This window comes from Triturus cristatus, chromosome 12 (genome assembly GCF_964204655.1).
Source record: "Triturus cristatus chromosome 12, aTriCri1.1, whole genome shotgun sequence".
Taxonomy (NCBI): domain Eukaryota; kingdom Metazoa; phylum Chordata; class Amphibia; order Caudata; family Salamandridae; genus Triturus; species Triturus cristatus.
This window is the reverse complement of record NC_140595.1, coordinates 791,637,750-791,709,490: the sequence shown is the minus strand read 5'-3', so window position 1 is coordinate 791,709,490 and position 71,741 is coordinate 791,637,750.

Below are 71,741 nucleotides of genomic sequence, written 5' to 3'. Positions count from 1 at the left end.
AGGGCTAGCACTAGCTATGGCTCCTATCATGCTGCAACCTGTGCCAACCCAGGGCTGGCACCACACCCTGGCTCCTATCATGCTGCAATCTGTGCCAACCCAGGGCTAGCAAAACCCCCAGCTTCTATCATGCTGCAACCTGTGCCAACCCAGGACAAGCACCACACTACGGCTCCTATCACACTGCAACTTGTGCCAACCCATGGCTAGTACCGCACACCCTGCTCCTACCACGCTGCAACCTGTGCCAGCCCAGGGCTTGCGCCAACCCCGGCTCCTATCATGCTGAAACCTGTGCCAACCAAGGGCTAGCACCACACACCTAGCACCTACCATACTGCAACCTGTGTCAACCCAGGGCTTGCATCACACCCCTGGCTCCTATCATGCTGCAACCTGTGCCAACCCAGGTCTAGCACCACACTTCAAGCTCCTATCATGCTGAAACCTGTGCCAACCCAGGGCTAGTACCACACCTCGCCTCCTATCCTGCTGCAACCTGTGCCAACCCAGGGCTAACACCACAGCCCAGCTCCAATTATGCTGCAACCTGTTCCAACCCAGGGTTTGCGCCAACCCCGGCTCCTATCATGCTGCAACCTGTGCCAACCCAGGGCTAGCATGACCCCTGGCTCCTATCATGCTGCAACCTGTGCCAACACATGGCTAGCACACCTGCTCCTATCATGCTGCAATCAGTGCCAACCCAGGGTTCACACCACCCCCTGCTCCTATCATGGTGCAACCTGTGCCAACCCAGGACTAGCACCACCCCCGGCTCCTATCATGCTGCAACCTGTGCCAACCCAGGGCCAGTACCACACCTGCGGCTCCTAACATGCGTCAACCTGTGCCAACCCAGGGTTAGCACCACCCCGGCTCCAATCATGCTGCAACCTGCGCCAACCCAGGGCTAGCACCACACTCCAAGCTCCTATCATGCTGCAACTTGTGCCAACCCAGGTCTAGTACCACCCCTGGCTCCTATCATTCTGCAACCTGTGCCAACCCAAGGCTAACACCGCAGCCCAACTCCAATAATGCTGCAACCTGTGCCAACCCAGGGTTTGTGCTACCCCCGGCTCCTATCATGCAGCAACCTGTGCTAACCCACGGCTAGCACGACCCCCGGCTCCTATCATGCTGCAACCTGTGCCACACCAAGGCTATCACCCCTGCTCCTATCATGCTGCAATCTGTGCCAACCGAGGGCTAGTACCACCTCTCTGGCTCCTATCATGCTGCAACCTGTGCCAACCCAGGGATAGCACCATACCACGGCTCCTATAATGCTGCAACCTGTGCCAACCCAGGGCTAGCACCGCTCCTCAGCTCTTATCATGCTGCAACCTATGGCTAGTACCACCCTCTAGCTCCTATCATGCTGCAACCGGTGCCAACCCAGGGCCAGTACCATACCTGCGGCTCCCATCATGCGGCAACCTATGCCAACCCAGAGCTAGCACTCCCCCCAGCTCCTATGATGCTGCAACCTGTGCCAACCCAGGGCTAGCACCATCCCCGGCTCTTATCAAGCTGCAACCTGTGCCAACCCAGGGCTAGTACCACCTCCCTGGCTCCTATCATGCTGCAACCTGTGCCAACCCAGGGCCAGCACCATCCCCGCTCCTATCATGCTGCAAGCTTTGCCAACCCAGAGCTAGCACCATCCCTTGCTCCTATCATGCTGCAACCTGTTTCAACCCAGGGCTAGTACCACACTTGCAGCTCCTATCATGTGCCAACCTATGCCAACCCAGGGCTAGCACCCCGCTCCTATCAAGCTGCAACCTGTGCCAACCCAGGGCTAGCACCACCCCCGGCTTCTATCATGCTGCAATCTGTGCCAACCCAGAGCTAGCACCACACACCCCGCTCTATCATCATCACCCAGGGTAAATGCTGGTCTAAGCCTCCTGCCCGATGGTCAATGGCTGCTGGTCCACATGGACGCATGCCGAAAGTACTGCGCAATAGAAATGGGAGAATGCAATGCTTCCAAGCACATCAAGTCACAAATGGAGAAGATCTTCTCACCAGATGGGTTGCAGCAGGTCCAGAAAATAGATAAGGGCCCCCCCGTCAACTGATTTCAATTCAAGAAGTATTTACGGTCTCTCCATAATCACCACCACAAAATCACCACGCGCCTGCTGCAGACATACGGGGCAGTCAAGCGCTTCATGCGAACAGTTAACAAGGAGAAGACCTACGTGAAACCATTGACTGGGCACTGAGCTCTTTTTAGGCGTCTAGTGAAAAAGGCCTCAGTGCACTTCCTGGTGCCCCCCTGCATTCCATGGGCCCTTGAGGGATACCAAGAACCCTGGATGCACAGGACAACCAACAGAGTAGGTGGCAAAACAACAAGACAGACGTGAGAGGGGAAACAAGCACCAACATTGATGAGCTCACAGGACATCACCCCTGTAGAAGGGTAAAAATGTACAAAATACAAGTGGCTTTAATAGAACAGCTCCTCAGCAAAGGAGGTCCACAAATAACACTGCACAGAGTAGATAACATGGCAGGCGTTCGGTTGGAACATCTATTCTTGTCAAAATGTGGACGTTTTCGAAGATGCAATGATGCAGTTACAATGCAGTGTGTACTTAAGTGAACCCCAAGTGCTGAGACCAAGGACTTGGGCCCAAGCAGGGTGTTTGTCACTGCTGGGTCTGCTCGGTGACCAACCACGTGCCTAGCCTCTGTGTGCACATGGCACTGCTGGAGCCTGAAACGGTGAGCACCATGGTGGGCACTCTTGGCTTTTACCCCTCGCACGTTCAGAGCTCCAAGGACCTCCCTCTGAGGACCTGTGCTTCTTCCACAGAAACACCCCTGCAAAGTAGAGAGACCAAGGCTGGAAGACAGCTTCAGATGGATCCAGAGACTTAACCAAGATGGATCTAGAGACTTAACCAAGACGGATCCAGAGACTTAACCAAGACGATCCAGAGACTTAATCAAGGCAGTTGCATAGACTTAACCAAGACGGATCCAGAGACTTGACCAAAACGGATCCAGAGACTTAACCAAGACGGATCCAGAGACTTAATCAAGACAGATCCAGAGACTTAACCAAGACGGATCCCGAGACTTAACCAAGATGATCCAGAGACTTAACCTAAGACGGATGCAGAGACTTAACCAAGACAAATCCAGAGACCTAACCAAGACGGATCCAGAGACTTAAATAAGATGATCCAGAGACTTAACCAAGACGGATCCAGAGACTTAACCAAGACGGATCCAGAGACTTAACCAAGACGATCCAGAGACTTAATCAAGACGGATCCAGAGACTTAACCAAGATGGATCAAGAGACTCAACCAAGACGATCCAGAGACTCAACCAAGACGATCCAAAGACTTAACCAAAGTGGACCCAGAGACCTAACCAAGACGGATCCAGAGACTTAACCAAAGCGGACCCAGAGACTTAACCAAAGCAGACCCAGAGACTTCACCAAGACGTATCTAGAGACTTAACCAAGACGGATCCAGAGACTTAAGCGAACCCAGAGACTTAACCAAAGCAGACCCAGAGACTTAACCGAGACGGATCCAGAGACTTAACCGAGATGGATCCAGAGATTTAACCAAGACAGATCCAGAGACTTAACCAAGACAGATCCAGAGACTTAACCAAGACAGATCCAGAGACTTAACCAAGGCGGATCTAAAGACTTAACCAAAGCGGGTCTGGAGCAGAATGAGTTGAGAATCAGGAGGAAGCCTCAGGAAGATGCAGCCCAAGGACCACCAGGCTAACCCCTTGGGACTTTAGAAGTAGGCTGAAGACTGCCTGATCCTGGGGGGGCAGAGTTCCATGATTGAAGATACATTGGGGATACCTAGTGTGCGGCTATTTCATCCAGATTGTTTGTGTGCTGCTAGAAGGGACACAGATGGAAAGACTGTACCGGCCTGGCAGTGGGATCTCTGGTCTGGGAGGGACACATTGATGGGTGCACAGACCTGGCAGCAGGATCTCTGGCCTAGTGGGGACACCCTGATGAATGCATAGATCTGGCAGTGGGATTTCTGGCCTAGTGGGGACACCCTGATGAGTGCATAGACCTGGCTGCAGGATCCCGGGTCTGGTAGGGACACATTGATTGGGGAACAGACTTTGCAGTTGGATCTATGGTCTGAGAGGACACATTGATGGCCGCACAGACCTGGCAGTGGGATCCCTGGTCTTTTAAGAGGAACATTGATGGGTGCAGAGACCCTACAGAGGAATCTCTGGTCTGGTAGGGACACATTGATGGGTGCACAGATCTGGCAGCGGGATCTCTGGCCTGGTGGGGACACACTGATGAGTGCATAGACCTGGCTGCAGGATCCCGGGTCTGGTAGGGACACATTGATGGTGCACAGGCCTGGCAGTGGGATCCCTGGTCTGGTAAGAGGTACACTGATGGGTGCACAGACCCTACAGAGGAATCTCTGATCTGGTAGGGACACATTGATGGATGCACAGACCTGGCAGCGGGATCTCTGGCCTAGTGGGGACACACTGATGAGTGCGTAGACCTAGCAGCAGGATCCCGGGTCTGGGAGAGACACATTGATGGGTGCACAGACCTGGCTGATGGAGCTCTGGTCTGAGTCCAGTGTTCAGCACATCTCATAGTGAAAGGTCATGTTTCAGGGCCCTTAATGCTGCTTCTGTCTGTTAATTGGCAGATGCATTTGTTGACTCCCATCAGGCAGGTTTCACCATTACCGGGCCGCGTGAGTGAGTTCATGGAACAGAATATTTAGTTGTGTATATCTGGAGTTCATTCACACTTTGAGCCCACCGTGACCCCAGAGATGCCATGGCTGGCCTGATCGCTGCCTGAAGGCCCTCGTGGCTTTACATCCGGGACCCTTGTGAGTAAAGGCATGCACGAGGCACCAGGAGTGGCGTCGGCATTGCTGCTCGTGTGCTGAAGGGGACAACACTCATCCCCTCGTGTACAGCAGTCCTCAGTGATAACTGCTGGTGGCCCCCCTGGCCTGAACTAGCCAAGGGCCCCCCGGTTTGTTTGATCCGCAGGCGCAGACTTGTTGACAGGCTGTCTGAGGGGGCGGGGCCCTGTAAGGTTCACTCTCATTGGGCCTAGTCTGGTTCAGAGTGATGCATCTCCACCCCCAAGGGACGTTTTTTGTAGATTGACAAATTGTAATAATAAGTGTCCCTGTGTAGTGGGTAGGATCTGTGTTGTCATAGCGCTACACTCATCCTCTGAGGCACTAGGAAGGCAGCGTCTCAGAACAGGTTGCTGAGACTCAGCTGAATGCCGCTGCCCACGTCCCACGCAGTGGGACATCAGCAGGGCAGCTTTCTAGTGGCCGCCCGTCGCAGCCTCCCCCCCCCCCCCTGTTCCGCCTCGCGAGCGAGGCCGCGCCCAGGGAGGGGAGCTCCCAATGAGTGTGCCTTTAGGAGGCGGGCCGATAGGGGGGGTGAGGCTAGACCCCCCTACTTAGGCGTCTCTCTCTCCCAGTTCCTCCTCTGCTTCCTGCGCGCCGCTCCTGCTAGGAGTTCCCCTTGCCCCAGGTAAGACCGAGGGGCCGGCACAGGTCTTGACCTTTTTAGGTGTGGAGCTAGACACGGTGAAAGGCGAATCGAGGCTCCCCGCTGAGAAGGTTCAGGGCTTGTTGCAGGACATCCAGGCGCTGCTGGGCAAGGACAAAGCGACCCTAGGGGCTGTCCAGAGCCTGGTTGGCAAATTGAACTTTGCGGCCAGGGTGATTCCAGCGGGCAGGGTATTCTCAAGGAGGCTGGCAGGGGCCACGGCAAATGTAATACAGAAGCACCATTTTGTACGATTGACCGCCGGCTTGAAGGCGGATCTAGCAATGTGGGCAGAATTCCTCATTGGTTTCAATGGGACTGTGATTTGGAGGGCCCCGTGGATAGCCAGCCAGGAGCTTTGCTTGTTCTCTGATGCGTCTGGAAGGGAAGGTTTTGGCGTGATCCTGGGCGAAGAGTGGTGCGCTATGAGGTGGCCTAATGCATGTCGTAGAAAGAAGGTGACAAAGAACATTGCAGTGTTGGAACTCTTTCCTATTCTTGTAGCGCTGCACCTATGGCGGGCCACCCTAAGCAACATGAAGGTAGTCTTCTGGTCAGACAATATGGCGGTGGTGCACGCCATCAACGGCCTTACTGCCTCGTGCCCACTAGTCCTAAGTCTGCTGAGGGATTTAGTGAAAGAGGGTCTGTGCAGCAACATTGAGTTTAGGGCGCGGCACATCGCGGGTGTACGGAATGTGGCAGCTGACGCTCTTTCTCGCTTTCAGTGGCTCCGGTTTCGAGAGGCCTGGCCGCGGGCAAGGGTGGAGATGACACCATTCCCAGACCACCTTTGGCGCCTGCTTCAGTGGGGGAAAGACTGAGGAGGATGGGGGAGAGGTCCCTGGCGCCGGCGACGCGGAGGAAGTACGGCTCCCAGTTAGCGATGTTCAGAGCAGTAGTGGAGGCGCAGGGTGGCTTAGCCTTGGGGAGCGAGGATCAGGTAGAGACCTTTGTGGTGTGGGCCAAGGAGAACGGCAGATCCCACTTATGGACATGTGGTCACCTGGCAGCCGTGCGCCATGACGCCAAGCTAGATGGGGGTGTCGACCCAACGGGGTCATCCAAGATCAGGGCGGCCCTGAAGGGCTGGGCCAGGGAGGAGGTTAGACAACCGGACACCAGGGCACCCATTGAATTCATGGACCTACAGCTCATCCTGGACACTGTACCCCTGATTACTTTCGCCCCGTTCGAAGCAAGGCTCTTTTCAACGGCATTCTGCCTGGCATTCTTTGGCGCTTTTAGGGTTAGCGAGCTGGTGGCAAAATCAAAGGTTGACCTGTCTGGCACAGCGCTGGGTATCGCGGATGTGGCCCTTAATGTATCCCTGGAGCTCCGCATTCGCAAATCCAAGACAGACCAGGCGGGGAGGGGGAAGACAGTTGTTCTACAAGCCTTGGGGGACAACAGGTACTGCCCGGTCCACACGGTCAGGGAATACCTGGCCTTACGCCCAGGGGCCCCGGGCCCCTTCCTGATTCATGCGGATGGGTCCCCCCTCACCAGGTTTCAGTTTGACCGCATTCTGGGTGCCACCCTTGACAAGGCGGGCTTATCAGGGAGTGGGCGCAGATTCTCCTCGCACTCCTTCCGAATTGGCGCTGCCACTTCAGCGGCCAAAGCCGGCCTGGGCCCAGAGGGTGTGAAGGGGGTGGGGCGCTGGGAGTCCGATTGTTTTAAGAGATATGTTCGACCTTGATGCTGCATGTGCAGTTCTGAGTTTTCCCACTCTAGTTTTCCTTTCGGATGAACTTATCTAAGTGTTTTTTAAACTGTGTTCTACAACGGGTATCCCCCCCCCGCGTAATTTGGTGTCCAAATAAAGATACAACTACCTAAAAGCTGCTTCATCGTTTCATTGACAGGTCACCAGGTTTGGTTGATGGGACACTCCTACATCACGAGGTTGGAACGCTGGGCAGCACACAGGAACTGGTCGCAGAATTTTGCTAACACACAGTTCGTGTGGTTGGGCTCCCCGGGGATGAAATGGAGTGAAGCACGGGGCACAATTGAACAGCATTTGGCTGCTGGGGGGGTACAGCCCTCGATCATCATCTTACACCTTGGGGGAAATGACCTTGTTTCCAGGGGAAGGAGGGCCCTGCTCATGTCCATGCAAACTGACCTGCCAGCCATTAGCCAGGTTGGGGGGTCATGCGAAGTGTGGTGGTCGGAGATTGTCCCCCGCAGGATTTGGAGGGGGGCCAGGTCCCCGGCAGCAGTAGAGCGGTCACGCAGAAGGGTCAATAGGTCCATGCAAAAATTCATGGAGCACAGGGGCATGGGCTTCATCAGACATGCATTGATCCAAGAGAAGGTGGAGGGGTACTACGAGACGGATGGGGTACACCTGTCCAGGGTAGGGATGGACATGTTCCTGCTGGACGTGCAAGAGGCGCTAGCAAGGGCAGGGCATCAGTAGCAGCTATGGAGGGAGGGGGGCTCTGGCAGTGACGGTAGCCTCCCCAGAGCTGTGGCGGAGTTACAGGGCGATCTGGAGGCAGAAGGGTGCAGTAAGGGTACCTCTGCGACAGGCGGTACAGTAAGGGTACCCCTGTCCGGCACAGCAAGGGTGCCCGAGCCAAGGTCCAGGAGCCGAAGGGGGTTCTGGGAAGACCGCGACGGCGCCCCGTTAGTCCTTCGGGCGGTTGGGGGGCCTGACCAACCGGGGGTGTGCCACAACACGCTCCGCCCCTGTCAAAATGGGCGGGAGTAGGAGACAGATCACGTGACCCAGTGGATGATCTGAAAATAAATATGTGCCGCACTGCCGGGCATCGACCCACCGTGCGTGCTGGCTCACCAGGCGGGCGGAGCAGCGAGGGGCTGCTTGCCCTGGATCGCCCGTAAGATAACCCATTTATCATCATACTTATGTTGTATGAAATAAACCTGCAGCAGTTCTTCACCCACAATGAAAGTGTCAGTGTAATCCTTGGGTGACGTCTGTGCATGCGTGTTGAGTGGAGCGGATGACGGTGTGGTCACTATGCCGCTGCCCGCGTCCCACGCAGTGGGACATCAGCAGGGCAGCTTTCTAGTGGCCGCCCGTCGCAGCCTTCCCCCCCCCCCCCTGTTCCGCCTCGCGAGCGAGGCCGCGCCCAGGGAGGGGAGCTCCCAATGAGTGTGCCTTTAGGAGGCGGGCCGATAGGGGGGGCGAGGCTAGACCCCCCTACTTAGGCGTCTCTCTCTCCCAGTTCCTCCTCTGCTTCCTGCGCGCCGCTCCTGCCTGGCCACGCGTATTCCCACCCTTTCCGCTTACCCTGCGTGGCGGAGACAGCGCGTTATTGGAATGTTTTAATGTTTCTCTTTTGCGTTGCAGGCGGAGTTACAGGGCGATCTGGAGGCAGAAGGGTACAGTAAGGGTACCTCTGCGACAGGCGGTACAGTAAGGGTACCCCTGTCCGGCACAGTAAGGGTGCCCGAGCCAAGGTCCAGGAGCCGAAGGGGGTTCTGGGAAGACCGCGACGGCGCCCCATTAGTCCTTCGGGCGGTTGGGGGGCCTGACCAACCGGGGGTGTGCCACAACACGCTACGCCCCTGTCAAAAGGGGCGGGAGTAGGAGACAGATCACGTGACCCAGTGGATGAAATATGTGCCGCACTGCCGGGCATCGACCCACCGTGCGTGCTGGCTCACCAGGCGGGCGGAGCAGCGAGGGGCTGCTTGCCCTGGATCGCCCGTAAGATAACCCATTTATCGTCATACTTATGTTGTATGAAATAAACCTGCAGCAGTTCTTCACCCACAATGAAAGTGTCAGTGTAATCCTTGGGTGACGTCTGTGCATGCGTGTTGAGTGGAGCGGATGACGGTGTGGTCACTATGGTGCTGTGCAGGGTAAACAGGAGTGGGGTCTCTGTCTCAACTGAGCAGCGCTGGAATAGAAGGGGGTCCAGCCAGACTCAACACCCAACAGATAGTCTTATTTTAAGCAACATCTGAACTACCAGTCGCTTCCACTGAATGTCCCCATCACTGCCCTGGCAGGAAGCAGTCAACATGCATGTGATAAAGTTGTTTGCGTGGCCCAGACTGGCATTTTAAATCAGAAGTAACGCGACGCAGCGCAAATCGCTGTGTTGGGTTACTCTGCCCTGGGAAAGCGTTCCATGGGCGTTTCGTGGGTGTTCCCTCGCAACTTCCAAGTTTTATTTCACATTCCCAGTTTTACCAAAAGTCGTTGACCTGGAAATGCGCCAAAAATATACACCTTCTCAGGGGAGGTGTAACGAGGAGAAATAACACGTAGAAAGAGGAATATGCCTCAGGGGATTGTTTTGTGCAGGGAGGTGTCCCTTCCTGCAAAAAACCAAACCTACATGCAACGCAGGCATCTGCAAAGGTGCCTGCGATGGCGCTAGGCAGCCCATTGTGCACCAGCCATGGGGAAAAGACAGGAATGCGCCGTATTGCATTAAATACAGTGCATTCCTGCGTAGCGCAGCGGTTGTGGTACAAATCTCATAAAAATGCCCCTACGTACACATGATGCATAGGTTTACCCGTGCTCTGTGATAATGTCAGCTAAATCTATACGTTTAAGTACGCTCAAAATAACCATTTATATACCAAACAGTACAAGTGGAATTTTTAGACATAATAATTGCTTAGTACGGGCCATTTTATCAATCTTAGAATAATAGAAGATTGAGTTAAAATCTGCGATGGTTCAAATCTGTGACATGCATGATTGTATGATGTGTCTGAAATTGTACCAGCATTGCAACTTGTGACCTGCAGGTAACACAAGGATCTTTGTTACAATATCATTAACTCACTGAGCTATCGTACGTAAAACAGAAATCTGTGACCTACACATTAGTCTGTATGCTCTGAAGAAGGCACATTAACCCTGCGTGCAATGTTATGTGGTGACCAGAGCGGTCACATATCTCTCCGGCAAGTGCATTAAGCTCCTGATTTACCTTCTCCTTATACTATCCTGAAATGTACTGGATGCCCTTTGGTCTCTTCAGCCCTAAGCCCATCTTTTGATTGGGCGAGTCCTGCTGCTGTTCAGACACTGATCAAGGGCTGTTTTTTGTCCTCCACAGATCCTCTCTCTCCTGCCATTAATATTCACTTCCAAAGCAGTGGCGGCTCCTCTGCAATGGTGGAGGAGTGTTGCCCCACTGCTTGGCTCAGAGCCAGCAAATGAAAAATAAAATGATGTTCTAGCATTGTTTTATTTTTCATTTGCCGGCTCTGAGTCAGTTTGTGCAAGGAGGTGCAGGCAGACACGGGAGGAGGAGTGCTATGCTTACTCCCTAAGTGCGCATATGTGTTTGGCCGGCCGTCTCAAGCCAATCAACCACACATGTGCACTTAGGTTTCTCTAGCCCGGCTGCATTGAACAGCTGGGCTGGAGGAACACCACAGATTCCCTGGCCTGAGCGGAGCATCTTTCCTGCCGACTCAGGCCAATCCCACCGCTGCTCTGCAGCATGGTGATTGGATAGGAGTCTGTTCCAGGGGCCACCCTTTGTTTGTGGCTGCCTCCACTGATCCAAAGAACAGAAAAACTAAAACTTGTGTGACAGGCTGGGAGGCAGTACCTGGCTTATCATGAGGAGGAGGAGTGATAGGAGGGAGATGGGCAGGAGGACCCGGATAACAAGCAGGAACTGTGGCAGCATGAGGACGAGGAGCAGGGGAATCAGGGCAGGAGAGTCTAGGTGAACCAGAGCCAGAAGGACCAGGACTTCTAGGTCCTGAAAGACAGAAAGACCAGAGAGGACAGGTTGAGGAGAACCAGGAAGACAAGGGGAACCAGGACCAGAGGGGGGGTCAAGAACTGGACCAGGATCCTGAAGAAGGCATGACTAGAAGAACCAAGATTGAGAAAACCAGAAGGGCCAGTACCAAGAAGGACCAGGGTGAATGATAACAGGTGCATCAGGATCTAGAGGACCAGGAGGAGCAGGAGAACCATGACCAAGAGAACCAGCACCTGAAGTTTTGGCATCCGAAGGGGTTAGTAAGAGAACCAGAACCAGGCTTTGGAGGGCCAGCATCTCTGCCAAGGCCAGACGGACTAGGAGAAGAACCAGCAGCAGAAGGGCTGGCATCAGAAGGGGTTAGTAAGAGAACCAGGCCTAGGAGGGCCAGCATGCCTGCTGAGGCCAGAAGGACTGAGAGAAGAACCAGCGCCTGAAGGTCTGGCACCAGAAGGAGTTAGTTAGAGAACCAGAACCAGGCCTAGGAGGGCCAGCATCTCTCTCAAGGCCAGAAGGACTGAGAGAAGAACCAGCGCCTGAAGGTCTGGCACCAGAAGGAGTTAGTTAGAGAACCAGAACCAGGCCTAGGAGGGCCAGCATCTCTCTCAAGGCCAGAAGGACTGAGAGAAGAACCAGCACCTGAAGGATTGGCACCAGAAGGAGTTAGTTAGAGAACCAGAACCAGGTCTAGGAGGGCCAGCATCTCTCTCAAGGCCAGACGGACTGAGAGAAGAACCAGCGCCTGAAGGACTGGCACCAGAAGAAGTTAGTAAGAGAACCTGAACCAGGCCTTGGAGGGCCAGCATGCCTGCCGAGGCCAGAAGGACTGAGAGAAGAACCAGCGCCTGAAGGACTGGCACCAGAAGGAGTTAGAAGGAGAACCTGAACCAGGCCTTGGAGGGCCAACATCTCTGCCAAGGCCAGAAGGACTGAGAGAAGAACCAGCACCAGAAGGGCTGAGATCAGAAGGGGTTAGTAAGAGAACCAGGTCTAGAGAAGAACTAAGAGAAGAACCTGCACCTGAAGGAGCACAAAAGCCAAGGGCTCAGGACCAGGAAAACCAGGCTCAGGGGGAGAAGCAGGATCAGGAGGACCAAGGCCAGGCAGACTACGAATGGGGATACAGGCTCAGAAGACCAGGAGGCAGACCAGAGGGATGAGGAGGAGGACTTGGACTGCGAGCACCAGGACCAGAAACGTGAAATGAGGATGACAAGGACCAAGAAGAACAGAAGTACCAGGAGGAGCCAGAGTAGGGCCAGGAATGTGAAGGGGCAGAAGGTGCCAGAGCAGGGTCAAGAGTGTGAAGGGGCAGCAGGAGCCAGAGTAGAGCCAGGAGTGTGAAGGGGCAGGAGGAGCCAGAGCAGGGGCAGGAGTGTGATGGGGCAGGAGGAGCCAGAGTAGGGCCAGGAGTGTGAAGGGGCAGGAGGAGACAGAGTAGGGACAGGAGTGTGAAGGGGCAGGAGGAGCCAGAGTAGGGACAGGAGTGTGAAGGGGCAGGAGGAGCCAGAGTAGGGCCAGGAGTGTGATGAAGCAGGAGGAGACAGAGCAGGGCCAGGAGTGTGAAGGGGCAGGAGGAGCCAGAGTAGAGCCAGGAGTGTGAAGGGGCAGGAGGAGACAGAGCAGGGCCGGGAGTGTGAAGGGGTAGGAGGAGCCAGAGCAGGGCCAGGTGTGAGGGGACAGGAGGAGCCAGAGTAGGGCCAGGAGTGTGAAGGGGCAGGAGGAGACAGAGCAGGGCCAGGAGTGTGAAGGGGTGGCAGTGTGAAAGGCAGGAGGAGTCAGAGTTGGGCCAGGAGAGTGCAGGGGCAGGAGGAGCCAGAGTAGGGCCAAGAGTGAGAAGGGGCAGGAGGAGCCAGAGTAGGGCCAGGAGCGTGAAGGGGCAGGAGGGGCCAGAGTAGGGGCAGGGGTATAAAGGGGCAGGAGGAGCCAGAGTAGGGCCAGGAGTGTGAAGAAGCAGGAGGAGCCAGAGTAGGGCCAGGAGTGTGATGAAGCAGGAGGAGCCAGAGTAGGGCCAGGAGTGTGAAGGGGCAGGAGGACACAGAGTAGGGCCAGGAGTGTGAAGGGGCAGGAGGAGCCAGAGTAGGGGCAGGAGTGTGAAGGGGCAGGAGGAGCCAGAGTAGGGCCAGGAGTGTGATGAAGCAGGAGGAGACAGAGCAGGGCCAGTAGTGTGAAGGGGCAGGAGGAGACAGAGTAGGGCCAGGAGTGTGAAGGGGCAGGAGGAGCCAGAGTAGGGGCAGGAGTGTGAAGGGGCAGGAGGAGCCAGAGTAGGACCAGGAGTGTGATGAAGCAGGAGGAGACAGAGCAGGGCCAGGAGTGTGAAGGGGCAGGAGGAGCCAGAGTAGAGCCAGGAGTGTGAAGGGGCAGGAGGAGACAGAGCAGGGCCAGGAGTGTGAAGGGGCGGGAGTGTGAAGGGGTAGGAGGAGCCAGAGCAGGGCCAGGTGTGAGGGGGCAGGAGGAGCCAGAGTAGGGCCAGGAGTGTGAAGGGGCAGGAGGAGACAGAGCAGGGCCAGGAGTGTGAAGGGGTGGGAGTGTGAAAGGCAGGAGGAGTCAGAGTTGGGCCAGGAGTGTGCAGGGGCAGGAGGAGCCAGAGTAGGGCCAAGAGTGAGAAGGGGCAGGAGGAGCCAGAGTAGGGCCAGGGGCGTGAAGGGGCAGGAGGAGCCAGAGTAGGGGCAGGGGTGTAAAGGGGCAGGAGGAGCCAGAGTAGGGCCAGGAGTGTGAAGAAGCAGGAGGAGCCAAAGTAGGGCCGGAGTGTGATGAAGCAGAAGGAGCCAGAGTAGGGCCAGGAGCGTGAAGGGCAGAAGGAGCCAGAGTAGGGGCAGGAGTGTGAAGGGGCAGGAGAGTTAAGGGGCACAAGGAGCCAGAGTAGGGCCAGGAGTGAGAAGGGGCAGGAGGAGCACTAGAAGGAAAGCCAAGAGAAGAGAAAGACGGCCAGGAGTAGGAGGACAAAGAGGGCGACAGGACGAGAAGGGGAAAAGGACCAAGAGGAGGAGAAACAGAAGAAGGAGCACGAGGGCCAGGAAGGACCGGGAAGGAGGAAGAGGCCAGTGGCATTTCTTTTTTTCGATTCATGGGCATTCATTCTATACCATCTGATGTACTGTGCACATATGATGAACCCTTTATTCATCAACTGCCAACAACTTTACAACTTCTCTGCTCCTTTATTGGATTGGTTCTTTTTTTTAAACCAACTGGATTTAGTGAACCCCTGATACCTGGGATCTACTGTAGCGACATGTAACTTCCCGATAAGATTGTGCTGCACGATAACCTCCCTTCTCTTGGCCTATTAAACAGTTTTTTGTGACAAGCAACTCCTTCCTTTGCCCTGATGATGACTCTAAACCCGCAACTGTGCCGACACGTCAACATTCAGTCCAGAACTGGCGTTTAGATGAGACCTGTTTGAGCCTCCTCGGCTGTGTTGTGTTTGTGCTGTGGTGTACCGGCACACGTGTTCATCTAATAGTTGTCTCGCTTGTATCACCAGTGAATGAGGCCGCATAGCATTTGTGTGCTCTGTCCACACAGTGATTTCATTACGTATGACACTGTGATGCAATGAACCTCTGTGGTTAGGTGTTTCCGAAAATGCATTGACTGCCAATGGATCATTGTGTTATCTGGGAAACACTCTGGAATTGCTAATATTGTTTTTGCAAACTGTTACCACAGTGCAGTATTGTTGATGATATAACAATGTGATACCAGGCCACGTGTTTAAGAGACGCCCTTAGTTACAGAGGCCACGCCTCTTAGAAACAATTCTTAGTTACTCTGCTGAGGCCTCAGCCTCTCTCGAGATCCCCCACACATTTCTCACCCCACTTCAAGCACTGCTTGACCGACATATATATATTCACTGAAAAAACCATAGGTTTCACACATGTTATAGTTAGCTGGACATTTTACTGATAAAAAACCAATGAAATTCCCCCGTTATAGTTAGTACAGGCAACTATAACTCACGCGACCGCAATCCTCTGCTGATGCTAATACTGTATTTAGACACTTATTTGCCCATGTCTTCTTCCATTAAATTTTAGCTATACATATATTACAAATATTTTTTTTTCATAAAGACACATATGTCATCAGCAGAGGATTGCGGTCGCGTGAGTTATAGTTGCCTGCACTAACTATAACGGGGGAATTTCATTGGTTTTTTATCAGTAAAATGTCCAGCTAACTATAACATGTGTGAAACCTATGGTTTTTTCAGTGAATTTGCAAGGTTTTTTAAATGCTAATTCCTAACTATAACGTGTGTGAAACCTATGGTTTTTTCAGTGAATTTGTACGTTTTTTTAAATGCTAAGTTACTTTACGCCATTCGTGGCGTGCGCGCCCACTTAACGCAGTTCGTTCCGTGCGCGCACGGTGTGCTTCGAGCAGTCTAAACAGCCCCTTTATATGTTTTTTGCCTTTGTTTTTCTTCCACCCCCTCAGAGTGCGAGATAGAAAATGGCGGCCGCTGCTTCCTGGTTTCGACCGATTCGAACAGCCAATCAGAATCGCGCTCGCGCACGTCACCGTACGCGTACGGTAAGCGCACGGTAAGCGCACCGTAAGCTGGCTCAGATATATATATTGTATAAGCTTTATTCGAGACAATTCTCATAAAAGCACATAAAATCAACACAGTTATACAATAATACATTATTACGGATTAAAAATTCATTAAACATAGAGTACAGCTCATACAACATTTGCATGTAAAAACCATATTTACAAATAGTATTACATTAATCATTGTTGAGAGGAATACCTTGTTACCTGCTTCCCCCCAGGGACTGTCTTCTAATTGCCCATGCCCAACCCAGGTATTTAGCTACCCCTATGACTATCGAATCCTGAGTTGTTGTACGTAGGATTCTTAGAGCCACTGTGCTGTCTCGTGTCCCCAAGTTTTTGCATACCGGCGAGAGCCATTTTCTCCTCGGATTCACATAAGCGTGGCATACGAAAAGAAAATGGCCTATGCTCTCCTCGGCATTTTCGCATGCTGGACATAAGTTATTGGTGGGTCTGTGCCAGCCAGATGTCAGTTTCTTGAGGGGGATAGATCCTGATCTTAGCTGAAATACAAGTTTCCTGTCCATTGGTACCGTGATGTTGTCCCAGTAATTTTCCAGGGCAGGAAAAATTTTTATCTCCAGGAAGCGACCAGTCATAGAGTCGGCCCTGGTGTCATTCAGCATCTTACCGCCAACCCAATCCCAGTATTGTTCTTTAAGGGCTTCTTTGCTAGGGAAGATCTCTCCCTCAGGGTTATTCCAAAGATTTGAAAACCCTAAGTTTACTAACATGGACTTCAGATGTTTTAGCCATTTTATCTTATGGAAGGTATCTTCCTTGATAATCCATTGAAAACCCTCCGCATATTGTCTTATTTCTGGAGTCGTCCAGAGACGTCTCCAGTAAAGGACTGGGCGCAATCGGGCTCTATCTACAATGGTGCGTCTACCTAACTCCAAAAACAGTGGGGTTAAGGGGGTACTCTGTGGGAGTCTTGTAATCCCTCGCATAAACTTGTTCTCTGAAGTCTGAAGAGCCGCTAAACCATCCCAGGCCCATAGCTCCGCGCCATATAATGTGGCACCCAAAACCTTCGCGTCATACACTATTAATGCGGGTTTTATGGGTTTTGTTTTGGATTTGCGGTGTTCCCCCCTTAAAGCACCAGAAAGCTGCTGGTGCTTTAAGACCACTTTATCTACATGATGCGTCCAGCCAATGCCCTCTGCGATCTGTACACCCAGGTACGTAAATTCTTTGACAATGTCTAACCTACTGCTGTTTAAGGTTACCTTGGGGTAGTTCCTGCGTCCGGGGGAAAAAGCCATTAGTTTTGTTTTTCCCACATTTACCTCTAGCCCATGCTCAGTGCAAAAAGCATCAAAAATGTTTAATGCACGTTGCAGCCCCATGGGGGTCTTAGACAAGATAAGAGTGTCGTCAGCGAACATCAGGATCGGAACCCTGGTGTCCGCTAACGATGGGGCATCAACACTAGCCTTCAGCATCCTCTCAACGATTCCGTTAATAAATAACGAGAAAAGTAAAGGGGCCATGGAACAGCCCTGTCGAACACCCCTTTCCACTGGGAAATCCTCTGTTGTCTCTCCACTTCCACCCCACTGGACTCTAGCGAAGTTGGATTCGTGCAGTCGCATAATTAATGTTAGCAGATCAGCAGGGATCCCCAACTTTTGCAAAACCAACCATAACTTAAACCGGGGGACTAGGTCGAACGCCGTCCGCAGGTCGACGAACGCGACGTACAGGCAGCCCCTTCCCAGTACAACAGTCTTCCACCTTAATATGGTAAAGCGGAAGACCTGATCGATGGTACTGGTTGCTCGCCTGAATCCCGCTTGGTATGGAGAAAGGGCGTTGTTGTCTTCAACCCAGTCCATAAGCTGGTTTGTTACCATTCTCCCAACTACTTTCTGTAAGGTGGCTATTAAGCTTATGGGCCTATAGTTTGCAGGCAGTGAACAATCTCCCTTCTTGTGGATGGGGATAATGGTTGCGCCTTTCCAGAGGTCTGGGACCACTTCCCCCTTGGCTAGGGCATTCGCTACAAGGAGGGTATATCTCGCCCATCTGGTCATATCGTGTTTAAAAATATCAGGTGGAATGCCATCTGGACCTGGCGCCCTCCCACATTTCGCGGAACCAATGGCAATTTCCACTTCTCTAAGGGAGAACAAATCGTCGGTTGCATAAACCGGTGTTATACTATCAGCTGCCACAGGATGGTTAACTTCCGCGTACTGAGGTCTGAAGTAATCAACCCAAGCTTCCTCTGCTACATTGTTGTCTGGCTTCGCAGGACCGGCTCCTCTACCCCACTTGATGATTTTCCAGAATGCCCTGGAGTCTTTACTATCAGAGGCCTCTTTTAGTTCGGCCCAGTGGCCTTCATCCCAATTCTTTTTTGCACGATAGATGGCCATCTTGTACAGTTCCCTATTCTTTGTCACAGCGGCGCGGTCCCTATTCCTTATGGCTTGTCCCAGGGCTAATCGTGCTGATCTACAATGACTATCAAACCACCTTCCCACTTCTTTAGATTTCTTCCCTTTCCTTTTTTTAATGAAGAAGCATGGTCTCAGGAGGGAGAATAACTTATTGTGGATTTCGGTGATTCCACTATCCCCTGGAACCACTGGAACCGCTGTTTCCATCGCGGAAATTGCACAATCAACAGCATTATTGATGTAAGTCATAGTGGCCTCGTTTGCCAGTACCTTGGGCCATTTTAACCTGCGTTCATCATTACTCATAACAGGGGTTTCATCGTATATCACTAGAGGGTTGCCCGCACCAGTATTCCACCACCTATGAGACACACAGAGGGGGTTGTGGTCACTTTCAACCCGGGACCTAACTGTCATGTCAACAACCCCTTTCCACAGTTGGAGACTGCACAAAATGTAATCGATTCGGCTCCTGTTGATGCCATTGTCAAAAGTGTAGCTGCCCTCCTTGTCCCCAGGTGTCCTCCCGTTCAGTGCTCTTAAGCCATGTTCCATACAAATTCCATTCAGTGATAAGATCTCTTTTGTCCATCTCCTTACAGGTTTTAGGCATAGAGGTGGTACTCCCCAGAGATTGTCCTCTTCGCTCTCCAAGAGGTCATTTGTACAGTCCAGAGGTTCAAAAGTCCTGTTGAGGTCCCCTACAATTATCGTTACACTTTCCTGGGACTTGGTCTCAATGGCAGTAGACAACAGCTCAATGGTGGGTAAATTGGTTACGTTGCTACCTCTCACGTAGACATTGTACAAATCTATTAGTTGACCCTTTGCTACGGAGATTCTTAATAATTGCAAATCACAATTTTGATGTTGACCTGCAGGTCCTGTCTAACCCAAACAGTTAAGCCTCCCTTGGGCCGCCCTCTTCCCCCTTTTGACGCTGGTATACAATAGTTCAAATAACCAAGACAGAAAAGGGGATCACAAGCCCAGGTTTCTTGGAAGCAACAGATGTCATACCCACTTATAAAATCCACCCAGGATTGGGAATCCAATTTACTTGCCAGCCCAGCGACATTCCAAGATAAAAGCGTACCAATGCTAGCATCTAGCCCATCTCGGGTGTTAGTCAATGGAAATACTTGGGCTAACATAGGGCTTTCAGTAGAATTAGTCTGCCTTTCTTGGTCATCTGTCGGATCCATTGTCGTATTGGCTGGGTATGTTATCTTGGCATTTGTATTTAGGGTTCCCAGTCTAAAACCACCTTCTTCGACCAAACCCCCCGTCTCGATGTAATTGACCAATAAGTTTGTAACAGTTGTATTACCATGAACATCACATTGCCCTTCTGGCTCGTTAGTGTTCCCTCCTAAACTGTCAGTACTGGTTTGTCAATATCCCCATCCCGGCTCCTGCCATCCTACATGAGGGTTGTAATATGTGTAAGTGGTATGATTATGACCTACAGGAGGAGGTGGTAAGGGATTGACTGGCCATGATACAGTAGGGGGAATAAGGGGTTCATTGAGTAAACTAGTCGTTACACTAGTCGGTCGGGGGTAAAAAAAGGTAAGGTCTACAATTCCGATACCTCCCTTATTTGTTCCCCATCCCTGCCTTGTTATCCATCCCGCCACCCTTGGGTCTTGGAAATTGACCACTATGCAATCCCCACCCAAGGTTTTCGATGTATATCCCATCCAATCTATTCTCCTTACCCCTATGATTAGCCCGTCGATGTCACCAGGCAGAGGACGGTTTTCCTTTAGCCAGTGCATGATCTTATTTTTGAGCATCTGGAAAGTTTCTCTCTGTCCTGGGGGTAATGGTGGGACGTTTATAAGAACTGCTACATAGGGAAAGGAGTCTGGGGTGAGATTAATTGGTGGTTTTCTGTAGGGTTGTTTTGCCACGGGCGGTGGGATAGATTTGGGAACTTGGGGGACATATTGGGGGACAGGCTTCAGCGCCTGTTGTTTGTTATTTATTTGGGACGGTACTGAAGTTTTACCTACCAACAAACCTGTGTTAGCCCTATTCCCTCCCACCGGAATATTCTGAGCTTTCTGCGTACTATTAGTTAAGTTTGCGTTTGTTGGTACTATTCCCGCTTGATGACGCACTGTAGCCTCAGCACTCGTTGCGATTGGTGGATTTTGTGTCGGGGGGATTGTGGGCTGTGTAGGGTGTATTATGGTCGACTGAGGTAAATCAGGGCCAACGTTTGCTCTCTCTGTTCTGTCTGAGGATTTTGTAATGGCTTTAACTGTAGGTTTGCTCAGTTTGGGAGGTAAAGGAGAGCTATTTCGGGGATTTCTTCCCTTATCCTGAATAACAGGGTTGTTTAGGACCTGAGAGTTTGTGCTTACTTCCACCCTATTCGCTTTAATCAGTGATTTTGTGGAATAAAAATTGTCTAAGGTAGTCTGTTCAAAATGGTTTAGCCTATCTACAAGCTTTGCAATTCTATCCTCAATGGGGGTGAGTAGTGATCTAAACAATTTTTCCAGTTCAGGGAGAACAGTTACAAGTGATTGCTCCTTATCTTTACATGGTACAGTGGAGTCGGTACAAGGATTGTCATCTCCGTCCTGGCTGTTCAAGGAGACAAGATTAGTAGGTGTAACACTTTCTGTGCTTTGAGTTTCGTTAGTAGCTACCTCTCCTGTGTTCACGAGTTTATGTAACTTCCTGAGTTTTTGAGGGGGTTTGACCACCCTTTTACATTTTCTTACAGATGCTGGTCGTTTCCGTTTGGACCCGATTTTGGGTTGGGCCAATGTAACCTGGGCGCCAGAATCAGTGAGCGGTGCTGGTAGGATTTTGCCGCCACAAGGATTATTTAGTTCTATCACAACATCCTTGTTTGGTTTTTGGGCCAGGACCTCAAAATGGTCGTTTACAACTGGCAAGTTCACTGATGACAGAGGAGTTACCAGGGTGGGGTAAGCTAGATTTGAAAACTTATCCGTTGAATTCTTAAGTATTTCGATTGACAGCCTACGCTCTGCGCGCTTCTCTGCCAAGGTCAACTCTTTGTCTATTACCAGTGAACGATTAAAGAAAAATTTATCTAGGGGGCCAATTGCCAGTGGACCAGACTCTACAAGAGGAGTTATTTGATGGCTATTTACAGAGTTTGTTGATGTAGACGTTGCCATGTTAAACACTAAACAAATCCAACTTTCCTAAGCCACTTACTGGAGGTGATACTGTATGTCACTGGTAAGGGGGGTGGCCCAGCCCGGCCTCCTTCGGCCCCGGACGGCCACAGACGGTCCCGCCCTTGTCCCGGGCTTCTCCCGCGCGCTCTCCCGCGCTGCGGGAGTACTTGTGCCTTAATAAGGAGTCTGAACACAATAGGTGGAAGGGGTAGGAGGGGTCGGGGAGAGCGGCCCAGGTGTAGCTGATCAGGGCTGGCGGGTGCTCCTGGGAAATGCAGTCCCAAGGAGCTCACGCACTCGCTCGCAGCCCCGTGCAAGTACTTCCCTCGGTGTCCCCTTCAAGGCGCTGCGGTCAACACTCCTCACGCAGCGGGACCCGCGGAGCGGGTTCCGCAAGAAGTAGGCTGGCAACAGGCGATTCCAAACGGGCAGAAACAAAAGCAGCAAGGCGTCCCACTCGCCGTCTCAGCGAGAGCAGATGATAAGGGCTCGGTGGAAGGGTAGGAGGGGTCGGGGAGAGCGGCCCAGGTGTAGCTGATCAGGGCTGGCGGGTGCTCCTGGGAAATGCAGTCCCAAGGAGCTCACGCACTCGCTCGCAGCCCCGTGCAAGTACTTCCCTCGGTGTCCCCTTCAAGGCGCTGCGGTCAACACTCCTCACGCAGCGGGACCCGCGGAGCGGGTTCCGCAAGAAGTAGGCTGGCAACAGGCGATTCCAAACGGGCAGAAACAAAAGCAGCAAGGCGTCCCACTCGCCGTCTCAGCGAGAGCAGATGATAAGGGCTCGGTGGAAGGGTAGGAGGGGTCGGGGAGAGCGGCCCAGGTGTAGCTGATCAGGGCTGGCGGGTGCTCCTGGGAAATGCAGTCCCAAGGAGCTCACGCACTCGCTCGCAGCCCCGTGCAAGTACTTCCCTCGGTGTCCCCTTCAAGGCGCTGCGGTCAACACTCCTCACGCAGCGGGACCCGCGGAGCGGGTTCCGCAAGAAGTAGGCTGGCAACAGGCGATTCCAAACGGGCAGAAACAAAAGCAGCAAGGTATATTGATTTAAAGGCTATTTTCTCAGAATCTACTGAACAGATTTACACCAAACCTACAAAAGGCACTTCCTTGACCTGTAGACTACCTCTCTGCCAAATTTCAAGGAACTCTGTTCAGCCGTTCGGGCTGTAGCTGTGTCTAAAGGTCCTATGGAAAAATGCATGGGAAAAACGCGTTTTGGGACCCCCCTTTTATCTCAGCCCCTGCTTGACGAATCCCCCCGAGACTTTCAGGGTAGGAGCGGAGCGTAGCGCCCCATTAGTTTTGAAAATTTCGCGAGGATTCGTTGACCGGCGCCAAAGTTATTCAAAATAGAATGTTGCGGTTTTCCTATGGAAACAGGGTCCTAACTATAACTACCTACTGGCGACCGCCAGTAGGTAATATATATATATATATATATCTCCCTCTCCCTCTCTCTCTCTCTCTCCCTCTCTCTCTCTCTCTCCCCCACCCTCTCCCTCTCTCTCCCACCCTCTCCCTCTCCCTCTCTCTCTCCCACCCTCTCCCTCTCTCTCTCTCTCTATCCCACCCTCTCCCTCTCTCCCACCCTCTCTCTCTCTCTCTCTCTCTCTCCCTCTCTCTCTCTCTCTCCCACCCTCTCCCTCTCTCCCACCCTCTCTCTCTCCCCCTCTCTCTCTCTCTCACCCTCTCCCTCTCCCTCCCCCTCTCTCCCTCTACCTCTCCCTCACCCACCCTCTCTCTCTCTCTCTCTCTCTCTCCCTCTCCCTCTCCATCTCCCTCTCTCTCCCTCTCTCCCACCCTCTCCCTCTCCCCCTCTCTCTCTCTCTCCCACCCTCTCCCTCTCTCCCACCCTCTCTCTCTCCCTCTCTCTCTCCCACCCTCTCCCTCTCTCCCACCCTCTCTCTCTCTCTCTCTCTCCCTCTCCCTCTCCATCTCCATCTCCCTCTCTCTCTCTCCCACCCTCTCCCTCTCCCCCTCTCTCTCTCTCTCTCTCCCACCCTCTCCCTCTCCCTCCCCCTCTCCCTCTCTCTCCCACCCTCTCCCTCTCTCCCACGCTCTCTCTCTCTCTCTCCCTCTCCATCTCCCTCTCTCTCTCTCTCCCACCCTCTCCCTCTCCCCCTCTCTCTCTCTCTCCCACCCTCTCCCTCTCCCCCTCTCTCTCTCTCTCTCCCCCACCCTCTCCCTCTCCCTCTCCCTCTCTCTCTCTCTCTCCCACCCTCTCCCTCTCTCCCACCCTCTCGCTCTCTCTCTCACCCTCTCCCTCTCCCTCCCTCTCTCTCTCTCTCCCTCTACCTCTCCGTCACCCTCTCCCTCACCCTCTCTCTCTCTCTCCCTCTACCTCTACCTCTACCTCTCCATGCAACTGGATGAGACAACCAGACCAGCTTTACTGGCACCTTATTCCTTGTTCCCAGGGGGATGAACAAACTGGGGTGGGTCTCTCCAAGGGGCGTGACCTGTGTAATTAAGGGTGTGGCTTAAAACACTTGTTAAAAATCTGTGCTGAGCATAGTGTGCCTCCCCGCTGGTATTGTGCTGCTTCCGTCCATTCATCCAGATATATAATACACGTGAGATTACACCTACAACAAGCCAGGACTATTGGCTTTGTCAATGGTTGTAAATGGCATAAGATTAATAAGCAATAACTATGGCTCTGTTGTACATAATATTGAAAATGCTTCAGTTCTGAAATGATGAGACTGTGAAATAACTATGTCGGGTCTCTTTGAAGTTACATGAAAGGCAGTGGAGGTGCCAGGGCTGCAGAGTTAAGATTTTTTTCACGCTGAGGGTGAGAGCAAAGATGGAGAGCCCGATAGGGACTCGTCTCAGCACCTGCTTTTTAGAACTGCCGGTGCTGAACACCACCAAGACCCGGCTCACTTAAAGCCCTGCGTGTTCCGAGGTTGTCCCTGCCACTGCATAGTCTACCTGCCATTGGCTCAGTTCCTCGTGACTCCGCCCTTCATGACCCCGCCCCCTTCTACCACCGTAATTTATGTGTTCTTCGGCGCTGCACTGCACGGAGGAACAGACACCAAAGGAACACACCTTGCACTGTGCACCAGGATGGCTCAGTGAGAAAAGCACCTGCTGGGGAGAGGCTACCTGCAGGGGACAGGTGTAAGCCCTGGGAGGGCTGAGTCTGTCGTGCACACTTCCTAAGTCCGATCGATGGAACGGTGCTGGGTAACAATGCCCCAAAGCCTCTATTCTCCAGTGGGATGACCCCCGGGAAGGGCAAGAGACGTGGCCAGTAACTGCACTGAAGGTAGGTCGCCCGTCCGGATATTATATCAATCCGCGCTACATAAAATACTGTCCGCATGTACTGCTAGCAAATGTAAGGCTGCCCGGGGGGGGGGTCGCGCAGCGGCCCGCCCCTTGGAGGGCGGCCGCCTTAGTGCCACAGGAAGGCACAGGGGTGGGAGGTCGAGTCCCTGGGCTAGTCCGGGGGAGACCCCAACAGATGGCTGTTTCCGGCGAGGGCGGGCAGGAGACAGGGGTACTTATACTGTCTCCGCCCCCTCCTCGTCCTCTTGTCCGCTCGTTCGTTGGGTGAACACATCCTTTCACTTGCGGTCGGAGAATGTAGATTATGTGGTAGATTTAGCATTTTATGTCCTGGGACACTGAGCGGTAAGCTTGCTAGCATTAGGACTAATGCTTCGTTAGTAAAGGGAACCCCCTGGTTTAGGTGCGCACGGCTAGGATCTGAGGGTAACCAGCAAAGGCTTGCTTCCAAGGTTTGTAAAGTGGATCAGATGGGCCAAGCTGTGCTGCATAGCACCATGCATTTCTATAGGTCGCAGTTGAATACAAGTTCCTGTGCACAGTCACTGTTAGGTTCTGATTCCTACACGCCTGCACTCCTTCGCGTAAATTGTACAGGAGCAAGGGATTTGCATTCTGTCCCATCAGGGTACGGGGACCGTCCATAGCACCAGGTACTGTAATGCTGCCATCTTCACCCTGGGCTGGGGGGTCAATGCCTTCCAACTTTACAGCCAGACTCTGAGCAGGCAAAGGCATACTTGCGATGGTGCAATGGGCACTCAGCAGTCGAGTTAGATGGGTCATCATACCCGGTATGACGCAGTGATGAAACCTAGGTTGTGGCTACACACGACCAGGCACTCGAGGGCAGCTGTGGCGGGGGTGTGCCAGTGCCAAGAGGGTGCGGGTTGCCTGAGTAGGGCTGCTGGCCTGGAGGGAGCACTACTCGGATCGCCACAAGGGCACGTTTTGTGTCACAGAAGGCTGAATTGATACTTTTATGGCATGGTGCCAGTTGCTCTAGTTATGCGCATGTTGCTTGGCAGTGTCAGAAACATTCAGAACGCAATGCTGGTGGTTAGCCTGTTGTCATGCTGTCCAGAGGTATTTTAGCTCAGGCATGGCCATGCATGGGTTATAGGCCGGTGGCCTGCCCTGGGATTCGTGTTAACAGGCAGGTGAAGCAGCAGAACTTGGAGGGGCTTGGGTTTGTCCTCTGGATACTAGGGCGGAGCCTGGTTGCTCACTTGGTAGCCCTCCCTTGAGTTCGATGAAACAGGTACCTTTGATGCAAGTATTAGTACCGGGTAACTTCTCCCGCCCTTCAGCACTGGCTGGCAGCTACGCAGGTTGTGGGAGTGGCTTTTGGTCCATACGATTAAGGGAAACAACGGGGCAACACTTTGGGCTACAAATATGCAGGAGAACAATTGGGTTGTTCTCCTCTGCGGTCACCCTGATCTGTCTCTCCCTGGTATACTAGCAGAATTTTGGGAGGCCAAGGCTTTACATTTGGTGGTGACTGATGGAATACGATGGGCGTACTCCACTGGAGTGAAGGAGGAAGGAAGGCAGGCTTCTCAACTCTTACCTCCTCCCGCATGGGCACTGCCAGGCAGGAGTGCCTTGGCAAAGAGATTGTTATTTAGCCATGCAAAGGCAACCTTGGACCACCGCCTAATTTTAGGTTTAAAGTCATTCCAGTTAAATCCACGGGGGAGTTAAAAAGGATGGGGGAACCTGTCCTGATTGTGCCCGCCGGCTCGGTTGGGCGTAGACTTGTTTTGGCTGGGCCTGGGAGAAGCCCGGTATCAGTATGCTGTAGGTATGAAGGCCTACCGGGAGCCATGCGCAGTTGCGCAGAGCAAAGAGGTCTTGGCTTCATCAGGCATGGTCTTGTACACACCAAGCACACAGGGTGCCTGGAGGGAGATGGGGTGCACCTCTCTAGTTTAGACCTTTTCCTACTGGACCTAGGGGAAGCTTGGGCTGCAGCAGGTTGTAAGTAAACAGGTCTACCTTGGTGGGGGGCCCTGGTAGTGACGGTGGCCACTCCCAAGGCTGTGGAGGAGTTACAGGGCGATCCAGGGTCTGCACTTACCAAGGGGTACAGCATGCAGCAGCACCATGGGGTGCTAAGCCAGGATACCCAGGGATGTTTAGCGGGTCCCCTGGAAGAACGACGGCGCCCCGTTAACCGAAAGGCGGTTGTGGGTCTGAGCAACCGGGGGCTGCCATTTATGCTCCGCCCACCCATCACGGGGGGGCGTGTGAAGCATGTGGACTGGTGGTCCACGGATGGGAGGGGTGGACCCTCCCAATATTTGGTATACACCAGTTGGCGTTGCCATGGTGACTCTAGGCTTATCAGACGGGCAGGCGGCATAGGGCTGGCCTGCCCTGGGATCGCCCGTAAGATAACCCACCTTGTTTGCATATTGGTTATGCTAATAAACCTGCAGCAATATTTCTCCACTTACATTACAGTGTCGTGTGTTTTTATTTATGCACTTATGTCTTATGTGCTTTGTGATAACTGTTGCCGATATTGGCACTATGTAAGGCTGCCCGGGGGGGGGTCGCGCAGCGGTGCCACAGGAAGGCACAGGGGTGGGAGGTCGAGTCCCTGGGCTAGTCCGGGGGAGACCCCAACAGATGGCTGTTTCCGGCGAGGGCGGGCAGGAGACAGGGGTACTTATACTGTCTCCGCCCCCTCCTCGTCCTCTTGTCCGCTCGTTCGCCTTGCCCGCCCCTCCGCTTACCCGGCGTCCGGAGGGACAGAAGGGGGGGGGCAGGTTTTTTCTAACAATGTTACTTTGTGTTGCAGGAGGAGTTACAGGGCGATCCAGGGTCTGCACTTACCAAGGGGTACAGCATGCAGCAGCACCATGGGGTGCTAAGCCAGGATACCCAGGGATGTTTAGCGGGTCCCCTGGAAGAACGACGGCGCCCCGTTAACCGAAAGGCGGTTGTGGGTCTGAGCAACCGGGGGCTGCCATTTATGCTCCGCCCACCCATCACGGGGGGGCGTGTGAAGCATGTGGACTGGTGGTCCACGGATGGGAGGGGTGGACCCTCCCAATATTTGGTATACACCAGTTGGCGTTGCCATGGTGACTCTAGGCTTATCAGACGGGCAGGCGGCATAGGGCTGGCCTGCCCTGGGATCGCCTGTAAGATAACCCACCTTGTTTGCATATTGGTTATGCTAATAAACCTGCAGCAATATTTCTCCACTTACATTACAGTGTCGTGTGTTTTTATTTATGCACTTATGTCTTATGTGCTTTGTGATAACTGTTGCCGATATTGGCACTATGAGAATTCGCAGCTTGACTGCAGCATTCAGGGCGCTAGAGGGTGCTGCCTGACAGTGCAGCCAAAGGAGAGCATTACATTGAAAAAACTAAAACTAAAAGTGTCCTTATTGCTGTGGAAGTGGGAGCACCCAACAGCAAAATATCATTTTGCCTGTTGCTCCGACAAGTCTTGCACAGGAGCTGAGATGACAGAGTTTGCACCCTCAGGAACATCACAGTGATCTGCACAAATAGTGGGTCTCCCACATTCCCGCCAGAGATGAACTCTAGACACATAACGACTCCCTACAGTAGAACAAGAACACGCAGTGCGTGGGGATAGAAGCCGCCTCTGGAACACGCCCCAGCAGTCCTGCTACACGAGGCTCGTGGGGACAACACTGACACCTACGCTGGAGCACGGGTGTGCGGTGACTCGACGCCCGGGGGCGCCGGGACAGCACGTGTGACCAAAGCGGGCCGCTGAGCACAGGAAGGGAAGGTTTTACGTGCTCCAGTGCAGCTGTATATAGCAGCCCTAACATGAAAGCAATTACATTAACACAGAGGATGCTGCGTGTGAACCTAGGTGGGAGCTGGCCCTGGTTCAGCACCGGGTCCGCCTGGACCGTCCATGCCAAAACCGCGGAGCTTTCATGTGGCTTCGGCTTCCGGCCCACGCTTTCACCTCATGCACAATCATTCAAAACAAAGCGGTGACGTTTAATGGGAAAACAGGGGCAAGAAACAGATACCCGTCTAGTGGCTGAATTGTACAGTGTGGAACCAGACAACCTGAGATCAATTCCATCTCCCTGCTTGACCGAACTGTGTGATCCTAGGCAAATATTTTATTTCACCAAGTTTCAGGTTTCCAGGTTTACTCCTAGCAAACATGTGTGACTTTCATACGCATGAGCAACTATGCAAACGCAGATCTGCTCGTGTGAAAATCTGCACAGTAAGTGTAAATTTGCTTCAATTTGTTTGTATTTTTTCTCCAGGAGGAACATAATTCCTCCATCAGATACCCCTTTTGCTGCACCCCACCTTTTTAGGTCTCGCTGAGCCAGCACATGCGCTGCACTGCGAGACATTTAGTGTACGGGTTTTCAAAGTGCTGCCACAGGCTTTTGGTGGCCTAGCGCTTGCGTTCACGCGAGCGTGCACGCGCGCAGCCGCCATCTGTCTTTGATCGCGATCACTTTCACTTTTGCGGGCCGCGCGGCCGTGTCACGTTCACGGCCGCGTGGCCAATGCTTGTTGTTAAGCTTGACAGTTCCCTCCCCTTAAATAGCACTCGCTGCGAGATGCCGACCTGTCCCACAATGTCCATGTTATAATCTGTCGACTTTACAAATCAAATCGCACAGCAATGCTCTGTTTACTTTTGTGAGTCACTTAATGTGTGCGTACTTGTTCTACTGATTGGCACTTTAGTGCGTTCTTTTTTTTGTGGAAACATTTTATTATCAGTAACAAAAATAAAATAATACAAAAGAAATAGCTTGGTACATTAGGCATTGCCTACGTCATATGAGTCCAGTGCGGGTCAGTTACACAGGCATAATAATATCACAAAGTGTTGTAAGTTACATACTAAGATGTAGCAAAAGAAAACTTTCAGAGCGCCGATCCCGGCCATTGCTTCGCCTCCTTGTTGGACCCCTTGGGTTAATCGCTCCGGTCAAGGTCCGAGTCTGGTGTTGGAGGGGCACAGATGTTACCACGGAATGAGTTCCATCTACCCCATACCCGTGCCCACTTTTGGGGACACCCTCTGCGCATGAAAACTGCTTTTTCGGCCACCATTGAGCTATCCATGTCCTGACACCATCGTCCCCTCTGGGGAGCCGTCGGTACCCCCCAGTGTTGTGCAATATTATATTTTGCCAGCATGATCCCCAAAGTTGCCCAGTCTTGTGCTGCATGATTCAGGTCAGTCGGTTCCCATATATTGAGGAGGCACCGCTTTGGTTCCGGAGGAACCGGGAAACCACTCACACGCGTAATTGTGTTCATCACCTCCTCCCCAAAAAATGCTATGTGTGGGCATTCCCAGAATGTATGGTAGAATGTACCCCTTGCCCCACAGCCGCGCAGACAAAGTGGTGTTGTAGCTCGACCGATTTTGTGGAGCATAGCCCTAGTGTAGTATGTCCTGTGTAGGACCTTCAGCTGTACCAGCCGTAGCCGGGACGGGATCGCCACCTCCCTCGGGGACGCTAGTGCTTCCTGCCAGTCCTGTTCATCTATGTCTCCAAGGTCTGCCCGCCATTTATCCCGCAGAGCTAGTGTGGGGTCTTTTTGGTTATTAATAAGTTTGCGGTAGGTGAAGGAAATTGCTTTCTTGGTAAGGTGGTCCGTAAGAAGACGGTCCTCGAGCGGGGACGATTCAGGAAGAGCCATGCCTCTAGGTATTGCCCTTGTAAGTGCATGCTTAATTTGTGTGTAACGGAAGAGTTCTGTATCGGCCATTTGATATGTCGTCTGAGTAAAATCACCACGTCTCCTTTTTTCCACACTTTAGTGCGTTCTTAATGAGCAGCACAATTTCCGGTGTGGCAATGGAATCACGAATTACAAATGTCTCCATCCGAATGAATAGATCGTATGGAACCAGCGATTCCATCTTCCACAGACTGAAATCAGCGAAACACTGACACATAACTTCGTCCTGACGGTATAGATATTATTCACACCGCGCTTCTCTGTTTGACTTCCGTTTTGAGCACCCTTGTTTTGTAAGAAGTGTATTCAGCCAAGGCATATCCAGGTATGCGGATAGTTCTGCTCGTGACTTGTAAATACCACCTTCTACCTATGTTCACAGTCTGCCATCAGTGCCAATGGAGCTGTGATTTATTTGCACTTGATTTATCGTTCTCACCAACAGGCAGCATTAACTGTTTGTTGTCCAAGACCTATTCGCGCCAATATAATTGAAGACCAATAAACATGGCATGTGCGTTGGGGGGTTTCCTTTCTCATACTTGGATAACTGTAAATCCAAATTCTCCTTTCTATCATTTTGATTGGTCGAGTTATAGGCTTACCCTGCTGACATCATGTCATGTGACTATTTTTCATTAGACTTTTAGCATTCCATGTGAGCACACGCCTGCTCCTCTCTCTCTCTCTCTCTCTCGTTCTTTCTCTCTCTCTCTCTCTCTGGTGCTTTCTTTCTCTCTCTCGCTCTCTTGTTTTTTCCCTCTCTATCTGGTTAGATTTGTAACATTTGTATTGTGCAGACAGCTACTTCTTAAGTAGTGTCCCAGTGCTTGAGGTAGATATATGTTAGTGATCAAATCAGTGGCGTAGGAAGGGGGTTGCGCTGGGTTGGGCCACCCCGGGTGTCATCACTGAGGGGGGTGACAAAAATATATATATATTTTTCCTTCTTTTAATAATTTCAATGTGGGGGGGTGACATTTCAATGTGGGGGGGAGGGGGTGACAAGAACCGCATGCGGTACCACCTGACCTTGCTACCCACTGAATCAAATCAAAAAGAGGGTTTAGACCAGGGAAAAGATCCAGATGAATTCCCTATGTTATGTCTACACAAGTTCCTGAATTTCAGGAGATTTGGTTGCAGCCGGATGGTTACGGAAGTGTTCCATATTCTTGCTGTCATGACACCCATAACTCTGTCTCTCTCTGTCTCTCCCCCCTCCTCCAGATGCATTTGCTCATCTGTATCTCCCTGGTCACCCCCCCGCCCCTTTGACTTTATTGTTTTCTTTTATGTAAAACTGTATTTTGTTTTTTTTAATATATATTGAAGATACCAAGCCTTTTGTTACTTTAAAGGGTATCATGAATACTTATTTTGCCATTTCACCATTCTGAAGTGAGCACCAGAAGTTTTGGAATGGTAACTACAAGTTTCAAATAAAATGCCACAGCAGTTGCCAGTGCTTACAGGTGCGCCAATGTACAAGCTTCACTGCCATCTCGGAATTCTTTATTCGATAAAAAAACATTCCAGGATGGCCCGTCAAGTCTGCACATGCATATGCCTGTCCCCAAAAATGAGAACCGGTGTCCCCCACCGGCAACCACTGACTCGAATGATGCACTATGCCTACGTCACTATGTGCCAACCATCAATTTGGAATTCTTTATTTTTTTCCTTCAGCAAATGCAAAGAAGCTTTTGTAAAGTCTATAGTTCAGCCTTTAAAAGGCAAGATCTATTGGCATTGCCAATGCTTGTTTCCTTTGCGATGACAACAGAGTACCCCATTCAGCAGGTTTTTTCTTTTCTTCTGAGTGGAATTATGCTTTCTATTTGGATACTAAGCCAAACAAGCATTGGCATAGCCAATAGGTCTCGCTTTAGGGACCTTATAAGTGTTTAGTTATGCAGCACAATATCCTTGGTGCAACAACATCAACTGTTGCATGCCTAAACACTTATAAGGTCCCAAAGGCGAGACCTATTGGCTATGCCAATGCTTGTTTTAGGAGGGGGTGTGCTTCTTTCACACCCTTGGTAAAGGTTTACTCTTGCCCATGTCAGGGAGGGGGTTGGTGAGTACCTGTAAGTTTGTGAGTGTGCACAAACTCACAGAGCATTCCATTCCTACAACTACCCCATCTCATCTGCTCCCAGCACCCCATCCCCCCACGAGTAGATTGACTCACTCAAGTGCTTTGTAAATTCTTCAATGAGGGCAAAGCCAACGCCTTTGTGCGCGTGCCAAACTTACAGACCCGAATAGCCAGAGAATGAGGGCCACAACATTCTGACCCCAACCTTACAACCTCACCCACCTGCAAAATGCAAATGTCAGGCCCCGGATATAGCGCCAAGTCCACGCTCACTATTGTGGCCCCCCCAGGAGCTGAGGCATGCTGAGATGAAGTGATTTGATTTGCCCAAATATATATACACTGTGGTCCAGCTGGGCCGGTGAGACTGTAGGTTTCTTTTGGGTCCTTGTTTGGAAAGCGAGGGACTGGAAGGCACATAGAATAAAAGGGGATTTTTAGGAATAGTTTGTGAATAAAATGAAGGCTTGAAAGTAAATTTGTTAAAGTAATTCACAAGAGACTTCCTCAGAGACTAACACAAGAAAGAGCAATGGTAGAATTAGAAAACATATAAACATAAATTATATAAATAAGACCATATATCCTGACCTCTGACCTAAATAGAATTGTGACCCAATGCATAGCAGGCACACGTAAAGCCTTCTGGTGCCCAGAAAGCTGCATTAAACAGAGCTCATTCATAAACAGAGCTGCTGACTGTGCAGTTTGGGTGCAGGGCACAGATCTGACACGGGCAGAGCCCTGGCATGTTCAGAGTCGAGGACAATCACAGCGGTGCCATAATCAGAGCCTCGCCAGAATCCAACCCCTGAATTAATGAGCGCTCTGGCATAATTAGAGGCGCTGTTATCACACCTCTGATTTATTGACATCATTATATGATACTTAATGGCACAGGTGTTTTGTTTTTTGACCTGAGAAGTAGACCTGTGAATCACCTGTGCCTTGGACAAGAATCTATTTTGAATAAACCCTTGAAATATCCTGGAACAAGAAGACACTGGCTCCCACTAGCTCCTACTCTGGGTTCTCATCCCTGGGGACACAACAACTGTACTCCAGTTCTGAGTGAGAGTGGCTGCTGCCTGCTCAGCCGGGCAGTGCGGTGACCGCCAATGGAGGCAGCCAAGGCGCTGTGCAGGACACCAACCTTTTACCTATTTCTCATCCATCATCCCTGCTGCTCAGCCATCATCCCTACTTCTCATTCATCATCCCTACTTCTCATCCTTGCTTCACATCCCTACTGCGCATCCGTCATTCTTACTTCTCATCCATAATCCCTACTTCTAATCATCAACCGTACTTCACAGCCCTACGTCTAACCCATCATCCTTACTTTACAGCCCTGCTTCTCATCCATCATCCCTAATTCTCTTCCATCATTCCTACTTTCCATCTATCATCCCTACTGCTCAACCATCATTCTTACTTTTCATCCATAATCCCTACTTCTCATCCATCATCCCTAATTCTCTTCCATCATCCCTTCTGCTCATTCGCCATCCCTACTTCTCATCCTTGTTTCGCATCCCTACTGCGCATCCATCATTCTTACTTCTCATCTATAATCCCTACTTCTAACCCATCACCCTTACTTCACAGCCCTACTTCTAATCCACCACCCTTACTTCTGATCCTTACTTCTCTTCCATTATCCCTATTTCTCATCTCTGATTCTTATCCCTGCTGCCCATCGATAATCCCTACTTTTTTTTTATAGAGTTTCATGTAGCTCAAACTCGACCGAAAGGTATTAGAGCGCTTTACATGAGCACCAGTTGCGTTACAGACAGACACATTCATTTTATTAGGCACGGGGAGATTACGTGATTTGCCCAGAATCACAGGATGTTGAGCGCCCATGCCAAGACTCAAACCTGGTCCCCTAGCTTCTAGGTTGACCACTCAAGCCTTTAGACGACATCCTCTACCCTACTTGTAACCAGTCATCCTTACTTCACATCCCTACTACTCAACCATCACCCCTACTTCTAATCCCTACTTCTCATTCCTCATCCCTACTTCTCATCCGTCATCCCCCCTTCCCATCCATCATTCTTCATCCCTAATTCTCATTCATCATCCCTACATCTCTTCCCCTCTTCTCATTCATCATCCCTACTTCCCATCCCTACATCTCTTCCCCTCTTCTCATCCATCATCTCTACTTCACATCCCTACTTATCATCCCTGCATCTCATTCCCTCTTTTTATCCATCATCACTGATCTCATCCATCACTCCTACTTCTTCTCCCTACTTCTCATGAATCATCCATCACCCCCTACTTTGACTCCCTACATCTCATAAATCATCCCTGATCCCTACTTCTCATCCATCATCCCTACTTCTCATCCATCTTTCTTACTTTTCATCCAGCATCGATATCTCATCCATCATTCATCATCCCTAATGCTTGTCCCTACTTCTCATGAATCATCCATCATCCCTACTTCTCATCCCTCAGACGTGCCAGCACACTTTCAATGTTGTGAAACACCTTCACACTGATTGGAGTGGGGCTGCATTCTCTCGGTCTCGCCACTGAAAGAACAGCCTTCTCGTTGCACACTGTGCAGTTTGCTTCCAGTGAATCCAAAGCTGTTCAGCATTTCATTTCATTCAGCTGCTTTTGTATTTCCACAGGCCTCTGCAGAAAGCTCTGATGGTTTGGGAAAGACACATGTCCTCAGCTTGGGCCATAAATTATGACTTGGAGACAGGGGATACAGGCCATCCTAAGCCTCGTTTGGTGTCTGGTTGCAGTTTAATATTGTAACAAAAAAGGTTTAAAATCAATTCTTGGAGACATGGTAATACAGTTCATCAGAATCCTTTAATGATTTCAGTTTTTTTTATAACAAAGAATTTGTTTTTAGTTTTAGGCTGCATTTAGCTCTGCGAGCTGCATTTTTAGGTCTCGGCTAGACAGCGTCTCAACGAGACGTGTTGTTTTCTATCTGTGGGCTAACAGCCCGCCCATCTCCCACCATTGGTAAACTTTAGCATCATTTTTATTTTCTTTGATGCTATTTGTCATGGCATGTGGGGGTTACGCCCTCGTCTTGTGTTTGGCCCTCCCATAGCTCATGGTGCAAGTACATGTCTTCTTCCACTGCTCCCGGTTTTCACAACTCTATTTTTCTGTTTTTTCAAGCACTCCATAGGAGAACTTGTGTTTTAAGGCCTATCCCTTAGCCGGGATGCTGCTTTTCTCCTTAACCCTTCTGCCGCCACCTGCTTCTTCCCTACCCTCCCTCCGCTTTTTCCCAAAAGTGTAGAACATACCTGTATACATGTGTACACACATCCCATGAGAGTAAACTATGCATATGTGTATACATACATACCATTAAAATGCATGCGTGTGTACATAAATAAATTCATTTCTTAAAAAGTGGTTGAATCGTAAACAGCACTTGCTGCCACAAAATCACAAGGCAAGATAAATGTCACAAAGAACACACAGGTACCTGAATAGAAATGTTTAACTGTTCTCATTTGATGGTTGTTATTGACAGCACCCACTTACAAAGTTTGGCTTCAGTGATAAAACGTTCCAAAACCCCTCCAACAATTCCGCATTTGCTCAGAGCGGGTTTTCAAGGGAACGGCGTGCCAGGTTGCATTATGTAGAATGATGTTTGATTTGTCCAGACATGCTTCCTGGTGCGTGTGTCTCTCGCAGTTTTCAGGCATGTGTGGGTGTAATTGACGCTTTTCTTCTTGTTTCTGTTTTATCACAGTGGAATATTACAGCAGATTATTAGCAGTGATTTGTTGCATTGTCTGAGTGCCGCCTCAGCAGCTCTCCACGAGCTGCAGCCTTTTCAGAGATTCAAGAAAGTTTGTCGCTCCGGGCTGTGCATTCAAGGTAGAGCTGCAAGCAGGCTGGGAGCTGCAGTCACAGTTGTAAGGCCAGTTTTGCCGTCTCCCTAATCCTTATACTTGTTGCTGCTTTGCTCTTTCACCCCTATACCCCGTCTGTTTCTTCTCTACCCTGCCTCCCCCACCCCCACCCCTGCCCTTGATTGTGTTTGGCTTTCCCCACTCATCTCCCTGCCTTTTATTTCATTTATCTCTGTATGATACACTTCTCCGCTATGCGATTGGCCAAGCTCAGCTGCAACAAGCGTCAGTTATAATCCGGCAGCATATGTATCATACTAGACAGCTGTAAAGGCATGTTTCATACCTGTAGTTAAAAAAACACATTAACATTCACAATTCCAATAGCTCTTGGATTCCCGAGACCTATTGGCCTTGCCAATGCTTGTTTCTTTCTTTGCGGTTTGCATATTTCGGGGGCTCGGAGTCAGATGTATAGGAAGCCAGGAAGAGTAAGGCCTAGAAAGAGTTGTTACATATGAACCTGAAAAGGTTTCTAGATGAACTGTTCAGCTCTACCACTTAACTCTAATTGACTGTTGCCAACCAATCAATGTGAAGGGTGTTACACAACATTGAAAGTGTGTTGGTATGACTGAGGGATGAGGAATGAGAAGTAGGGATGATGGATGATGAGTAAGCATGAGTAGTAGGGAAGATGGATGGAAAGCAAGGATGATGGATGAGGAGTAGGGATGTGAAGTAGACGTTATGGATGAGAAGTAGGGGTGAGAAGTAAGGATGATGGGTGAGAAGTGGGGATTATGAATGATAAGTAAGGATGATGGGTAAGAAGTAAGGATTATGGATGAGAACTGGAGATGATGGATGTGAAGTAGGGATGATGAATGAGAAGTAGGAATGATGGATGAGAAGTAGGGAAGATGGATCAGAAGTAGTGATGGGAAGTAGGGATGATGAATGAGAAGTAGGAATGATGGATTAAAAGTAGGGAAGATGGATCAGAAGTTGATGAGAAGTAGGGGGGGTGATGCATGAGAAGTAGGGGTGATGGATGAGAAGTTGGGATGAGAAGCAGGGGTGAGTAGTAGGGATGATGGAGGAGAAATGGTGATGAGAAGTAGGGATGAGAAGTGAGGAATGGGGATGTCCTAAAATGGATGCTGTAGTTTGTCACTTATTTAGCCATCTGAATCACTTCTGTGGCCCACTTCTATTTTGGTGCCCGGGCCTATTCTGTGTCCCAGCCCAACTCTGTCTCAGCTGCATGATTCTCTTCGAACTGCTTCACATACTGCCGTGCTTTGTGAGAAGGTTTGCCCATGCCACCTTCTCACCGACTACAAGTCCGTGGACTGGAACTGTGCAAGCCACAAGCGTGAAAAGTAGGGATGAGAAGTAGGGATGATGGATGAGAAGTGGGGCAAAGAAGTTTTTTTTCTGTTTGGGGATAACCTTAAAAGAACATGCACTTATATGAAAGTGAACACACTGAAATAGTATTTACGCAGGATGAAATGGGGACAATTTTCATAGCAATTTCTGTTTCTGCCAGGTGAAATTTAATCCAGATGCATTTTATTTTCCCCAGAGCACCATTGAAGGCTACGGCTGCTTCAAAATAATGTAACTATTGGCAAACAAACAAGTGCTTGGTAAATATCAGAGGCCACCTGGCTGCAGCCACTCATCAGACCTATGATGTTTTACAAACTTAGGGACGGTTTTGGTGAAGTTAAATAAAACCTAAAATGCTAGGATTTGATTTGAGACAGAGACTTTCTCTGTCTTTTATGTATATGGATCCCTTCCAAAAGTTGGCCTAATATGATCAATCCCCATCCAGTTTACTGATTTGTTTTGAGAGCAAAAGTGGGATACTACAACCGAGTGATATTCGCATATATGTTGGAGCTATTAACAAGCATTGGCAAAGCCAATCGACCGCGCCTAGAAGAAAGTTATTGGCTTGGTCAATGTTTATTAGCCATATTGTACAGCAGTGCACATGCTGTGCAGCGTGGCTGAAAGTGAAAAAAGGTGCGATGATGCAGTCAGCGCTGATCGCTTTATAGCCATTTTTAGGTCTCGCGAGCCAAAGGCTCGAAGAGACATTTTGTATGTGGGATTTTCAAAGTGCTACCCACAGTCTTTTGGCTGGCCTAAACCTTGAGTGCACGATCACATGCACGTGCACAGCTGCTCCTCTGCTTATTGCATTCCCCCCTCCCTTCTCACCCAGCCCTTTGATGCTCTGCTCGATTACTTTCACTTTCGCCGCTTTGACCCTTGCATTCCCCCCTCCCTTCTCACCCAGCCCTTTGATGCTCTGCTCGCATCTCCCTCCTCCCTGGGCGTGAAGGGAGACAGAGCCATCCTGCTTGTCTAACTTCCGTGTAGTTCCGATGCAGCGGTTTCTAACTACAGTGTCCTTTCACTTTGCTTGCTATCTGGTTAGCACGCTGTAGCCTGCCTTCTGCCTTTGTAATTGGAGACTTTAATGCATGTTGTTTATTTACCTTCCTTTTATCACTGATAGAGGTTGTAGGCTGTTTGAGCACGCTGGCTCTGAACTGTAATGTCTGCCCAAGCCTTTTGTATGATTACAAGACTGTAGTGGGCGGACTTTTTACCGCATTATAAGTTTGATATTTATTATTGGCTTTGAGCTGTTATGTGTTCCCCGGCATTTTGTTTGTATAACAACATTGTAGCTGGAGTGCTTTTTACTGCGTTATTATTGCTCTCTTTTTAGCACGGTAGCTTTGAAGTGTTATGTCTGCGACTTTTTCCCGTGAAAAATGCTGGGGCACACATAACAGTTCAGAGCCAGCGTGCTCAAAACACGGCAATAATAAAGATGAAACTTCTAACGCGGTAAAAAATCTTCCCGCTACAGTCTTGTAATTATACAAAATGCCGGGGCAGACATTACAGTTCACAGCTACTGTGCTCCAAACAGAGCAATAAATGATTACAACATTGTAGCGGGCGGAATTTTTACCGCGTTATAAGTTTGATGTTTATTATTGCCGTGTTTTGAGCACGCTGGCACTGAACTGTAATGTCTGCCCCAGCATTTTTTGGGTATTAAAACACCGTAGCGGGAGGACTTTTTCCCGCGTTATTATTGCTCTCTTTTGATCACGGTGGCTCTGAACGGGACACTATGCTAAACACTGATTTTGAGCTTACGTGTAGCGCTGTGACTAGAACCAGCTTTCTGCAAACTTCAAAGGCGGAAACGTTTTCCTTATGCTAGAAATGTGCCCGTAATGACTAGCCCGTTTTTATTATGCTTTCTATATGTTTAATTGTTATTAGCATTACACTTTACTTACTGCTTTAATTGGGCCGGGTCCAAGCAGATACTGCAACGGGGGCTAATGGGGCTGTGCATTTTTTTTACTATTATTATAGGTGACTATTTTACGTGACTCGACTGTCATATGAGCTGCAGCGATGCAGATCCACTGAGAGGCCTTCTGTATTTTGTAATTTGCTTGGCATTGGATTAATAATTTGTGTATAGTATCAGTACCGTCCACATTATGTACAAGTGCCTTAGTAGATAGACGAGAGGGAGATGCATGTTAACAAGCGGTCCGGTAATTTGGAACATGAGTATTCTAAAAACAGATTTACTTGTTTTACTAAGAGGCTGTTGGAGACTGAATCTGCTCCAAGCGGGCGAGTAAGCTTTTGAAAATAAAAATGATACAGAAGGGCAAACTTTAAGCAGTGGTTACTTTAGGGAGAACATTATTTGCGTATGCTTTATATATGCTAAACTACTATTACTACTACACTTTAGTTTGGACTTTAAGTTGGCCTGGTCCACGCAGGTTCTTGGAAGGGGTGCCAATAGGGCTCACAGTTTGTACCGTAGTTGTAGGGGGAAAATTGATGTTACCTTTGTAGCATTTTATAGTTTAAAAATGTATTTGCTTTTTGGGCCATTTTATATAGCGCTAAATTAGTCCTAAAGTATAACATTGTTGTATATAGCCACTAGTCATATTACAGAAACATAAAGTTTACGTCGTTTTGGGAGGTAGGCTATTACTGTAAACTGTTTGGGTGCAGTAGCAGGATTCGTAAAATGCCACTTAGGCGTTATACTATGCTGAACATTAATTTTGTAGCTTAAGCGCTTTAATGTATGACGCTTATTAATTGCGTATGCCTGACACATGTTTAAACCTTAGTCCGTTATTTCCCAAAACAACGTCTATGTTTATTTCTGTAGCCATAGTGATTACATACATAGATATATTAAAACGCATTGCCATTTACAATGCCGATTGCTCAAACTCTAGTAAATGCGAGACCTATTGCATTGTCAAATGCTTGTTTATTGCTGGTTTAGGCACTAAGGAGGTAGTGCGTGTGGGGAACGGGACAACCCGACAAGGAAGAGTGTGGGCTCAATGAAATATGGAGGAAGGGAGGGGGGGGCAGAAGACACCATGGAGGGAAGGAGGGAGTGGGCGGCGAAACAGGGGGAGGGGGAGTCAGGTGGTGACAACAGAGGGTGAGAGGGAGGGGTTTGGAGCAAGCACACGGAATATGAAGGTGGAAGGAACTAGGGCTAGCTGACGACAAGGCAGGGTGGAAGGAAAGGGCTGGGGCAGGCAAATGACAACCGCAGCAGGGAGGGACTGTGGGTAAGCAAACAGACAGCCAAGGACTGGCAGGTGGGAGAAACACAGAGTGGGGGGGGGGGGGGGTAGGAACATGAGGGAGACTCCTCAAAAAGAGGCAGTCTTGTAGAGTGCTCAAAGACAAAGAAGAAAGTAGCACCTTAAAAAATGAACCGTGGAGGGATACAAGTAATGCGTCCATGCTCCAGGGGAGTCACAAACCCACAACAAGCATTTGCAATGCAATAGGTCTTGCATTTACGAGAGTTTAATCTATTGGCATTGTAAATAACAATGCCTATTATTTATGTGTTTTAAAAACCTGTAAGTGGTGCATAAACACGCACTTTGTACTTATAGTTGTTGCTTACAAGAAGCAAGGCTGGCAGTAACTGCGCCTCTTTTACTGCCAGCCTTGCTTCTTGTAAGCAAGGGCTATAAGTGCAAAGTGCGTGTTTACGCACTGCTTGCAGGTTCTCAAAACCCATAGATAAAAGGCATTGTCATTTACAATGCCAATAGCTCAATCTCTCGCAAATGCGAGACCTATTGCATTGAAAATGCTTGTTGTCTTGATTTGCAGGTTTTGCTGATGCTTTCACTGGATGTGTGCTAGCGGGCCTTATGTAGGTGGAGTCAAGACCCTATTCACCCCGATGTGCACGAGGTGGTTTAGTGGAGTCTGTGAGGGGGAACATTGGTGAAGTGAAGTGTGTATGATCATGTTTCACTTTAGCACTCACCCCCATCTTGGAATATTGGGACTTTGTGGGTATCAAAGCGGGCCCTTCATTTTTCATGGAACCACCCTCAGACATTCACTGCACGGTCCAAGGTAACAGCACCCAGTAAGGCGTGAGTGGCATTTTAAAACTTAACACTTGAGTTTACACAAATTGTTTTGCTGCTCTGGAAACAGGGATCACAAACCGCAACAATGAGGGGACATCGGCTTCTCTGTGGGTGTCGGTGTTTGCTTTCCGAGTGCCCTGTTCTCCTAGAGATTGATAGTGCGGGTTGCCTTTTCTTGGCGCTGTATGAGTAACGCCCCAGTGATAGCTCGTTAAAGGCCCTGCCAAGAATCCTTTGTTCTGCTAATGCCCCGCTCCCTTCTGCCTGGGCTAGGATGGGAGGTTTTAATCTCTTCATATTGATGAAAGCTGCTTTGACTGGCCTGAGTTTACACTACTTAAATGTAAAAGGCAGTGCAGACAGCATGTAAATAGTCCTCAAAATATTGTATTTTATTCAGAGTGCGCGCAAAAACAGTCGGTTGTTCTCTCTGTCTAGTAAATGGTGTTGTCGACCAGAAGAACCAGAGATACTGCAGGCAATGTGAGCCACGTTCAAACACTTAGCAACTCCCTCTGATGGCGGGCATGAACCAACAAGGAGGTGTGCGTCGTCTCTGCCCGCACTGTGAGTGAAACTGAAATGGCGCATAAAGAGAAATAGTAAACAATAAGAAAGGATGACAGGATCTGTCTGCCCTACTGCTAAAATCAGGAAAGAGATGCTTTTATTAGAAAGATGCTCCTATCATATCACCGCCACCGCCGGCATTCACGAGTAGTTATACAGTGTTAAAATAGACAACTTTATCAGACGTAATAAGCAATGGAGTCTAGGTCTAGGCCTGTATTTGTTGTGGAGGAAGCCACAAATCTGAAAAGTATCATCTACTCATAAAGCGTCACTCATTTCATGTCAGGATCGGTGACACATTCTGTGCCTGCACTTTAAATTCGGTAGCCATGCTGTGATGACACCGAACTGTACCGAGTTTTTACAGTGACAATAATACACGTATAGAATGGACAGTTTCTGACCAAGCAGCATTTGTTTTCCGCCAATGGCTGGTATTCTACATATACGCATTGAATGGAAAAAAATATTTATAAACATTAGTACGCGAACACAGTTACAAGCATTTGCAACCCAAAGTGCACCCACATGGCGATCCTCCAGCTGCTGCGGGTCGGGGTCAACACGAATCAAGCAGCACTCGTGTCTGGCCTGCCTGTGGCAGTACCTGCACATTGAGAAGGCACTGACAGCGGGAGTGCAGGGGAGAGAGGGGCGAGAGAGCACGGACAGCGGGAGGGGGAAAGCATTGCGAGCGGTGCAGACAGGGCAGTAACGGAGGGCCCGGAGGCTGCGGCTTGGACGTGGTGGGGGCTGCAGGCGCTCAGCGCACTCGGGGCAGCAGATGTGCATGCGGCTCTCGGTGATCTCAATGCGCAGGTACTGCCGCAGGCAGGCCAGACACGAGCGGTGCGACAGGGCAGTAACACAGGGCCCGGGGGCTGCGGTTCAAGGCACAGAGGACAATCAGCGGTGCGTGCATGCGCTACCTTTGTGAGACTCAAAAAACAATGAAGTAGTGCTTGCATTGAAAGATACCGCCCTGCAGTGTAAGTTTACTGTAGTTGGTCGATGCTGCTTCCTGCAGAAACTGAAAAAAACGGAAGTTACAGATGGAACCACTAGCCAACAATGAGCGAGATAAGAAAAGCAATGCCAAATTTCACCAATGGCAAGCTACAGAACAAAGAGAAACGCAATGGGTGGAGTTATACTAGTAATACTGATTACTTGATGCCTCGGACAGGCAGAGCATGCGCTGCCTGTGCGAGACCTAAAGAGGAAGGAAACCTATGGCAGCTGACCACTAAGGAGTAGGGAAATGGGATTTGCAATCAATCCAGCCAATAGTAGGCAAAGGGGGCCCTCTGAGCTCACTGGTAGAAAAAAAAAGGTCTTAAATATACAGTGCATCCACTTTCAAGACAAGACCTAAAAATGCCTGCTATGTTTTACTGACAGCGCAATGGCAAAGACAATATATTTGGTTGATAACTGAAAGTGCCTATTTATTGTTGATTGGTGAGTTTGTGTGTGTTTGGGGGTGTGGTATTGTGGAAAGGCAAACGTAAAAAGGAGTCAATGGGCCGATAAATGCATGCTTTGATCTCTGCACTGTATGACTCTTTATTGACTCACTCATCCTTACATTCATTGACTTTCTTGTACTCAGTCACTCACCCATCCACAATAACCGAAACAAAATCACCAGTCACTGAAGAGGCTCTATCACATAGAAGCCAGTCATATTGGTTTTGACTATGTTTGTTTTCAGTAATGCTGCTGTAATATTGGCAATGACAGCTGAGGGTTTGAGAATATGACAGATATGTTTGTCTCCATAAAATTAACATGGTGCCCCGCTATCCAGCAATCAACCTTGCTCGCGGACGTGATCAGTGCCATCGATCTGTGGCTGAGGAGGCTGGCTGAGTGAGTGACACACAGAGGGAAATAATGACACATCTGCAGGGGATACTCTGCCAACGTATATTGTTATGCATTTTGTTGACGGTGTGCTTATTGACTTACAGCACACAGAAACCAACTCCTTGCTTTGCTTCAAATGTGCCACCATGGCCTAGTTGAAGCGAAGCAAGAGTTAGTGTCGATTGGCGAAGATATGGGCACCTGTACAGTTGGGCTTCTATGGAGCTGGGCATTGGGTTCCAGTCAGGAAGTCACAGAAAAGTGACATTTTAGTGCCACTGGATCCCTTGACTGGACACACATGCCAGTGCTGCACTATGATGGAGACGGTCATTATTGCGGCTCTGAGTTTACCTCCTGTGTGTTCTGGAAGAAGCAGGTGAAGGCATCCTAATATTTATAGGTGGTGCGAGGCCCAAGTACATAGAAAATCCCTTTTCTGTGCATTTTATGTCAGGTTATCTGTACTATTTCATGAAGGCACTGGACTCAGCAGAGACCCTGCATGCACAGTATGGAGCGGCTGCTTCAAGAAAGAGCGCGCAGCTTCCACAGGAGGACCCGGAGCAGCAGCTATAAGCGAAGAGCGCGCAGCTCCCAGAGTGGAGCGCGGAGCATCAGCTATAAGCAAAGAGCGCGCAGCTCTCAGAGCAGGGCTCGGAGCATCAGCTATAAGCAAAGAGTGTGCAACTCCCAGAGCAGAGCGCGGAGCATCAGCTATAAGCAAAGAGTGCGCAGCTCCCAGAATAGAGCATGGAGCATCAGCTATAAGCAAAGAGCACGCAGCTCTCAGAGCAGGGCTCGGAGCATTAGCTATAAGCAAAGAGCGTGCAACTCCCAGAGCAGAGCGCGGAGCATCAGCTATAAGCAAAGAGTGCGCAGCTCCCAGAATAGAGCATGGAGCATCAGCTATAAGCAAAGAGCACGCAGCTCTCAGAGCAGGGCTCGGAGCATTAGCTATAAGCAAAGAGCGTGCAACTCCCAGAGCAGAGCGTGGAGCATCAGCTATAAGCAAAAAGCGCACTGCTCCCATAGCAGAGCGTAGAGCATCACTAGAAAGCAAAGAGCGCGCAGGTCACAGAGCGTGGAGCATCAGCTTTATGCAAAGAGCGCGCAACTCCCAGAGCAGGGCGCAGAGCATCAGCTATAATCAAAGAATGCGCAGCTCCCACAGCAGAGCGCGGAGCATCAGCTACATGCCAAGAATGCGCAGCTCCCAAAGCAGAGCGCGTAGCATCAGCTACATGCAAAGAGCTGTCTCTCCAGTACTGGCTCCACGTGACACCTCACTGTGATCATGAGACAAATTTATTTTAAAATGTAACCATGCACGACACTGCTGTAGGATGATCCAAGGTGTTAAAAACATGTCAACCATGCAATGGCTCAAGGGACGGACTCAAAGCATTGTCTGTAGGGCTGACCAAAAGCCCACTCTCTGTGTATTTAATGTGTGTTGATGACATGAGCTCTGGCAAACACCTAAAGTCGTTGTTGGAAGTACAAATCAGGAGGAAACCGAGGTAAGCTCCAGAACTTGTTTATTGGCCATCCACTCTCCTCAACTGCCGAGCACTGCCAACATTCCAAGGTGAACTCTAGCGGGAGAGTCCAAAAGGGGAAAAGCGAAGGGGGTGGCAGGGATGTTCCAAGGGAAGGAAAAAAGGATGAAAGTAAGATTACAACACACCTCCCTTATTTACCTAACGAAAATCACTGTTACATTTGAAAATCTTGTCACAACTCCACAACTGTCCATTTTCAAGGAGTACCACGTTTTTGAAGGTTTTGGACACCTGACAAGGAGGGTAGGATTTGCTTTGACTGTGCAAGTCTTTCACACTCCTCTTGACCTGCCCCGTGTCACCTACGCCGCACTCGGGAGCTTTGACTCTGCGGGACAAATGCCATAGAGATTCTTGTATCACTACGGTGGCCACACTAATAGTTTTCAACCAAAACAGAGCAGCTATTTATTCATGAATTGTACTTTTATGCAGGAAATGCGGTCTGCTCTGATGGGACTGATGACTACTGAAGTTACTCCCTAGGTTCATATGGACCTGACGCACTGCGGCCCGCGTTTTATAGACGCCCTGTAGACGCTGCATCCGTGTTGCTGTTGTTCCTACACCCTGAGCTCTACAGAAGTAGAGTCTGATGCAATGATGCCTCCACAGCCGACACTGTCCTGCTCAGACAGGAAGAGGCTAATCCCGCGGAGGGTTCTCCGCCAGAAGTGGCGGTAAGGGACAGTCTTGTTTACGCGGGCTCCCAAGGAGACGGCCACATTGAGCACCATCCCCTGTGATTTAGCATTGGAGACCGGGGGACGCCATGCCCGTTGGTCTTGAAGGATGGATAGTGTTTTGTAATAGGGGCAGCGCGTGTTAGGATCCGCCACCGCTCTCTTTCCTGCCCGCGTTGGTGCATCCAATTTTCGCACCTTCTGAGGTGGACCAGGGTGTGTGTGTTACAGGCATGTGTGTTAGATCTTCACCAGCTGATCCTGTTAGACACAGTACAAGCTTAGCCCCATTAGCATAAGCAGGTTATTATAACTTAAAGTCTTAAAGGAGGTTCCAGTGAAAAGAAAACTCTTTTCCAACCCTGCTCCTCCCACAGTAGGGATTTTAGAATGTCCCTTTGTTTGATTCCATCTGGTTGGATTTTAAGCTCTCCTGTGGCATCATTCACTGAATGGCTTCTTTAAAGGAAGGAAGGACCTAGATATCCTATAGGGGTGGACCTAAGATGGGCTCCCGGTGAACCCCCACATCACCTGCATAGGACCCAGTTGTATTCCATCTCTGGAGTCCTGTCTTCTCAGAAGGGAAGGTGCAAGCTTCCCGAGCCCTGTACTGGACATCTTTGCATCCTTTCAAATACGCAGTGGGGGTCCTCAGGACACCCTTGTGCCCATCCATATGCGCCAGCTGAGGCAGAAAAAACAAGCAGTGGCAAAACCGATATATCTGGCTTGTTTTTACGGGAAGCGTTTGGTAATACTTGGGCAACTTTGTGTGTGTAGCCGGCAGCAAAGCCCACAAGTAGCGCAAAAAGAAAATCCCATAATGAAGCAATGTCCTGAGTTACAACAGTATGGAAGCGGGGAGTAGGTCCTTTCTCCTGAACACGTGGCAGTGGCAGAGCAAAGTAGCAAAGAAGAGTATTCTGGAAAGGAAAGAGAAGATGAAGTTTGCGTTCTGAATGTTGAACTTAAAAAGGCTTGCACAGAAAAACACTGCATGGAAGCTCCTTTTGACAAAGGTCTAGTTACTTTCATTGCATCTTCAAGAAATTCTTTGCTCACATATTGTTGCTATGTGAACAAATAAATCTGTAAATCCAACATGTTATCATGACAGTAAAATAAAACAAATGTATGTACAAGGGCAATTAGTGAATATCACTATATTTAGTTATATAACAGGCTAAGGCATACAAACTACAAGCACTTCCTAAACATAAAAGCCATTGCTAGCGGTTAAAGTGTTGTTTTGTCGCTAAAGTAAATACGTGAAATAGCGCGCGGTGGTGCTAGTTTAGCAAGAGAGTGCTTGAGCGCCACCACCAAATGGGAATGCACGACACAATGTAACTATCCCCAAAAGCCCATGGTTGTGATTGACAGCCCACCTAAGCAATAACAAGCCCTGAAAAACACTTGAAAACCAATGGGTGGAGGAGGCTGACACAAAGCGTCCGCTCTCTGTGCTGCCCCCTTTTGGAGATCTGATGACATGCGGCCCTCCAAACCGCGAAAGCCCTCTGTCCAGACCTACACATACCCTTTGTGCACTCCTGTTGCATCTTGCATTTTTATTACTATGGGCGATGTTTTAAGTGGGATGCAGAATGTGAAAGGCGAGTGTGGAGAGGTAGGAACATGGAACTGGAATGGGGTTGACTGGTGGCATTCAGGGGATTGAATCTGAGCCCGTGGGCAAGCGTCTTCTGAGCTCGTCCTGTAAGTCAGTGTCTTTCAACACCTAAGGCTGCCAGATGACTACAGGTAACTAATGATGAAGGGCTCCCGTCCTGGACTTTTTGCATTTGTCGGGCTCAGTGGAATCTGCTGAGGTGACCCAGCATGCGCATGGTTGGTAAGAGAATTCCAAGATTAAAGCGCTGAGCCCTCGGTGACACCGACTCACCTGGTAACCTTGGGTCCATCTCATGCAAAAGAGAAAATTAATATTTGTACAAACTGCAGTTCTGGATGGCGGAATATCCCAATGTGCTGGGCACGGGGGATGAAAATGGCCCTCGCTGGAGCAGAGGAGAGGTACTGACACAACTCTGGTCTTGCCTCCTGGTGACAGACAATCGGAGTGTGAGCACCTGCTACAAATATCCATATGCAGCCCACAGGCCACATGCTCAACCACATGTAAAATAGCTCAGTGGTTTGAGCACCCGCTGGAGAGAGGTGTGGAATACCCCAGAAGGTGTGTACTGCCAACTGAGAGGTGTGTACTACCCCTGAGAGGTGTGTACTGCCCCTGAGTGGTGTGTACTGCCCCTGAGTGGTGTGTACTGCCCCTGAGTGGTGTGTACTGCCCTTGAGAGGTGTGTACTGCCCTTGAGAGGTGTGTACTGCCCCTGAGTGGTGTGTACTGCCCCTGAGTGGTGTGTACTGCCCCCGAGTGGTGTGTACTGCCCCTGAGTGGTGTGTACTGCCCTTGAGAGGTGTGTACTGCCCTTGAGAGGTGTGTACTGCCCCTGAGTGGTGTGTACTGCCCCTGAGTGGTGTGTACTGCCCCTGAGAGGTGTGTACTACCCCTGAGAGGTGTGTACTGCCCCTGAGTGGTGTGTACTGCCCCTGAGTGGTGTGTACTGCCCCTGAGAGGTGTGTACTGCCCCTGAGAGGTGTGTTCTACCCCTGAGAGGTGTGGAATACCCCAGGTGTGTACTGCCCCTGAGAGGTGTGTACTACCCCTGAGAGGTGTGTACTGCCCCTGAGAGGTGTGTACTACCCCTGAGAGGTGTGCACTGCCCCTGAGAGGTGTGTACTACCCCTGAGAGGTGTGTACTGCCCCTGAGAGGTGTGTTCTACCCCTGAGAGGTGTGCAATGCCCCTGAGAGGTGTGCACTATCCCTGAGAGGTGTGTACTACCCATGAGAGGTGTGTACTGACCCTGAGAGGTGTGCACTATCCCTGAGAGGTGTGTACTACTCCTGAGAGGTGTGTACTGCCCCTGAGAGGTGTGCACTACCCCTGAGAGGTGTGTACGACTCCTGAGAGGTGTGTACTACCCCTGAGAGGTGTATACTGCCCCTGAGAGGTGTGTACTGCCCCTGAGAGGTGTGTACTGCCCCTGAGAGGTGTGTACTGCCCCTGAGAGGTGTGTACTGCCCCTGAGAGGTGTGCACTGCCCCTGAGAGGTGTGCACTACCCCTGAGAGGTGTGCACTGCCCCTGAGAGGGTGTCTACTACCCCTGAGAGGTGTATACTGCCCCTGAGAGGTGTGTACTACCCCTGAGAGGTGTGTACTACTCCTGAGAGGTGTGCACTTCTCCTGAGAGGTGTGCACTACCCCTGAGAGGTGTGCACTACCCCTGAGAGGTGTGTACTACCCCTGAGAGGTGTGCACTACCCCTGAGAGGTGTGTACTACCCCTGAGAGGTGTGCACTACCCCTGAGAGGTGTGCACTACCCCTGAGAGGTGTGTACTGCCCCTGAGAGGTGTGTACAACCCCTGAGAGGTGTGTACTACCCCTAAGATGTGTGCACTACCCCTGAGAAGTGTGTACTGCCCCTGAGAGGTGTGCACTACCCCTGAGAGGTGTGTACTACACCCAAGAGGTGTGTACTACCCCTGAGAGGTGTGTACTACCCCTGAGAGGTGTGTACTGCCCCTGAGATGTGTGTACTACCCCTGAGAGGTGTGTACTACCCCTAAGATGTGTGCACTACCCCTGAGAAGTGTATACTGCCCCTGAGAGGTGTGTACTACCCCTGAGAGGTGTGTACTCTCCCTGAGAGGTGTGTATGCCCCTGAGAGGTGTGTACTTCCCCTGAGAGGTGTGTACTGCCCCTGAGAGGTGTGCACTACCCCTGAGAGGTGTGCACTGCCCCTGAGAGGTGTGTACTACCCCTGAGAGGTGTATACTGCCCCTGAGAGGTGTGTATGCCCTTGAGAGGTGTGTACTTCCCCTGAGAGGTGTGTACTGCCCCTGAGAGGTGTGCACTACCCCTGAGAGGTGTGCACTATCCCTGAGAGGTGTGTACTGCCCCTGAGAGGTGTGTACTGCCCCTAAGAGGTGTGTACTGCCCCTAAGAGGTGTGTACTACCCCTGAGAGGTGTGTACTGCCCCTGAGAGGCGTATACTACCCCTGAGAGGTGTGTACTGCCCCTGAGAGGTGTGTACTACCCCTGAGAGGTGTGTAATACCCCTGAGAGGTGTGTACTGCCCCTGAGAGGTGTGTACTGCCCCTGAGAGGTGTGTACTGCCCCTGAGAGGTGTGTACTGCCCCTGAGAGGTGTGTACTACCCCTGAGAGGTGTGTACTACCCCTGAGAGGTGTGTACTACCCCTGAGAGGTGTGTACTACCCCTGAGAGGTGTGCACTACCCTGTAGAGGTGTGTACTACCCCTGAGAGGTGTGTACTGCCCCTGAGAGGTGTGTACTGCCTCTGAGAGGTGTGCACTACCCTGTAGAGGTGTGCACTACCCCTGAGAGGTGTGTACTACCCCTGAGAGGTGTGTACTGCCCCTGAGAGGTGTATACTGCCCCTGAGAGGTGTGTACTGCCCCTGAGAGGTGTGTACTGCCCCTGAGAGGTGTGTACTGCCCCTGAGAGGTGTGTACTACCCCTGAGAGGTGTGTACTGCCCCTGAGAGGTGTTTACTGCCCCTGAGAGGTGTATACTGCCCCTGAGAGGTGTGTACTGCCCCTGAGAGGTGTGTACTGCCCCTGAGAGGTGTGTACTCCCCTGAGAGGTGTGTACTACCCCTGAGAGGTGTGTACTACCCCTGAGAGGTGTGTACTACCCCTGAGAGGTGTGTAATACCCCTGAGAGGTGTGTACTGCCCCTGAGAGGTGTGTACTGCCCCTGAGAGGTGTGCACTACTCCTGAGAGGTGTGTACTGCCCCTGAGAGGTGTGTACTACCCCTGAGAGGTGTGTACTGCCCCTGAGAGGTGTGTACTGCCCCGAGAGGTGTGTACTGCCCAAGAGGTGTGTACTACCCATGAGAGGTGTGTACTGCCCCTGAGTGGTGTGTACTACCCCTGAGAGGTGTGTACTGCCCCTGAGAGGTGTGTACTGCCCCTGAGAGGTGTGCACTACTCCTGAGAGGTGTGTACTGCCCCTGAGAGGTGTGTACTACCCCTGAGAGGTGTGTACTGCCCCTGAGAGGTGTGTACTACCCCTGAGAGGTGTGTACTACCCCTGAGAGGTGTGTACTGCCCCTGAGAGGTGTGTACTGCCCCTGAGAGGTGTGTACTGCCCCTGAGAGGTGTGTACTACCCCTGAGAGGTGTGTACTGCCCCTGAGAGGTGTGTACTACCCCTGAGAGGTGTGTAATACCCCTGAGAGGTGTGTACTACCCCTGAGAGGTGTGTACTGCCCCTGAGAGGTGTGTACTGCCCCTGAGAGGTGTGCATTGCTCCTGAGAGGTGTGCTCTACCCCTGAGAGGTGTATACTGCCCCTGAGAGGTGTGTACTGCCCCTGAGAGGTGTGTACTACCCCTGAGATGTGTGTACTGCCCCTGAGAGGTGTGTACTGCCCCTGAGAGGTGTGCATTGCTCCTGAGAGGTGTGCTCTACCCCTGAGAGGTGTATACTGCCCCTGAGAGGTGTGTACTACCCCTGAGAGGTGCGTACTGCCCCTGAGAGGTGTGTACTGCCCCTGAGAGGTGTGCACTACCTCTGAGAGGTGTGTACTGCCCCTGAGAGGTGTGCATTGCTCCTGAGAGGTGTGCTCTACCCCTGAGAGGTGTATACTGCCCCTGAGAGGTGTGTACTGCCCCTGAGAGGTGTGTACTGCCCCTGAGAGGTGTGTACTACCCCTGAGAGGTGTGTACTACCCCTGAGAGGTGTGTACTACCCCTGAGAGGTGTGTACTGCCCCTGAGAGGTGTGTACTACCCCTGAGAGGTGTGTACTACCCCTGAGAGGTGTGTACTGCCCCTGAGAGGTGTGTACTGCCCCTGAGAGGTGTGCACTACTCCTGAGAGGTGTGTACTGCCTCTGAGAGGTGTGTACTACCCCTGAGAGGTGTGTACTGCCCCTGAGAGGTGTGTACTACCCCTGAGAGGTGTGTACTGCCCCTGAGAGGTGTGTACTACCCCTGAGAGGTGTGTAATACCCCTGAGAGGTGTGTACTACCCCTGAGAGGTGTGTACTGCCCCTGAGAGGTGTGCACTGCCCCTGAGAGGTGTGCATTGCTCCTGAGAGGTGTGCTCTACCCCTGAGAGGTGTATACTGCCCCTGAGAGGTGTGTACTGCCCCTGAGAGGTGTGTACTACCCCTGAGAGGTGTGTACTGCCCCTGAGAGGTGTGTACTGCCCCTGAGAGGTGTGCATTGCTCCTGAGAGGTGTGCTCTACCCCTGAGAGGTGTATACTGCCCCTGAGAGGTGTGTACTGCCCCTGAGAGGTGTGTACTACCCCTGAGAGGTGTGTACTGCCCCTGAGAGGTGTGTACTGCCCCTGAGAGGTGTGCACTACCTCTGAGAGGTGTGTACTGCCCCTGAGAGGTGTGCATTGCTCCTGAGAGGTGTGCTCTACCCCTGAGAGGTGTATACTGCCCCTGAGAGGTGTGTACTGCCCCTGAGAGGTGTGTACTACCCCTGAGAGGTGTGTACTGCCCCTGAGAGGTGTGTACTACCCCTGAGAGGTGTGTACTGCCCCTGAGAGGTGTGTACTACCCCTGAGAGGTGTGTAATACCCCTGAGAGGTGTGTACTACCCCTGAGAGGTGTGTACTGCCCCTGAGAGGTGTGTACTGCCCCTGAGAGGTGTGCATTGCTCCTGAGAGGTGTGCTCTACCCCTGAGAGGTGTATACTGCCCCTGAGAGGTGTGTACTGCCCCTGAGAGGTGTGTACTACCCCTGAGATGTGTGTACTGCCCCTGAGAGGTGTGTACTGCCCCTGAGAGGTGTGCATTGCTCCTGAGAGGTGTGCTCTACCCCTGAGAGGTGTATACTGCCCCTGAGAGGTGTGTACTACCCCTGAGAGGTGCGTACTGCCCCTGAGAGGTGTGTACTGCCCCTGAGAGGTGTGCACTACCTCTGAGAGGTGTGTACTGCCCCTGAGAGGTGTGCATTGCTCCTGAGAGGTGTGCTCTACCCCTGAGAGGTGTATACTGCCCCTGAGAGGTGTGTACTGCCCCTGAGAGGTGTGTACTGCCCCTGAGAGGTGTGTACTACCCCTGAGAGGTGTGTACTACCCCTGAGAGGTGTGTACTACCCCTGAGAGGTGTGTACTACCCCTGAGAGGTGTGTACTGCCCCTGAGAGGTGTGTACTACCCCTGAGAGGTGTGTACTACCCCTGAGAGGTGTGTACTGCCCCTGAGTGGTGTGTACTACCCCTGAGAGGTGTGTACTGCCCCTGAGAGGTGTGTACTGCCCCTGAGAGGTGTGCACTACTCCTGAGAGGTGTGTACTGCCCCTGAGAGGTGTGTACTGCCCCTGAGAGGTGTGTACTGCCCCTGAGAGGTGTGTACTACCCCTGAGAGGTGTGTACTGCCCCTGAGAGGTGTGTACTACCCCTGAGAGGTGTGTAATACCCCTGAGAGGTGTGTACTACCCCTGAGAGGTGTGTACTGCCCCTGAGAGGTGTGCACTGCCCCTGAGAGGTGTGCATTGCTCCTGAGAGGTGTGCTCTACCCCTGAGAGGTGTATTCTGCCCCTGAGAGGTGTGTACTGCCCCTGAGAGGTGTGTACTACCCCTGAGAGGTGTGTACTGCCCCTGAGAGGTGTGTACTGCCCCTGAGAGGTGTGCATTGCTCCTGAGAGGTGTGCTCTACCCCTGAGAGGTGTATACTGCCCCTGAGAGGTGTGTACTGCCCCTGAGAGGTGTGTACTACCCCTGAGAGGTGTGTACTGCCCCTGAGAGGTGTGTACTGCCCCTGAGAGGTGTGCACTACCTCTGAGAGGTGTGTACTGCCCCTGAGAGGTGTGCATTGCTCCTGAGAGGTGTGCTCTACCCCTGAGAGGTGTATACTGCCCCTGAGAGGTGTGTACTGCCCCTGAGAGGTGTGTACTGCCCCTGAGAGGTGTGTACTACCCCTGAGAGGTGTGTACTACCCCTGAGAGGTGTGTACTACCCCTGAGAGGTGTGTACTGCCCCTGAGAGGTGTGTACTACCCCTGAGAGGTGTGTACTACCCCTGAGAGGTGTGTAATACCCCTGAGAGGTGTGTACTGCCCCTGAGGGGTGTGTACTGCCCCTGAGAGGTGTGCACTACTCCTGAGAGGTGTGTACTGCCCCTGAGAGGTGTGTACTACCCCGAGAGGTGTGTACTGCCCAAGAGGTGTGTACTACCCATGAGAGGTGTGTACTGCCCCTGAGTGGTGTGTACTACCCCTGAGAGGTGTGTACAGCCCCTGAGAGGTGTGTACTGCCCCTGAGAGGTGTGCACTACTCCTGAGAGGTGTGTACTGCCCCTGAGAGGTGTGTACAACCCCTGAGAGGTGTGTACTACCCCTGAGAGGTGTGTACTGCCCCTGAGAGGTGTGTACTGCCCCTGAGAGGTGTGTACTGCCCCTGAGAGGTGTGTACTACCCCTGAGAGGTGTGTACTGCCCCTGAGAGGTGTGTACTACCCCTGAGAGGTGTGTACTGCCCCTGAGAGGTGTGTACTACCCCTGAGAGGTGTGTAATACCCCTGAGAGGTGTGTACTACCCCTGAGAGGTGTGTACTGCCCCTGAGAGGTGTGTACTACCCCTGAGAGGTGTGTACTACCCCTGAGAGGTGTGTACTACCCCTGAGAGGTGTGTAATACCCCTGAGAGGTGTGTACTACCCCTGAGAGGTGTGTACTGCCCCTGAGAGGTGTGTACTGCCCCTGAGAGGTGTGCATTGCTCCTGAGAGGTGTGCTCTACCCCTGAGAGGTGTATACTGCCCCTGAGAGGTGTGTACTGCCCCTGAGAGGTGTGTACTACCCCTGAGAGGTGTGTACTGCCCCTGAGAGGTGTGTACTGCCCCTGAGAGGTGTGCATTGCTCCTGAGAGGTGTGCTCTACCCCTGAGAGGTGTATACTGCCCCTGAGAGGTGTGTACTGCCCCGGAGAGGTGTGTACTACCCCTGAGAGGTGTGTACTGCCCCTGAGAGGTGTGTACTGCCCCTGAGAGGTGTGCACTACCTCTGAGAGGTGTGTACTGCCCCTGAGAGGTGTGCATTGCTCCTGAGAGGTGTGCTCTACCCCTGAGAGGTGTATACTGCCCCTGAGAGGTGTGTACTGCCCCTGAGAGGTGTGTACTGCCCCTGAGAGGTGTGTACTGCCCCTGAGAGGTGTGTACTGCCCCTGTCCAAAATTCCAGTCCTCACAATGTTCTCAGCGTTTCGTGGTTCAGAAGGCCACAGCACAAGGAGTGGAGGTAGCATGAACACATTTTAATGATGTGAAAATAATTCAGTTTCCACACCATTGACATATACATAACTCAGTAACATTTCTGGTGCTGCTGCTTCTCTCGACGCTACCATAAGGGTGAGAGTTACAGCTGTTCTAAGTATAGTTCTCGCCTACAAACAGCATTACCTGTCTTGTATCCCACATTTCCTTGGCGTGGACTTTGGATCTGTCCTTGCTCGTGGTTCAGTGTGTTTCCTGCCTATTCTTGTGTTTGTCCCACATAGGAGCATGTTGGTCCAAGTGTGTTGTGATTTGAATGATGTCAGGACCTTACATTACTTGCAATTCTTTCCTCCCTCTCTTTCTCTCTGTACTTGCTCTCCCTGCTTAGTCCTCTCCCACCCTGTTCCTTTACTTTGAATGAACACGATCTCCCCCAACATTCACTTGCCTGACACCAGCGTTAGTTCGCTACCATCCTTTAATGCTCTTTAAACATCTCCTGGGCCTTATAATTCAGGCTTTGCTTTTCTGCTGCTTGCAGGGGCTTGCTAGCTGGGACTCCTCTTTTAACAGTGTAGCTGGGTCACAGGGTACCAGGAGGGTCAAAAGCCAACTGAGCAGGCCTAAAGCCAGAAAACAAGCATGATGAGTAATGGGGAATGCTGTTGTCTTATGTTACCAGGTTTTTATGTTCTGGCTTGACATTGTAGCTGTACCCAGACAATTATGTGAGAATCACCACGAGAGGGGCCTTGGTCCACCCACATGTTGGGAGCTAGAAGTACGTGTTTTGATTGGGCAGAAGTTGCATGCTTCTACAAAACCAGTGTTTGGCCTCCACACAGCACTGTTCATTTTAATGTATTTATCCAGCTGCCTGGGCTTGAACTTTTAGGGCATACGAATGCCACTTTAAAGCTACTCAATTGTGTTAGATAACGTTTAAATATATGGTGTTTTTCTCTAGCATAAATAGGGCAGTCATTAAACTACATGGAGTTTTAGGTCTGGCTTGACAGTGCAATTGTCACCTGATCTTTTAAACCCCACACCAATATCATTCTACAGTTCTTTGTTTCCACGCAAATAGATATCCATTCCCACGTGATTCGCTTGTGATACTTCATGTTATCATACAACATTCATCAAAAGCCAGACCTATAGGAATTATCAATGCTTGTTTACAGACTGGAACAACCACCATTTGCAAAGGCGCCCTTGATGCTGATGGGGTTCATCAAACTGGTGACATGTTGGCCAAAACTGGATGGTAGTCCAGTGGCAGATGAGGTCTTGTACCCTCAATTCTTCGCGGATGGGCATGTACTGTGGCCATTTCTCGGGGATATGTGGTTCGCTATGCGTGGATGGACGGAGTGTTGAACATTGCAAGCACCCACCCCCAGTCAACTCATCTGGGTTTAATCCATCATCATTCTTTAGCTCACTCCGCCACACCAGTTCAGACATGGCCATATGCAAATCAGTCTGACCCTGTGCCTCATGGGAACAGTCCAGACCAGACCGAACTGCCAAGCCATGTCTTCCCTGGGGCGCATCCTGGGTCCGGTTTCTGGCTAATCAGCCGTCAGCAGCCAGGCTAGCTTGAATCCTGTGGCAAAGTGAGCAAGGGACCCGCGTCTGGGCATACCCTGCCAATTTAGGGCGAACAAAGCAAAACCGAATGGGATGATGGACGGAGTGTTGAACATTGCAAGCACTCACCCCCAGTCAACTGATCTGGGCTTAATCCATCATCATTCTTTAGCTCACTCCGCCACCCCAGTTCAGACACGGCCATATGCAAATCAGTCTGACCCTGTGCCTCATGGGAACAGTCCAGCCCGAACTGCCAACACTCCGTCCATCATCCCCTTTGGTTTTGCAGTGTCTCCAGATTACATAGTACTACTACAACATAGCAGCATGAGCTGGGTGGAACATGGCTTGAAGTAAAAACACAAAAATAGCGCTATGACGTGATCAGTGCAGGCTGTGTCATGGCACTTTGTTTTTTTTTTTTAACTTGAAGCCACGTTGGCTGCTGCGCAGGGTAGCTTTCCCTGGTAGATCAGCTTAGTCCCGATTACTTTGCTCAGCAATTCCCAGTGGGGCGCAGGCACCGGTGACTCGCCCGGACCGGCCTCGGGCTCGGCGGAGGTGGGGCAGGCTCTAACTCTAAACATAGAAAGCGAACTCACTAGACAATGAATGACACTGAAGTCAATTTTAACGCAAACTGAGCTTGAGTGGAAAGCGTATTTACAATAAAGTCCAGTATTACATGAAGACAGAGAACATCGGGGAGAGCTGGCTTCGAGAGGCGGCCGAGGGCCAGAGAACAAGGCTACAAAAACAATCCTCACGTGTAAATAGGCAAGGAGATTACTATTGCACGTCACGACCGGCAAAACAGGAAAAGCTGCAAGTGCGAAGTTAAACAGGGTTTACGGCACACCGCATCTTGCTAGGTAGGCGTGCTGCTAATTGGAAGCTCAAAGCAGAAACATACACCCAACTGCGGGTGCCAACAGGCGTGATGTGTCCGGTGGAGTAGATGTGGCGGCGAGTAAGGTTACACACCAGGGGGCACCACGTCTGTGGTTGAATGAGTCATTCACACTTTGCTAGACTGTCGATACTCGAAAGCACAAAGGTGACCTGTGTCCAGCTTCGGGTCAGTCTCGCCATACAAACCATAAAAACTCGGCCTTACTAGACATTGTAACGACTAACCGTCCACCTCCCACCTCCCCCAAGAACAACTCAAATGCCCTTGTCAAAACATACACTCTCCAGTCTCTCTTCACTCCGAACTTCACCCACCCAAAACTCTTCCGTGTCTCCCAAACACTTGCCTTCTTGTTTCCTTCCCTTTGCCTCTTCCGCCCCTTTGCAACTTCCAACTCTGTCTTCAACTGACAATTGTTAGAAAAGGTAGACGGACCGGGAGGGTCGGCCGGGGTCAGGAGGAGAGGTCTCCGGGGAGAGCCGTCTCCAGCGATCGTACAGATAAGTAACTTCCCCCCCACAGACAGATGCCACACAAGGATAAGGTTCAGTGTTCTTTATAAGCACTTATTTAAGGTACGGTGGAATGGTACAAGGAGGTCTGGACTCAGGGGTCCCCTCGATTATAGTCTCGCAAGGTAGGGAAGGGGGTAGCGGGACAGTCTATTTACCAATCAGGTAGTTCGGATGAGATGATGATGAGCTCACAATCCTCGAGCTTGGTGGTACGGGCCGCGGCAGCGCCAGCAGGTCCCGGTGTGGATGGTCGATACAACGGGCCGCGGCAGCGCCAGCAGGTCCCCGGAAGATATACGGTCCGCGGCAGCGCCAGCAGGTCCCGGTGAGGATGGTCGTTACAACGGGCCGCGGCAGCGCCAGCAGGTCCCCGGAAGATATACGGTCCGCGGCAGCGCCAGCAGGTCCCGGTGAGGATGGTCGTTACGACGGGCCGCGGCAGCGCCAGCAGGTCCCAGGAAGATGAATGTTGCAGAAGGCCGCGGCAGCGCCAGCAGGCAGGACGAATGTTCACAAGAGCGGGCTATGGCAGCGCCAGTAGACCGTCAAGGTTGAGTTCACTCGGTGTCTCTCGACTCCAGGATACAACTCCCTTCCTGCTCCGGAGCTGCCTCAGTTATAGGGCTGGTGCCCTTTGATGTCCGGACCCTCGCACTTGGAGGTCGGAGGGTCCGGGATGAAAGTGTCCAGACACCCAGCAGGGGGTGGAGCCAGTGCCTGGGGGAGCTGGGGGCGATCGGCACCTGGCGGGGGAGCCCTTGACACTTCGTTCTCCCATTGACCTGCCAAGTGGTCCGCTCACCTCCTGGGTGGATGGTGGTGCCGGGATGTCGGGGCCGGCCAGGCCCGGGGTTAGGGTCGAGGGGAGGCCAGGCGGCCGCGTGGTGCAGGGCCCAAGATGGCGGCTTGACCCGGCCGGGGAAGCCGGTGGGGCTGGACCCCGTGATGAGTAAGGGTCCGAGGGCAAAGGGTCCGTCGGGAGACGGAGTACAGGTGCTTGTCGCGGGGTTATGCCAGGTGGGCCGGAGTTCGGGCCCTGTCGAGCGGGGAGGGAGCAAGTCGTCTGTGAGGCCTGTCCAACATGCGTCCCCCCCAGCTGAAGGCGGGGAGAGTCACCCATCTCCTTGGGGACTCTCTTCGTCGAGGCGGAAAAAGCGGGACAGGCCATCCGCGTTGGCGTGGTCTTGGCCTGGTCGGTGCTCCACGGTGAAGTCCATTCCCTGCAGGGAAATGGACCAGCGCAAGAGTTTTGGGTTCTCCCCCCGCATCTGCATCAGCCATTGCAGGGGTCGATGGTCGGTTTGTACCCGGAAGTGGGCACCGAAGAGATATGGTCGGAGCTTTTTGAGGGCCCACACTACTGCAAATGCCTCCCTCTCGATGGTGCTCCAACGCTGTTCTCGGGCCAGGAGACGTCGACTGATGAAGGCCACCGGCTGGTCATGACCTTCGGGGTTCAACTGAGAGAGGACGGCTCCGATGCCGTGGGCGGAGGCGTCGGTCTGCACCACAAATTCCCGACTGTAATCGGGGGCCTGGAGCACCGGGGCGGTGCACAGGGCGGCCTTCAGCTCCTCGAAGGCCGCTTGACAATCAGGAGTCCAGCTGACCCGCTTCGGTTGATTCTTGGATGTGAGACCCGTGAGGGGCCCCACGATGCTGCCGTAGTCCTTCACGAACCGCCGGTAGTAGCCGGTGAGCCCCAAGAAGGCTCGGACCTCGGTCTGGGTGACGGGGGGCTGCCAGGACTGGATGGCAGCAATCTTAAGTTGTAGTGGGGCCACCAGCCCACTCCCCACTTGGTGCCCAAGGTAGGTCACAGACCCTTGGCCAATCTGGCACTTGCCGGCCTTAATGGTGAGGCCGGCCCGCTGGAGGGCTCGTAGGACCTCTTGGAGGTGACGGAGGTGGTCGGACCAGTGGCGGCTGTATACAGCGATATCGTCCAGGTAGGCAGCGCTGAATTCTTCAAGCCCCGCCAAGACCTGGTTCACAAGGCGTTGGAACGTGGCGGGGGCATTCTTCATGCCAAAGGGCATGACCTTAAATTGATAGTGGCCATCGGGTGTAGAGAAGGCTGACCGTTCCTGAGCCCTGGGTGTGAGGCCGATCTGCCAGTAGCCCGCCGTTAGGTCGAAGATACTAAGGTAGCGGGCGGCCCCCAGCCGGTCGATCAGCTCGTCTGCCCGGGGGATGGGATGAGCGTCGGCCCGGGTGACAGCGTTCAAGCCCCGGTAGTCGACGCAGAATCTCAGTTCAGGTGCGGTGCCGGGGGCAGCGGCTTTGGGAACCAGTACAACCGGACTGGCCCAGGGACTGTCCGAGGGCTCGATGACCCCGATCGTGAGCATCTTGGCCACTTCCTCTTGTATGCAGGCCCGTACCCGATCTGGTACGCGGTAGGCCCGGTGCCGGACAGGGGGACTGTCCCCGGTGTCTACGTCGTGCAAACACCAGGGGGTGACCCCGGGGGTGAGGGAGAACAGGGCAGCGAACTGCAGCAGGAGGTCCCGGCAGTCCTGGCGTTGCTCCGAAGTGAGGGCGTCAGAGAGCCGGACCCCGTCCACGGAGCCGTCCTTCTCCTGAGTCTTCAGGAGATCCGGGAGGGGCTCGGAGTCTTCTTCTGTGCCACTGTCTGTAGCCATCAAGAGGCTCAGTTCGGAGCGCACAAAGTGTGGTTTGAGCCGGTTGGTGTGGAGGACCCGAAGGGGGTTCCGGGAGGACCCCATGTCGATGAGGTAAGTGACGGGGCTTTTGCGCTCGACCACTTTGAAGGGCCCCGTCCACTTATCTTGCAGGGCACATGGTTCGGTGGGGGACATCACCCATACTTGCTGTCCAGGCTCGAATTCAACGGAGGAGGCATTGTGATCATACCACCTCTTCATGTCCTCCTGGCTGGCCTCGAGGTTCGCCTTGGCCATCTCCCTGAAGCGCCGGGTCTGGTTTCGTAAGGCCAGGATGTATTTGAAGACGTCTGGAGGGGTTGTTAGGGGGCCATCTCCCAACCTTCCTTGACTAGGCTGAGGGGCCCCCGCACAGGGTGCCCGTATAGGAGTTCGAAGGGGCTAAAACCGAGGGACTTCTGGGGAACTTCCCGGTAGGCGAAGAGGAGGCACGGGAGCAGTACATCCCACTGGCGACGGAGAGGCTCTTCCAATCCCCCAATCATCCCTTTGAGAGTGCGGTTAAAACGCTCCACTAGTCCGTTCCCTTGGGGGTGATAGGGGGTCGTGAATCTGTAGGTGACCCCGCATTGTTGCCAGAGGGACTTCATGTATTTGGATATGAAATTCGTACCCCGGTCGCTGACGACTTCTCGGGGGAAGCCTACCCGGGAGAAGATCCCCATCAGGGCCCGGCCAACCACCGGAGCGGTCACTGTCCGTAGGGGCACCGCCTCGGGGTAGCGGGTGGCATGGTCCACTAGTACCAAGATGAACCTGTGTCCTTGTGCCGTGCGGGGGTCCAGAGGTCCCACAATGTCTATCCCCACCCTCTCGAACGGGGTGGTGACCACAGGGAAGGGTTGTAGAGGGGCCTTCAGCTTCCGGCCACTCTTCCCGCTGGCTTGGCATGTGGGGCAAGATCGGCAGTGGTTCAGGACGTCATTCCTCATTTTCGGCCAAAAAAAGTGGGTCACCAGGCGACTGTACGTTTTGTCCTGGCCCAGGTGTCCAGCCAGGGGGACATCGTGGGCCAGGTTGAGCAGAAAGTCTCGGAAGCGGAGCGGTACCACCAGAACTCGACCGGCCCCCAGCTCGGCGATTCTTTGCTCGCTGTAGAGCAGGTCGTTATCCCAGTAGACCCAGTGGGTTCCGGTGGTGTCCCCGGCGTTTTGGGTGCTGGCTTGTTGGCGGAGTCCCTCGAGGGAGGGACAGGTCTTTTGTTCCTGGCGGAACTGTTCGTGGGTGGGCCCCCCTTCTTGCCGCCACTGAGCCAGATCCGGAAGGTCCTGGTGTGGCGCGTCTTCTTCGGTAGTCGGGTCCGGTAGGTCGGACTCGCCGTTGTCCCCTACAGGGGCCACCGGGGGCGGAGGTGCTGGCCATTCGGTTTCTTCTGATCCGTTGGCGGCACGGGCGGCCATGGATCGGGTGGTTATGCAGGCCCAGTCCGGGAGGCCCAGCATCCCCAAGTGCTCTCTTCTCTCGACGGTGGCCCACGGGGAACTCTCGAGGTCATTCCCCAGGAGGCAGTCCACGGGGGCATCGTCCCGGACCGTCACCTTCAGTAGGCCGGAGACCCCTCCCCATTCAAACGGGACGCAGGCCATCTTACACATGCTCTCAGAGTTGTCTGCCGAGCGGACGGGGCAGAGAATGTTCGGTAGGATCTGCTCGGGCTTCACCAGGTGACAGCGGACGGCCGTCACGCTGGCGCCGGTGTCACGCAAGGCCTCGGCTCTCTGTCCATTAATGGTCACCCACTGACCGTATTTTCTGGTGTTGGCGGGTAGGGGGGCCCGCGGAACCATGTCTCTTCCCCCTAAGCATGCCAGGACCATGGCGGCCGGTTCCCACCCTTGCTGGGCCGGCTCATACTCTTCGGGTCCCTCCGATGATTGCTCTTCCCCTAGGGCAGCGGCAGCTACCTGGCGGGGCTTGGGTGTTTGGTTTAGCGGGCAGTTCGGATCATTGGCGTAGTGGCCTAGTCGCTGGCACCGGTGGCACGTGACGTTGGCTCGGTACCCAGGCCGCAACGGGGGGTTGCCCCGGCCGGCCGGAGCCGGGGTGCTGGCCACGGGTGTTGCGGGCAAGGCGTCTCTCCCTCGCCCCTGGCCCCCTCCTCCTCCCCGAGGACGGTGCTGGCCTTGGTTGTTTCTGTTCTGTTCGTGTGGCCCCCTCCGGCCCACTCGGGTGCTTTCCCATCGGTCAGCTTCTGCGGCGAGCTGCCGGGGGTCAGTCAGCTTACTGTCGAGTAGGTGCTGCCTGAGCTCGACGAAACAGTTGTTTGACAGGTGCTCCCTGTTAGAAAAGGTAGACGGACCGGGAGGGTCGGCCGGGGTCAGGAGGAGAGGTCTCCGGGGAGAGCCGTCTCCAGCGATCGTACAGATAAGTAACTTCCCCCCCACAGACAGATGCCACACAAGGATAAGGTTCAGTGTTCTTTATAAGCACTTATTTAAGGTACGGTGGAATGGTACAAGGAGGTCTGGACTCAGGGGTCCCCTCGATTATAGTCTCGCAAGGTAGGGAAGGGGGTAGCGGGACAGTCTATTTACCAATCAGGTAGTTCGGATGAGATGATGATGAGCTCACAATCCTCGAGCTTGGTGGTACGGGCCGCGGCAGCGCCAGCAGGTCCCGGTGTGGATGGTCGATACAACGGGCCGCGGCAGCGCCAGCAGGTCCCCGGAAGATATACGGTCCGCGGCAGCGCCAGCAGGTCCCGGTGAGGATGGTCGTTACAACGGGCCGCGGCAGCGCCAGCAGGTCCCCGGAAGATATACGGTCCGCGGCAGCGCCAGCAGGTCCCGGTGAGGATGGTCGTTACGGCGGGCCGCGGCAGCGCCAGCAGGTCCCAGGAAGATGAATGTTGCAGAAGGCCGCGGCAGCGCCAGCAGGCAGGACGATGGTTCACAAGAGCGGGCTATGGCAGCGCCAGTAGACCGTCAAGGTTGAGTTCACTCGGTGTCTCTCGACTCCAGGATACAACTCCCTTCCTGCTCCGGAGCTGCCTCAGTTATAGGGCTGGTGCCCTTTGATGTCCGGACCCTCGCACTTGGAGGTCGGAGGGTCCGGGATGAAAGTGTCCAGACACCCAGCAGGGGGTGGAGCCAGTGCCTGGGGGAGCTGGGGGCGATCGGCACCTGGCGGGGGAGCCCTTGACACTTCGTTCTCCCATTGACCTGCCAAGTGGTCCGCTCACCTCCTGGGTGGATGGTGGTGCCGGGATGTCGGGGCCGGCCAGGCCCGGGGTTAGGGTCGAGGGGAGGCCAGGCGGCCGCGTGGTGCAAGGCCCAAGATGGCGGCTTGACCCGGCCGGGGAAGCCGGTGGGGCTGGACCCCGTGATGAGTAAGGGTCCGAGGGCAAAGGGTCCGTCGGGAGACGGAGTACAGGTGCTTGTCGCGGGGTTATGCCAGGTGGGCCGGAGTTCGGGCCCTGTCGAGCGGGGAGGGAGCAAGTCGTCTGTGAGGCCTGTCCAACATGCGTCCCCCCCAGCTGAAGGCGGGGAGAGTCACCCATCTCCTTGGGGACTCTCTTCGTCGAGGCGGAAAAAGCGGGACAGGCCATCCGCGTTGGCGTGGTCTTGGCCTGGTCGGTGCTCCACGGTGAAGTCCATTCCCTGCAGGGAAATGGACCAGCGCAAGAGTTTTGGGTTCTCCCCCCGCATCTGCATCAGCCATTGCAGGGGTCGATGGTCGGTTTGTACCCGGAAGTGGGCACCGAAGAGATATGGTCGGAGCTTTTTGAGGGCCCACACTACTGCAAATGCCTCCCTCTCGATGGTGCTCCAACGCTGTTCTCGGGCCAGGAGACGTCGACTGATGAAGGCCACCGGCTGGTCATGACCTTCGGGGTTCAACTGAGAGAGGACGGCTCCGATGCCGTGGGCGGAGGCGTCGGTCTGCACCACAAATTCCCGACTGTAATCGGGGGCCTGGAGCACCGGGGCGGTGCACAGGGCGGCCTTCAGCTCCTCGAAGGCCGCTTGACAATCAGGAGTCCAGCTGACCCGCTTCGGTTGATTCTTGGATGTGAGACCCGTGAGGGGCCCCACGATGCTGCCGTAGTCCTTCACGAACCGCCGGTAGTAGCCGGTGAGCCCCAAGAAGGCTCGGACCTCGGTCTGGGTGACGGGGGGCTGCCAGGACTGGATGGCAGCAATCTTAAGTTGTAGTGGGGCCACCAGCCCACTCCCCACTTGGTGCCCAAGGTAGGTCACAGACCCTTGGCCAATCTGGCACTTGCCGGCCTTAATGGTGAGGCCGGCCCGCTGGAGGGCTCGTAGGACCTCTTGGAGGTGACGGAGGTGGTCGGACCAGTGGCGGCTGTATACAGCGATATCGTCCAGGTAGGCAGCGCTGAATTCTTCAAGCCCCGCCAAGACCTGGTTCACAAGGCGTTGGAACGTGGCGGGGGCATTCTTCATGCCAAAGGGCATGACCTTAAATTGATAGTGGCCATCGGGGGTAGAGAAGGCTGACCGTTCCTGAGCCCTGGGTGTGAGGCCGATCTGCCAGTAGCCCGCCGTTAGGTCGAAGATACTAAGGTAGCGGGCGGCCCCCAGCCGGTCGATCAGCTCGTCTGCCCGGGGGATGGGATGAGCGTCGGCCCGGGTGACAGCGTTCAAGCCCCGGTAGTCGACGCAGAATCTCAGTTCAGGTGCGGTGCCGGGGGCAGCGGCTTTGGGAACCAGTACAACCGGACTGGCCCAGGGACTGTCCGAGGGCTCGATGACCCCGATCGTGAGCATCTTGGCCACTTCCTCTTGTATGCAGGCCCGTACCCGATCTGGTACGCGGTAGGCCCGGTGCCGGACAGGGGGACTGTCCCCGGTGTCTACGTCGTGCAAACACCAGGGGGTGACCCCGGGGGTGAGGGAGAACAGGGCAGCGAACTGCAGCAGGAGGTCCCGGCAGTCCTGGCGTTGCTCCGAAGTGAGGGCGTCAGAGAGCCGGACCCCGTCCACGGAGCCGTCCTTCTCCTGAGTCTTCAGGAGATCCGGGAGGGGCTCGGAGTCTTCTTCTGTGCCACTGTCTGTAGCCATCAAGAGGCTCAGTTCGGAGCGCACAAAGTGTGGTTTGAGCCGGTTGGTGTGGAGGACCCGAAGGGGGTTCCGGGAGGACCCCATGTCGATGAGGTAAGTGACGGGGCTTTTGCGCTCGACCACTTTGAAGGGCCCCGTCCACTTATCTTGCAGGGCACATGGTTCGGTGGGGGACATCACCCATACTTGCTGTCCAGGCTCGAATTCAACGGAGGAGGCATTGTGATCATACCACCTCTTCATGTCCTCCTGGCTGGCCTCGAGGTTCGCCTTGGCCATCTCCCTGAAGCGCCGGGTCTGGTTTCGTAAGGCCAGGATGTATTTGAAGACGTCTGGAGGGGTCGTTAGGGGGCCATCTCCCAACCTTCCTTGACTAGGCTGAGGGGCCCCCGCACAGGGTGCCCGTATAGGAGTTTGAAGGGGCTAAAACCGAGGGACTTCTGGGGAACTTCCCGGTAGGCGAAGAGGAGGCACGGGAGCAGTACATCCCACTGGCGACGGAGAGGCTCTTCCAATCCCCCAATCATCCCTTTGAGAGTGCGGTTAAAACGCTCCACTAGTCCGTTCCCTTGGGGGTGATAGGGGGTCGTGAATCTGTAGGTGACCCCGCATTGTTGCCAGAGGGACTTCATGTATTTGGATATGAAATTCGTACCCCGGTCGCTGACGACTTCTCGGGGGAAGCCTACCCGGGAGAAGATCCCCATCAGGGCCCGGCCAACCACCGGAGCGGTCACTGTCCGTAGGGGCACCGCCTCGGGGTAGCGGGTGGCATGGTCCACTAGTACCAAGATGAACCTGTGTCCTTGTGCCGTGCGGGGGTCCAGAGGTCCCACAATGTCTATCCCCACCCTCTCGAACGGGGTGGTGACCACAGGGAAGGGTTGTAGAGGGGCCTTCAGCTTCCGGCCACTCTTCCCGCTGGCTTGGCATGTGGGGCAAGATCGGCAGTGGTTCAGGACGTCATTCCTCATTTTCGGCCAAAAAAAGTGGGTCACCAGGCTTTAAACCACTGTTGTATGTCGTCTTCTCGGACATACTCGCGGACCACATCCTTGGGGATGTGAACTTTTTTCTCAATTGGCCCCGGGGTGTGTGGTCGCTCAGGCACCCCCAGTTCCTTATTCTGTTTGCGCAGTTCTATTTCCGCCAGTTGGCGCTCGTGCTCGAGCGTTATTTTTTTCTCTTCCAGCTCTCTCTGTCTCTGCTTTTCCTCTCGTTCCTCTCGAAGCCGCATATGCTCGAGGTTGAGTTTCTGTTCAGCTAACTTGAGTTCCCCATCCATCTTGAGTCGTGCCATCTCTAATTTGTGTAATCTGACTCTGTCTCTTTCTCGTATCTCCTCCTGCGAGAGGCCCGTTCCCCGCTCCTCGGGAGCCGTGGCGTTCCCCTCTGGCGTGATGCTGTTTTGGTCTGGTGCGACGCTGCTTTGGTCGGAGGGTCCTGCGACCCCAGTTTCTGTCCATGACTCAAGAGCGCGCTTTAGATCATCCTTGGTACTCAGGCCGGTGGTAGCAATGCCAAGTTCTATGCAAAATTGTCTCAGTTCGCGGTGGTTGTATTCTTCTAATTTCTCCATTTGGAACTTCTCGGTGGAGCTGCTATCTTTGGTCGACATCGTGCTTTGTCGTGGGGTGAGCTACTCTCTGTACGATTACGCGTTGATTCGGATCCCGCCGCTGGCCACCAATGTTAGAAAAGGTAGACGGACCGGGAGGGTCGGCCGGGGTCAGGAGGAGAGGTCTCCGGGGAGAGCCGTCTCCAGCGATCGTACAGATAAGTAACTTCCCCCCCACAGACAGATGCCACACAAGGATAAGGTTCAGTGTTCTTTATAAGCACTTATTTAAGGTACGGTGGAATGGTACAAGGAGGTCTGGACTCAGGGGTCCCCTCGATTATAGTCTCGCAAGGTAGGGAAGGGGGTAGCGGGACAGTCTATTTACCAATCAGGTAGTTCGGATGAGATGATGATGAGCTCACAATCCTCGAGCTTGGTGGTACGGGCCGCGGCAGCGCCAGCAGGTCCCGGTGTGGATGGTCGATACAACGGGCCGCGGCAGCGCCAGCAGGTCCCCGGAAGATATACGGTCCGCGGCAGCGCCAGCAGGTCCCGGTGAGGATGGTCGTTACAACGGGCCGCGGCAGCGCCAGCAGGTCCCCGGAAGATATACGGTCCGCGGCAGCGCCAGCAGGTCCCGGTGAGGATGGTCGTTACGACGGGCCGCGGCAGCGCCAGCAGGTCCCAGGAAGATGAATGTTGCAGAAGGCCGCGGCAGCGCCAGCAGGCAGGACGATGGTTCACAAGAGCGGGCTATGGCAGCGCCAGTAGACCGTCAAGGTTGAGTTCACTCGGTGTCTCTCGACTCCAGGATACAACTCCCTTCCTGCTCCGGAGCTGCCTCAGTTATAGGGCTGGTGCCCTTTGATGTCCGGACCCTCGCACTTGGAGGTCGGAGGGTCCGGGATGAAAGTGTCCAGACACCCAGCAGGGGGTGGAGCCAGTGCCTGGGGGAGCTGGGGGGCGATCGGCACCTGGCGGGGGAGCCCTTGACACTTCGTTCTCCCATTGACCTGCCAAGTGGTCCGCTCACCTCCTGGGTGGATGGTGGTGCCGGGATGTCGGGGCCGGCCAGGCCCGGGGTTAGGGTCGAGGGGAGGCCAGGCGGCCGCGTGGTGCAGGGCCCAAGATGGCGGCTTGACCCGGCCGGGGAAGCCGGTGGGGCTGGACCCCGTGATGAGTAAGGGTCCGAGGGCAAAGGGTCCGTCGGGAGACGGAGTACAGGTGCTTGTCGCGGGGTTATGCCAGGTGGGCCGGAGTCCGGGCCCTGTCGAGCGGGGAGGGAGCAAGTCGTCTGTGAGGCCTGTCCAACACTCCCATACCATAAGGTTGAAGAGTTGTTCGTAGGTGGTGACCTGACTTCCCTTGATCCAACCCTCGAAGGCCCGGCTGAAATAGTTCACGTACTCTACCCAAGTTGTACCTGGGATCCGGGTGCAATCTCTGAACCTCTGGCGGTACATCTCGGGCGTGAGGCCGTAGCGGGTGAGGAGGGCAGCCTTCATGTGGTCGTAGGACGACATTTGGTGATCGGGGAGCTGTAGCAGGGCATCGCGACCCTCGTTGATAAATCTCCCCCAAAGTCCGGCTCCCCAATCACTCCGGTCGATCCGGTGGGAGGTCATTGCGATCTCATAGGCTTTAAACCACTGTTGTATGTCGTCTTCTCGGACATACTCGCGGACCACATCCTTGGGGATGTGAACTTTTTTCTCAAGTGGCCCCGGGGTGTGTGGTCGCTCAGGCACCCCCAGTTCCTTATTCTGTTTGCGCAGTTCTATTTCCGCCAGTTGGCGCTCGTGCTTGAGCGTTATTTTTTTCTCTTCCAGCTCTCTCTGTCTCTGCTTTTCCTCTCGTTCCTCTCGAAGCCGCATATGCTCGAGGTTGAGTTTCTGTTCAGCTAACTTGAGTTCCCCATCCATCTTGAGTCGTGCCATCTCTAATTCGTGTAATCTGACTCTGTCTCTTTCTCGTATCTCCTCCTGCGAGAGGCCCGTTCCCCGCTCCTCGGGAGCCGTGGCGTTCCCCTCTGGCGTGATGCTGTTTTGGTCTGGTGCGACGCTGCTTTGGTCGGAGGGTCCTGCGACCCCAGTTTCTGTCCATGACTCAAGAGCGCGCTTTAGATCATCCTTGGTACTCAGGCCGGTGGTAGCAATGCCAAGTTCTATGCAAAATTGTCTCAGTTCGCGGTGGTTGTATTCTTCTAATTTCTCCATTTGGAACTTCTCGGTGGAGCTGCTATCTTTGGTCGACATCGTGCTTTGTCGTGGGGTGAGCTACTCTCTGTACGATTACGCGTTGATTCGGATCCCGCCGCTGGCCACCAATGTTAGAAAAGGTAGACGGACCGGGAGGGTCGGCCGGGGTCAGGAGGAGAGGTCTCCGGGGAGAGCCGTCTCCAGCGATCGTACAGATAAGTAACTTCCCCCCCACAGACAGATGCCACACAAGGATAAGGTTCAGTGTTCTTTATAAGCACTTATTTAAGGTACGGTGGAATGGTACAAGGAGGTCTGGACTCAGGGGTCCCCTCGATTATAGTCTCGCAAGGTAGGGAAGGGGGTAGCGGGACAGTCTATTTACCAATCAGGTAGTTCGGATGAGATGATGATGAGCTCACAATCCTCGAGCTTGGTGGTACGGGCCGCGGCAGCGCCAGCAGGTCCCGGTGTGGATGGTCGATACAACGGGCCGCGGCAGCGCCAGCAGGTCCCCGGAAGATATACGGTCCGCGGCAGCGCCAGCAGGTCCCGGTGAGGATGGTCGTTACAACGGGCCGCGGCAGCGCCAGCAGGTCCCCGGAAGATATACGGTCCGCGGCAGCGCCAGCAGGTCCCGGTGAGGATGGTCGTTACGACGGGCCGCGGCAGCGCCAGCAGGTCCCAGGAAGATGAATGTTGCAGAAGGCCGCGGCAGCGCCAGCAGGCAGGACGATGGTTCACAAGAGCGGGCTATGGCAGCGCCAGTAGACCGTCAAGGTTGAGTTCACTCGGTGTCTCTCGACTCCAGGATACACCTCCCTTCCTGCTCCGGAGCTGCCTCAGTTATAGGGCTGGTGCCCTTTGATGTCCGGACCCTCGCACTTGGAGGTCGGAGGGTCCGGGATGAAAGTGTCCAGACACCCAGCAGGGGGTGGAGCCAGTGCCTGGGGGAGCTGGGGGCGATCGGCACCTGGCGGGGGAGCCCTTGACACTTCGTTCTCCCATTGACCTGCCAAGTGGTCCGCTCACCTCCTGGGTGGATGGTGGTGCCGGGATGTCGGGGCCGGCCAGGCCCGGGGTTAGGGTCGAGGGGAGGCCAGGCGGCCGCGTGGTGCAGGGCCCAAGATGGCGGCTTGACCCGGCCGGGGAAGCCGGTGGGGCTGGACCCCGTGATGAGTAAGGGTCCGAGGGCAAAGGGTCCGTCGGGAGACGGAGTACAGGTGCTTGTCGCGGGGTTATGCCAGGTGGGCCGGAGTCCGGGCCCTGTCGAGCGGGGAGGGAGCAAGTCGTCTGTGAGGCCTGTCCAACAACAATCTTGGTAGAAACAGCTTGAAATCACTTG